We start from the raw sequence: 72,089 nt of genomic DNA, 5'->3' as shown, positions 1-72,089 counted from the left end.
GAAATGCACTGCAAGTAAACTTTATTTGGTTGTATTGTGAGCATTTGCCATGCGTTTCTTTATTTGTTTGTGTTGTGAGCATTTGCATCGCCCGCTGTCAAACTGATGAAGATGTTTTCTTGATTTGCTGGTGCTTTTTCTATTTGTATGTTTTCTGAAGTTGCAGCGCGTTTAACTCTCTCGGCCACAAAAAGACCATTTTACAAAAATAAACATTTAAGCAAACCAACAAATAAATAAACCTTAAGAGGGAGCATGACCCGGGGTCCACTTCAACCCCCCCCCCCCAATGTTCAAACCAAAACTACGCCCTTGATTTTTACCATATGGAAATTCAATATTTAAAGTTACATATCTGTCAACATTATATACACTTAATAATTTAAGCTTTACATGCTAACGTTAGCTTAACAAGTGTTCAAGGCTAACGGTGAGCAGCCATACACTACCGACAACTTCAGGAAGTGTTTTAAAAGGTAAACGTTCATAAAATGTAAGCATTACGAGATACACAGTGGTTACGGTAGCTAATGTCTACAAATATAAAAGTAAACATACCTTTTCGACCGACGAAAGAGAGTAAACTCAAGGCCGTGTGTGAGGAAATCAACTGGAGAACCGTTAACTGTCACTAAGCAGCTAAGCGTTGCCATGGATACATGCAGCGCACCCAAAAGTGATGTCATTCGATCATGTGCTCATTTGTTCTACACTTGCTTGTAGGGGGGGGCGGAAAATGGCGGCGTGAAGTTGACAGTGTGGGTGAATCAGTCCTCGAACGTTTGACCATTTTCTTGTAAATTTTAGTACATTTCGTGTAATGTTGCATATATTTCTGGCTTTGGGCACTTTCTGATCAGTTGGGGGATCTTTTGGATACACTTTAATGTAATTTTTTATTTATTTATTTTTTTGTGTGCGCGTTTTTGAAGTTTATGTGGACAGTTTAACTGTTAACACAGCCTTTTCTCCGTCGTTATTTTTATCCTTCTTGTCAGTGCTGTGTTTAAATTTTTGGGAAGACTCTTTGGACTATGACAAAAGATAAAAAACGCAAATCTAAATCGATGGATTCATCTTTAAGTCTAGGTGCTTGTGTTACGGTGGACTTTGAAGACTCAGGTGCACTCGTTCCTCTACCTGAAACTCCGTCGAAGGAACCAAAGCACAAAAAAGGCAGGAATGATGATGGAGATGGAGATTTGCAGTCTCCTTTAGCCGCGTTAATTATAACGTCCCTCAAGTCCGTCATTAATGAAAGAGCCGACATCCTTGATAAAGGCATCGAGGAAGTGAAATTGTCAGTTGAATTTCTGACAGAAGAAATAAAGGATGTGAAAGGAAAAGTGGAGCGAGTTGACAAAAGGGTGACTACTGCGGAAAAAAGAATCGGTGAGCTGGAAAACAAAGTACAGGATCTCTCCAGGTATCAGAGAAGGTGGAATCTGCGCCTTTACGGTTTGCCCGAACAACCAGGAGAAAACGTCAGACAGAAAGTTCTGGATATTTGTGAGGCTGTCATCCCAACATCTGCTGGCAAAGCTCACGAGTTCATCGATGTTGTACACCGTTTGGGGAAAGTGAGGAGCGAGAATGCTTTGTCCTCCGGTCAAAAACCACCTCGAGGGATTATTTTACAGTTCACAATGCGTCACTTTCGTGACGCGCTCTGGAAAGCTGCAAAGAACTCTCCTTATCTGGCAAAACATCACTTACGGTTCGCAGAAGACCTGTCTCCCGAGGATCGAGAGCAGCGAAACAAACTTTGGCCTCTGGTTGAGAAAGCTCGGCAGCAAGGACGCCGCGCTTACTTCGTTGGTCCCAAGGCGTACGTTGATGGTAAAGAACTTGTTTTACAGAACATGGAGGTCACCGAGTGAATTGAAGTTGAGTTAGTTTGCTGTTTTGGTCTGCTTTTCTCAACGCGTTTCTTGGCCTAAGATTGTGACGGTGTGTTTACCTACAAAATGCTAATTTAAAAGTCGGACATTAGAAAAGGTTACTTTCAGGTACTATTTTTTATTTTATTTTATTATTATTATTGATTTATATATTTATTTTTGATTATTGTTATATTTGTATGTTATATCGATTGATTTGTTTATTTTTTCACTTTATATTATCTGTTGTTGTTATTATTAATATTTTGTAATGGGTTTTTTTTTTTTTTTTTTCATTTATTGAAAGATCCCAATCTTTTTTGTTTACAAGGGTTTTTTTATTCATCTCGTGGGCTGACTCACTTGTTATGGTTTTGTTGTTAGATTGTTCAATGTTTCCAAATTTTTCTATTTGCTCAGTTAATGCAAGAGGGTTGCGTAATGATATTAAACGTAAAGCTATTTTTTTATATGCGAAATCACTTAATACTGATTTTTGTTTTATACAGGAGTCACATGCAATTTCTAGTGATTTTAAATTTTGGAAATCACAATGGGGTGATGAGTTATTTTCTTCATTTGGTTCTAATTTTTCAGCAGGTGTTTTAACTTTGAAGCACAAGTTTAGGGGTAAGATAAGACAATATCTGATCCTGAAGGCCATTTTCTTTTTTTATTGGTTACCCTAAATGATCTTTTCTTTGTCCTGGGTAATGTTTATGGTTTTAATGCCACAAAAAATAATCTCAAATTATTTAATTCAATAGAGACACATTTAGAGTATTTTAAATCTAAATATCCTAATTTGCTTATTATTTTGGGTGGAGACTTTAATCAAACTATTAATACTAATTTGGACAGATCACCTCCTAGACTGTCTGATAGTTCATCAGGCCTTTGTGGTTTGATCTCCCGATTTGGCCTAATTGATATTTGGCGAGAAAAACATCCTCATGATTTACAGTTTACTTGGTCTAATAGTTCCGGTTCACTTAGATCTAGAATTGATTTTTGGTTGATATCGGATTCTTTATCCAATTTTGTCAATAGGGTTGAAATCTTGCCTTCTCCTTTGTCTGATCATAAATCCATCATTCTAGCTTTCGATAACCCATCTTCTTACTCAAGAACATATAATTCATACTGGAAACTTAACTCTGCTTTATTAGAGGATGAAGAAATTTGTCGGTCTGTGATATTTAGAATTACTTCTTTTTTTAACAAAGCTCAAGCCGATGATAATTTTGGTTCTAATTGGGAGCTGCTAAAATATAATATTAGACTGATTTTAGTCAAAGCTGGAACTCAAAAAGCTAAGCGATATAAAGCAGAGGAACTTGATATTGTTAAAAGACTTGTCTGCCTTTCCTGCACTCCTTTTGAGAATTTATCTGTCGACCAGAAATCAGAACTGGTTGAACTTCAGAATTCATTAGATAACTTGTATATTCAAAAAGCAAAGGGTGCGTTTGTTCGCTCAAGAAGGAGGTGGTTAGAGGAGGGAGAACGTAATTCCAGCTATTTTTTTAGATTAGAGAAACAACGCAATCATCTAAATTCTATACGTAGTCTTAATGTAAATGGAGTGGTTGTAAAGAATTATAAAGAAATTTCAAATTATTGTGAAAAGTTTTATAAAGACCTTTATCGTTCCAGATACTCTCAACAGAATTTGGACTTATTCTTTAACTCTCTTGATACAGACCTTATTCCTAAGATTAATGATATTGGTAAGAATTTATGTGACACTCCTATTCAAATTCAAGATATTTCTGAGGCCATTGACAAGTTAAAACTTAATAAAGCTCCTGGGAATGATGGTTTGACCTCAGAGTTTTATAAGAAATTTTCAAATTATCTTTCACCGTTTCTCTTCAATGTTTATTTAGAAAGCCTTAAAAAGGGTATTCTCCCACCCTCTATGACTCAGGGTGTTATAAATTTGATCCCTAAACCTCAAAAAGATCACTCTCAGTTGGAAAACTGGCGACCTATAAGTCTTCTGAATAATGATTACAAAATATTAGCCATGATTTTTGCGAAGAAGATTAAATGTGTCCTAGATGATATAATAGATGAATGTCAATCGGGCTTTATGACAGAAAGACTTATTTCAAACAATATTAGACTTGTTCTTGATATTTTAGATTACTCAGATTTGATACCAGATGACAGTTTTTTGCTTTTTCTTGATTTTTATAAAGCTTTTGATTCCATTGAACTTCCTTTTATTCTTAAGTCCTTGAGTAGTTTTGGTTTTGGTCCCAATTTTATTAATGCAATTCAAACTTTGTATAATAATGCCAATGCTTCCATTAAGTTACAACATGGTACTACTCATAGGTTTAATATAGAGAGAGGCATCCGTCAAGGCTGCCCTATCTCGCCTTATCTTTTTCTGCTTCCTATGCAACTTTTAGCCATCCACATTCAAAATAGTAATTTGAAAGGTATTTCTGTGGCAAATCGGTCAGTATTAATAAGCCAACTGGCCTATGACACAACTCTTTTTTTGAAAAATAAAGATCAAGTTCCTTTAGCTTTAGACAAAATTAAGTTTTTTTCCTCTGCTTCTGGTCTATGTCTTAATATCCATAAATGTGAACTTTTATCTATAAAAGATTCCATTGATGTTAAAATTTGTGACATTCCGGTCAAATCTGAAGTTAAATATCTTGGTATAATTATATGTAAAGATCAGAAAAAAAGATCAAAGCTTAATTTTGAACCTCTTATTCTCTCTATTCGACGCAAATTAAATTCTTGGTTACAACGTGATTTGTCAATAACAGGTAGAGTGTTGCTTTCTAAAGCAGATGGGTTATCTCGGGTTATCTATCCTGCAATGGTACTGGATGTTTCTTTGGAAACTTTTAGAACGCTAGACAAAATTATAGTTGACTTTGTTTGGAATGCTAAAACCCACTTAATTAATAAAAGCGTTATGTTAGCTGATCGGGCTATGGGGGGTTTTGAGTTAGTGGATTTTTCCACTCTTAATAATTCGTTTAAAGTTAAATGGATAAAGATGTTTTTAAACAACCCCACATCCTGTTGGAATTTTATTCCAAATCATATATTTAATTCAGCTGGAGGTTTACATTTTTTGTTGCGCTGCAACTTTGACATCTCTAAAATACCTTTATCTTTATCTAGCTTTCATAAACAGACTTTAATAAGTTGGTCACTTATACATGATTATAAGTTTTCTCCACATAGCTATTTTATTTGGAACAATAAAAATATTAGATACAAAAATAAATCTCTTTTTTTTCGCAATTGGTTTGGTAAAAATATATTTTTAGTCAGTCAACTTTTAGATGATCGGGGTGTCCTTTTTACTTATGAACAATTTATGCAAGCATTCTCTTTTCCAGTCCCCCCGAGAGAATATGCCATTGTTTTTGGTGCAATTCCTGATTGTATTATACCCTTAGTTAAGTCTGGCCCTAAAGGTTGTTTAGACTCTCTTCTTTTTGACAACACTAACTTATTTGTTGACCAAAGACTTCTCAATACCATGTCAAACAAAGACATTCGTTCAATTATTAATAGATCTCAGATCTCTTTACCTGCATGTGGGAGTTTTTGGAATAACATATTTAGTGATATAGAATGGGAAGAATTTTGGCTTCTTCGACAAAAATTCTTCTTATCTAATAAAGTTGTTGAAGTCTCTATCAAAATTATCCATAATTGCTATCCGGTAAACTACAAACTTGCTAAATTTAACAATAATATTTCCTCCAATTGCTCCTTTTTCCTTCAGTCTGAAGAAACAATCAATCATTTGTTTTGGGACTGTGTCTATTGTAAAGTATTTTGGGTTGACTTTTCCAATTTTGTTAAAAAATATTTATATCCAAATTTCTGTATAACCCCCAAAATTGTGTTTTTTGGTTATTCTTTAAATTTAGACCCTTCTCACTGCAAATTTATTATTAATCTATTGATATTTCTTGCTAAATTTTTCATTCATAAATGTAAATTTTCAAAGAAAACTCCTTACTTTTTTATTTTCAGGAAAGATTTGGATATGTATGTAAACTCGTTGAGTAACTCTAATAATTCTATTGCATGTAAGACTCTCTTATGGTGTAAGTCTTATAAGATAACTTAGTATGCTTTGCATTATTATTTGTAACCCTCACTGTTTGTTTTATTGTTCTCTCTTTGTCTTTGTAATTGTTGTTTTGTTATTGCATAATAAAAAAAAAAAAAAAAAAAAAAAAAAAAAAAAATACACTTGCTTGTAGCCTGTCTCCTAATGTAGCTATTTACTTTTTTTTTTCTTTTTTGAGCTGCACATAACAATCAATCTTATACAATAGTAAATAATAATAATAATAATAATAAGAAGAAGAAGAAAAAGAACAACAATAGCCTAATATCAATCTGCAAAACAAATGTTTTCTTTTGTTTTTTGTTTTTGCATTCCATTATCACAGTTAAATTAATTTTTTCTTTGTCCGAGATGCAAGGTGGCTGGTCTGATGATAAAAGCCCACGGTGACTGCATTTTTCAAGTGTTGTTATTATTATGTATTTGTTATGAAAATGGCAGATGAGGGACGAAATAGATACGTTCGCAAACTGGCTCGGAGGAATGTCCTCCGAAGGTCCGTCAGCGAAAGTTACAAAGCGGACGTACTGCAGACCTAAACGGACGTTCGTAACGTCTGGGGGACGTCCCCTGTTTGCTGGGTCAGGCTACTCACCTTTCCTTGACATTTGTTTTAGACCAAGCAGAGTTATGATGTTAATAGTAGGAATATTAACGTCTTTAATAACACTATTTTTTATCTCTTTTTTTGTGTATTTTTCCAGTTGATTCTAAACCCTCTTCAGCCTGTTGAAAATATGGTTCCCTTCACTAAACGGAGGTCTTCGTACATCAGAGCGCTCTTCACATTTGGCATTTTTATGCTCTTGCAAAACGCGGTGATCTATACTTTCCTCAAAACATCCGTCGATTCCACCCGCGGAGGTCTGTGCTCTTGTGATAAATGTGTCACGGATCTGAACGATACTGACTGGTTCTTCATGCGGTTCAATCCCACTACTCCATCTCTGCTGAACAGAAGAAACAGCGTGTTACGGACAGACGTCTACAGATGGTGGTGGGTACGTGAGTCCAGTCCTGATCTCGAAATCAACCCGATCTCTTGAAATTGCGTATAAATAGTACGCCAAATAAAAACGAAAACTCATGGTATTGATACGCAAAAATGGACTTTGGCGTTGTATATGCTACGCGATGGGTACGATTAGGGTTGTGGGGTAGATGCGTATCATATGCACGCCAACAAATTTCGTATCATATGCCATTTTTGCGTATCAGTACCACGAGTTTTCGTTTTTATTTGGCTACTATTTCTATGCATTTTCATGAGAAATCAAGGTTGGGGGAGACTGGGTTTAGTTTAGTTTGCCCAAGAAATAGATGCAATAAAAACACAAGAAGAAAATACTATCCATATAGGGAGAGGCAGAAAACCTAAAGGGCTTATTTAGAGCCTCCACCTAAACAATAAAGAAAACAAAATAAAAACAACTCGTGAAATTGAAAAAAAGAACAAATAAGTATAAATAACTACAAATTAATTCCACACACACACAAACACACACACACACACACACACACACACACACACATACACACACACACACACACACACACACACACACACACACACATAAACAGAAATGATACTGAAGAAATTTACAAAATGATATACTCCAAAAACAAACCATATAAAGTGCATAAAATACATTAAAAACAAAACAAAAGAAAAAAAAAGCAAAACAAAATACAGTATTACAAAGCAGCATTAAAATGATCCTTTATACATCTTTCATAACATTCCTAAGTTTGATCACACAGCCTAATTTAAGAAAAAAATGTAGGTAGGAATTTTTTTCTGTGTCAAATCAAATACGAAATTACATAGATGATGGTAATAATTATGGTTTTTAATATATATATATATATATATATATATATATATATGTTTATATAATTTTGTTTTAAAATAATTTGTAATGAAAAAAATTGGTACCAATGTGTGTTTTTCTCATAAGGATTAAGCTACATTCGGTATACTCCTGATTATGGGGACGATATAATACCAGCATATAACGGAACTGGTCGTTTTATTTATTAGAAAGCTCTCATTAAAATGGTTCTCATGTATGATACGTTGTATCAGAAATGGATATTCTTGTACCTTTTATGTGCGCGGTGCGAGAATGCCTCGATTCATTACTGTTGCCAGATCTTGCTAGAAAAAAATCCAGTTAATAATAAAAAAAAAAAAAAATACAAACTATATCCAAACTCTTTATCTTGGAAATAAGCCACATACCAAAATATCGCGACCTATACACCTGCCTTGATAAAGCCATAGGGTCCTTTCTGGGCATCTAGAATGAAAAGCGCTTTGAATGCGCGTTCCCTCCGTGTTGGTCCTGCAATTACCCGAAGCAGAGTAATACGCACGCACCTTAATTTCAATCGCGGCTGTCTTGACCGTGTTTTTCTGAACTGCGGCTGGCTTGACCGCGGTCCTTTGAGTCAAGCTCAAAGACGCTTAACGCGTCGCTTATAATAAGTGGACAAAGCACATCAAGAGCGCGTTTCTTCTTTGTATAACCTTTATTAGCAGCACGCCAAAGTTGTAGCTGCTAATAAAGTATCAAAGTTGCCTTTCAAAAAGCCAATTCTGATACCATGTTCTGATCTTGTGAGTCCATTAAATAAAACAACTTAACAATTGAAAGGCAACGTTGGTACTTTATTAGTGGCTACTGGAGTTCACTCCAGTAATCTACAATAGAGAATCATTTATATAGCTCAGTGAGTCACACACACAACTTTTTAAATACGGTTGTAACTCTTGACAATTTAGTTTGTAGGTGGCCACTCCTTTTATTATCTCTAGACTAAGGAGTAGCCTACCTTTTATGACTTTAAACAACTTTAAGAGAATGTTCTTAATCTCAACTATTTAGAAGTAAAGAAAGATATAAAAGATTCCAGTGAAGAATAACTGGAATGTATTTCCTAGAAGGGGAATTTAATTTTGTGATGGTCACACTTGGTGGCAGCACAGACCAACAGTAACAGTAATGAAGTAATTAATTACTTCATTAGCTAAACTAAGATTACTTTTTATACTGTTTCCGTTTTATTTTGAAATGTGTTTTCCCAGAGTCTTCTTCTGAAGGCTCAACCTGATCATATGTTTAACATTTGTATAGGGTCTACAAAGTGAGAACACTAAGGTTAACTACACAGATGTGGTGGACACGTTGTTCTCTCTCTTTCCTGATGAAGAGCACTACTCAGATGCCAGTCCAGATCGCTGCAGAACCTGTGCTGTGGTGGGAAACTGTGGGAACCTGCTGCGATCCCATTATGGGCCTTTTATAGATATTCATGACTTTGTCATAAGGTAAGTTATTTTCAGTTTTGATGTCTTGACAATGTATACGACCAAAGATGATTGTTAAAATGCATTTTCATGCTTAGGATAAATAAAGGTCCAACAGAAGGTTATGAGAAGGATGTGGGGTCTAAGACCACTCACCGGATTCTCTACCCTGAGAGCGCCGTGGATGTAGACAACTCAACCCACCTGGTTCTTCTGCCCTTTAAGATCAAAGACATGTGCTGGCTCATCAGTGCCTTCACCACTAAACACATCACGCGGTGAGATTGTTTCATCAATATTCACTCACAGATTTAAGAAAAACAGGCCTTCAGGCATTTTACAGCAGTCATCTTAATTTAAAGAATCTTTGTGTTTCTTCAGCACTTACATTAGAGTGAGACCTACAGTAAACGCTAACAGAGACAAGGTGAGAATCATATCAATCAATATAACTTTTGACTTTCACATATTGATCTACATAGTTTTCTTGAACAAATATGCATTATTAATTCAATAATTATTTTGATTGTCTTTTAAGGTGATGATAATCCATCCTGAATTCATTAAATATGTCTACGAGAGCTGGCTGCAGAAACATGGCAGATACCCATCCACTGGATTTATTACATTGATATTCGCTCTGCACATCTGTGATCAGGTCAAAGTTTTGTGCCTCTTTTTTTCCCAATTCCTCCAACATTTGTCTCACAGAACCAGACATTTCACTATTGGCATTAAGTCTAGTCTAGAGAGATGATCTGATTGATTGGACCAACCATAGTTTTTGGTTTTACATGACATTTACAGACAAGACATAGTAAATGGTTTGCATTTATTTGATTAAAAAATTCAGTAAAAACGGTAATATTGTGAAATATTATTACAATTGCTTTCTATTTAAATATATTTTAAAATCTTATTCCTTTGATGCAAAGCGGAATTTTCATCATCATTACTCCAGTCTTCAGTGGCTCATGATCCTTCACAAACCATTCTAATATGCTGATTGAAAATGTAAAAATATGAAAACTATTTATTTCTTACAGACTCCAAACTTTTGAATGCTGGTGTACTTGGAGTGCATATTATAAATATTCAGACGCAGCCTTTATGTGCATTATACAACAGACTGTCAATGAGTGAACCGTGACCACATAATACAGAAGGTGTGGTGCCAATGTTTGTTTTACTTTGTAAATGGATATGCATGGTAGGCCGGCCTGAGCTCTATCATGACTTGTTTACTCTGCCTGTCACTAGTGAGATGACTAATGCACTGACGTACTGATTTGTCTGTCTCTCACACAGGTCGATGTTTTCGGGTTTGGAGCTAAAAGTGACGGGAACTGGCATCATTATTTTGACAGAAGCTTGACTCATTTTAGCAGAGGCAGTCATGGCGGAGACTTTGAAATTAAGACCATGAATGAGCTTCTATTGTTAAATAAGATTTCTATACATAAAGGGTGGTAATGATAACCTTTTACTCAATATTGTGTCCCTGGCATGGGCATTGAAAGAAACCTTTTGAAAAAGCCTGCATTTTCAAAACAGAATGATTTATGTGAATATTTATGTATATTCACCTGTATTTAACCAAGAAAGACATGATTTATAATAGCATATTTTCCTTGTTAACAGGGAATGTGGAAATAATTAAGATTAACTTCAAGAGATTACACTGAGGCAAAGAAATAAAAATACATAATATTGAATAATGAATGGTATACAAACAATGCTTTCACAAACAAAACTGCTCTAAAGGTATAATTTAATAGTATTCTGTCCAGTTATATATTCTGTTAAGTTAAGTATTTCACATGAAACATCAACTGCAATCTTATCGAATTCCACATAAATTATCACAACTAAATATTCTCACATGACACTTAAATTATATTTCTGTATTTATAATGTTTAAAATGTCTTGGTTATTCACACTGAAGTAATAGAGTATTTAAAAATTGATGAATACTATGAACATACCCTATGAACATTATTTCTTTGTCCCACACAAGACACATTTATGGGTGTCACCCAAGTGCAAAGAAGGCAAAAGAGCTATCAGACAAAACCATAACAATTACATTAAGATAGCTGTTGTCATAACTAGTTTGCCTTGCATTGTCTTTTTAAGTATTAAATTACACTACGTGCGTTACCTACGATGTATGTGTCATTGTCTATTGCATTCCTTACATTAGCCTACATTTGTTTTTGTCAGGCTGCACCTTATGCCTTTCTGTTTTGTTGTAATGCCTGTTGAGCATAACATATCTGTGATCTGTGTGTGTTTCTGTATCATTGTGTCTGTGGTATGCATGTGTATTCTGAACCCTGTACCTCGTTGCACAGCATCTGTGAGTGATTCAGTGTGCCTCTTTAAACAATGAATCTACATGTATATGCTTTGCTGTATTCTATAATTTTAATGACTGAAGAATAAAAAATCTAAATTTATTTGCATAATTGGCGTGCCTGCCTTGGTGAACCTAAAATGTCTAAATGTTTTGGCAGAGTGAAAAAAAATAAAAAAATAATGAATTGCAAATGCAGTATTTAATTTGGGTTAACATGGCATTTTTACCCAAGACAAAGACCTTTATTGTGTCTGTGTGTGTTTCTGAATTATTGTGTCTGCCTGCGTCATTGTTCATTAGTCCAACTGCTACAAACATACTAAAATAACAGAATATTTGAGACTTCATGAGAAACTGCAAGCACATTATTTATCAATTTGCCCTATATCAGGGTTGCCAACTTTTAAGTTCAGCTTGGAGTAAGTTTTTTTTTATAATGTAAATGTGAGGGGATAAAAATCTTTTTTAAAATGCAGTTGAATGCCTTTTTAGCACCATTTTTAACTTGGTTTAAATTCAGTATATGCCTGCAGTCATTGTGTGTAATTGTGTGAAAAAATTTCTCATTTATAAATCTAGTGTTTAATCATGTCTAAATATTTATTCAAACGAAGAACTTAAGTAACCCTTTTCTCTATTTTAACTACACTCATTTTAATAAAAGTAAATATTAGAAAAACATATCTTATCCTAAGTCATTAATGGACCATAATTATTGCACAAATAGTATTTAGTACCAAATCAAATCAAATCAAATCACTTTTATTGTCACATCACCACAGCACATGTGCCTTCGTGAGTGAAATTCTTGAGAGCGTGCTCCAGACAGTGCAGAAACAATTTACATATAGACATTACCATACATACGTACAGACTTATACAGATGACAATGTGTAATATACACATACATATACTCAGTACACACAGTGTACTATTTGACAGACATACAGTTATCGATACACATTATACACAGTATGTAGTACACATTCTACGTTATATGCACACAGTAATATGCGAAGATGCAGCAGATTATATATAAACCGGGTGTGCAAATGTCATGGATGTGCATTGGATGGTATCCAGTCCTGGCAAAAAGATTGTTGTATTTGTGCAGTAGTGTACTGGTAGTCCAGTTTGAACTGTGTGGAATTAAAGTGCAGTGCGTGGTATATTGTAAAGTGGGAGTGTGCTGTAGGGTGTATTAGTTCTGACTGTTCATTAGCCTGATAGTCTGAGGAAAAAAGCTATCCCTCAGTCGGCTAGTGCGGGATCGGATGCTGCGGAGACGTCTTCCTGAGGGCAGCAGAGAGAGCAGTCTGTGGGACGGGTGGCTGGAGTCACTGATGATCCTCCGGGCTTTCTTTATACACCGCCTGGTGTAGATGTCCTGGAGGGAGGGAAGCTCACCTCCAACAATGTGACGGGCAGTTCGCACGACCCTTTGCAGAGCTTTGCGGTTGCCAGCGGTGCTGTTTCCAAACCAGGCGGTGATGCAGCCGGTCAGGATGCTCTCCACAGTGCAGGTGTAGAATGATCTGAGGATGCTGGGGCTCATTCCAAACTTCCTCAGCCGTCTCAGGAAGAAGAGGCGTTGGTGTGTCTTCTTCAGCACTGCATCTGTGTGAGCGGACCATGTGAGATCCTCAGTGATGTGAACACCGAGGAATTTGAAGCTGTTTACTCGCTCCACAGGTGTCATGTCGATGGTGATGGGTGTGTGTTCTCTGCTCTGTCTCCTGAAATCCACCACCAGCTCCTTGGTCTTATCGATGTTGAGTGAGAGGTGGTTCTCTTGACACCATTTAGTCAGGGTTCTCACCTCCTCTCTGTAGGCCGTCTCATCGTTGTCAGTGATCAGGCTTATCACCGTTGTGTCGTCTGCAAATTTGACGATGACGTTGGAGCTGTGTGTTGCTGTACAGTCATGTGTGTACAGGGAGTACAGGAGTGGGCTGAGGACGCAGCCCTGAGGAGCACCAGTGTTAAGGGTCAGCGGGGATGAAGTGTTGTTGCCCATTCTGACCACCTGACATCTGCCTGTCATATTACCAAAATATCTCCTCAAAATATTACAATTTCAGTGGCTCTGACTTTAACTGAAGAGCTACATTTTATAATTTACACCACATTAAGTGCGTCAAAACGGTATTTATTGTTTGAATTTAGTATTAAAACTTTCAAAATTTGAAAGCTGAGACTTTTGTTTCATATCGCAAACAATTTGGCGTGAGATTTACATGGACAGAGTGAGAGCGAGACTATAGCCTGGAAGCCTGTCTCACGCTCACAATGACGTCAGTTGGCAATCCTGCTATATAGCCCCCATAAAGACTGACTGTTCAAAGGCTTTCCCGATTGTAAAATTAAAGGCATTATAGCACATTTATACATTATGGTGGTCAATAAAATCCAAAAGACGTCAATGTGAGTCAGATATTGTTATATTTGTCACATTCTGACTCCAGCATATGTTGAATGTTCTTCTGTAAATAAGGTGTGGAGCATACATTTTTATCTGGTTATAAATATTTAAATGTAAAAACCTGCTGACCACCTGTCACGAGATTTTGACGTTACTCACAGTGGGCCTTTTTCAAGTATATTCACTGAAAATGGCCCAAGCAGTACTTCGGTCAAGGCTAGAAGGCATACAGCAAAATCTACTGGGCATGCGCACATAAATATAGCGTAATTTTTATCACACTGTACAATAATAATTGCTATTTTTGCATTATTGTAAGGGGTAGGTTTAGGGTTGGGGTAGATGTAATAAAACACAATCTAATAGGTAGAAAATTGCCCCCCTGGTGGACCGTAGAGTAATTAGCCCAAATTACCACCAACAAAACGATTTGTAATTTTATGGTTTGCAGTCATAGCAAGAGTTCCTTCTTTTGAGTCAACACATCAGTGAATATTAAAATCACTATCTGTATCTGTTCTGTGCCCCGCTTATTAGTACTTTAGTTCATTTTGTTGTGGATCTGCCATCTAGTGGACTCTTTAAGAAACTGCAGATGACGTATAAATCAGGAAGTGAGCAGCTGTACGCATGTCTGATGTATGTTATTCGATGGGGTGCTTTTTTTGGGTAATCCTCATTTAATCCTTGCTTTGAAGAGTTTTGAAGAGCAATTGCTGTAAGTTTCTTCTTCCATTTGTTTTGGGCAATACATATATTTTTTATATTAATGTGTAAAATAATTAAGATGTTGTCATTTGTATACATGGCATTTTGTCTCTCTCATTTGAGTTTTTTTTTTGGTGCAGATCTTAAATATTCTTGGAAATCCAGTTTGATATGCAAATATGTGTGGGATTGCCATCATTCTTGTAACCTGTATATTATAATTTGTGTTATTTAAACGTTTTGGGTATGAGACTAATAAGAGATTGTGATTTTTTTCCTTTAGTTTCACTCTGGTCCATTGTAGAGTTCATCCAAGCTGCAATAAAATGTTGGACTTGAAACTGGCATTTCTCGACTTTATAATGGATGGAGTTTAACTTGCTGTCAAACTTCAGAAAGGTTCAAAATGAAGGGAGGACAGTACAGTCGCATATTTTAAACATACTCTAAACATTTGAAAGAAATGTAAATTATATTTTAAAGAACACTTTGAAAGCAAACATATTTGTGCCATGTGTCACTGACATGGTGGTTGGCGTGACACTGTAAAGAACCGACATAGTTCTAGCGCAAGAAAACTGCAATAGATGGCAGAGAACCAAATGCCTCAGGATGTTGTCAAGAATAAATATGTTTCGGTTGACACATCTGCATTCTTCTGCAAGCTTGTTTTAGATTTGTTTTTCATACATGCTTAAGGTAATGACTGAAAAGCACTTTGACCAATAGTATGCAAGAATTGCACATAATTTTATTGAATTGTTTTAAAAATATTCTACACCATATTTTGTTATATTTAAGAAAAAGTTGTGTCCCCCAAATTCTTGTGTGATGTTACAACAATGGATGTCACCCCTTTAATATTTTTTTTTGATAAATACACACTTATCAATATTACCAAAATGTCCCCTGATCTTGAAATCATCATGATAGCAGCCTCCATTTGAGAAAAGTCTGTATTTAGGCCGATTTGTCTGTGCTGTTACTGTCTCTCCTGGTAACACCACAGACTCTACAGTAACTTGCAATATGAAGTCTGTGGTGTTACTTCAAAATGTATCTGAAATTTCTTTCCTTCAGAGCCATTTAATCTTATTGTAAGATTGTAAAGTGCTAATTAGATATAAGTAGAATATATAAAACACAAGCCACAACCATAAACCATACCAAATAATTTTGCACAATTCTCATGGATATATTAATAACAGATCTACAGGTTTATGAAGAACCATCAGGACATGCATGATTTACAGGGATGAATATATTGTTCAACAGGTAATAATTAGGGCTGCAACTAACGATTATTTTGATAATCGATTAGTTGGCCGATTATTCTTTCGATTAATCGATTAATCGGATTAAAAAAATATTGACCAAAAAAAAAAACACTATTCCACATTCTGCCCAATGTCCTTCAAACAAACGTGACAACTGAATATGAAAACATACAGTGCTTAATTTATTAGACCACTTATCATAATAAAGAGAAAACATATTTTAGAAATTTGTCAAAAATTTGTTTAAATTTAAAAATGTTATTGTCATTTATTGGACATAATAATAAAAAATGGCCTCATAACAGCTTGCATTCTTGCTGGTATTGTTTATGTACTTTTTGACTGCAATTGGGTATCGCGAAAAAAAAATACTCAAATAAATGCTCTGGTTTTCTTTCATAGATAACAGCAATAATGATATTATAGCATTAAAAATAGCCTACTACTGTTACTAAAGAGCTTACACATATTGGAGTACTAACCAGTACAGAAAGCCGAAAAATGATTTTGGTTATCACCAATACTGTTACTTTAGAGCAGCAGTGGCACAAACCTTACATAAACACATTGTTAAAAAACTTACATAAATTTGTTAAGCATTGTATAGTTTATAGTTTATAGTGTATAGTTTAAACCTCTATTAAAAATTAAAATAATAAAGATAATAATAAAGACGAATAAAAACACAAACTCAGTGTTAACCAACAGGTAAGAGTAATGTTCTGCAGGAACTACTTTGATCACAGTCACCTCGTCATTTCTTTATCCTGTAAAAGGCCGTTATGGAGCGTCTCATGTTTATATTCAGACACAATTACACGCTGTTATCCCTTTAAAGTTCCTACTCTCATAAAATATTTTAATTTATTTTAAACCTTAAATTAACTTTCAACAACAGATAATTCAGCACAATGGATATGTTTGCGCTGAAAAGCCTATTAATTGTCTCCCTCTCTACTGTGTTCTGTCCGTCTGACGCGCGTGCGCGCGCCCGCCGCGCCGGCGCTCATTCGGTATTTTAAACTTAACACAGACTGTCAGGACGGACCTTTATGCAAAAATGGAAATGCTCACGTGAATTTGTGGCATTTATAGATAAGGATATGACCGTAAACTGAACGTTTTTGCGCTGAGGACGCACACGCATCTGTCAAAGCGCCTGACAGGGCAAGCCATTACTCTTATGCATTAACTGAAAGCTTAAAATAAAGAATTATCATGTTTTGGGCAGCTTAGATCACGTGCTTCTCCGGCAGAATCTCATTCTGTTTCCTCCACTATTTTTAGATGCATTTTGTCCATAGAAATGCATTATTCAGTGCCGTAATTTGACTAACCAGTAGAGTTGGGGAGTCGACTCCAAAAGAGTCGATTCCTCGACTCTCACTAGCCCTATAGTGTCGGAATCGACTCCAGGTCAGGAATCGACTCCCAGTGTCGAGTGTTTTTTTCAAGTTCAACACCGCAACAGTTCATTATAACGAAAAGATTATAATGAACGTAAAGATACAGAAATTAAAACAAAAAGCTAAAGAAATGAGAAGAAAAAATAAGTAATGCCAGGAAAACAAAGAACAATAATGTATAGATAGTTTTTTTCTGTTGGGTCTGTTTTGCGGCTCAATCAATCATGATGTGGTTCAATACAGTCAATTGGTTGTGATTGGCACAAAACTCTGCAGTAGGTTTTACGAACCAATCATGTACCAGTCCTCAGGATGAGAGTGGGACATGCCCATAATTGGCAAGTGGTGGTTGATTGAGTGATACTGTTGAGTGATGACTGTTTTTGAATCCAGTAACGTTAACTTATAATGGCAACCCCGACCTCAACCGTGTGGAAATATTTCAACCAGACCGAATATAATATAACTAATATTTTTCAATGTTAAACAAAAAAAGTTAAAAAATAAAGTTAAACATGTTTAAGTTAAAGTTCATAGCTTCACTACATTAAAATTATATAAAATAATATACAAAATAAATAGATAAATACACTGTCTAAAACAAGTCTGCTTTTACAAGTTTAATGATTAATACTAACATATTGCACACTTAAATATGATTTGAAGAAGCTGCGATGTGAAAAGGAGGGGGATTTATAAGGTTTAGTTGATTAAACATTTTAGTATAGGAAACATTTGTATCCTCGCTCTTGACTCTTCAGGAAGCCTCCTCGTTCCTCGCCCTCCTCCCGGTGGAATTAAAGAATTTAGATGTCCTACATGAGAGCGGAGCTCGATCGGTTTCAGGGTCGTAGGACATACGAGCGAGAAGTGAGGAAACGAGGAAGCATATTGAGACGCACCTTCTGAATCCTGACCCTATTTTAATTAAAAGTAAATGGAGTCGAGGACTCGATTCCACCGACTCCAACATTAGGAGTCGGGAGTCGGAGTCGACTCCAAAAAAACCGGAACCGAACACCCCTACTAACCAGCTGAAGTTGGACGTGCACTGTGGGCAGACCCGATTAATCGATAATGAGAATCGTTGTCGATGATTTTCATAATCGATAATAATCGATTTTATCGATTAGTTGTTGCAGCCCTAGTAATAATGAACCAAAGCAAACATTCAAAATCTTCTAAATCAGTGCTGATTCATTCTTGCACATGCATATCACTGCAGTTTCAGTGGTTGCAACTGAAAAATAGCTTTTTGTTGAAATAGCCTGCATGCTACATGAATTTATTTCCTTTTGCCAGTTTTTCCAAATGTTAGTTTGCATCATATTTTATTTTCTGCACTTTTAAATGTCTATGCACAACAACAACAGCAGTTTTGTTCTTGAGGCAGCGAGATACAATTAAAGGGACAGTTCACTCAAAAATAAAAATTCTATCATTTTCCTACCCTCAAGCTGTTCCAAACCTGCATGAATTTCTTACTTCTGTTGAACATAGAAGACAATATTTTGATGAATGTTGGTAACCATATAGTTTCTGGTCCCCACTGACTTACATAGTATTTTTTCCCCTAACAAACAGTTTATGGTAGCCATCGACTTAGAGAGAGAGAGAAAAAAAAAACTATTTGGTTACCAACAATTTTCAAAATACCTTCTTTTGTGTTCAACAGAAGAAAGAAATTCTTAAAAGTCTGAAACAAGATGAGGGTTGAGTAAATGACGACAGATTTTAAGTTTTTGGAGAACTGCCCCTTTAAATGTATTCATAGACACACAGTTGAAAAAAGGAAGCAAATGCATTGTTCGAGTAAGATGATGGAATGTTTTTTTTTTTTTTTAATGAAAAAGCAAACAAACAATTTTAATACAAATACAAAGCAAATTTGCAAAAAGACAGTATTTGTGACCAAACATTCAATAGTTACCTAGCAGCAGCACATGAAGTAGGTATAAGAGTGAGGTTAGTGCTTTCATAATGACGCAGACCTCGTGGGATTTCCAAAAGCCTTGCGTGTCAAATTTCAATACCTCATTATCTCCCTCTGAACACATGAATTTTGTTTTCCAGGTACAGCTGCATCATTGTGTCGAATTCAAAGCTGCCACTATGAGCGCCGGTATGAACCTTATTTGATGTTTTCTCGAAGTAGTGGTACCAGTTTCCATACTGGTCTGCACCAAACCCAAACGTAGAAACCTGTACCAAAGAGAATGCAAAAATGTCTATACAATAAGATCTAAAGAAAAACAAGAATGGAAGGGAACAGGATTTACCTGATCACAGACATGCAAGGCAAATATAATAGCAAGGAAACCAGTGGATGGGTATTTGCCACGTTTCAGCAACCAAATCTCATGGACATACTTAATGAAAGCTGGATGTAGAATCATCACCTACGAGAATGACAAATAATTAAAAATTATGTACAATGACTATAGGATGTTTTTGGATCATAACTGTCATTTCAACCATTTTTATATCTAATTATAGTTTTTTTTTTATATACCATTACAGTGATTTCACCAATGCTACAGCATTTCTTCAATCTATTAAAATTGCAAACAATTTTAATGTTTAATATTTGAAACATATATAAAATTCATTTAAACGTCTTACCTTTGGATATTTAATACATGCTATCCAAACTTATTTATGAGGATTATTAAGATAATTCTTTTTACGTTTTAGAACAATCTTAAAAAACAAAACAAACAAAAAAAAAACATTAAGAAATTATTTTGGGAACACACCATATTCTTAACTTCATTCGTAAATAGGAATAGTCCACTCAAAAAACCTAGATTCTGTTATCATTTAATCACCCTCAAGTTGTTCCAAGCCTCTATGACTTACTTTCTTCTGTTTAACATAAAACATGACGTCTTTAAGAATGTGAGTAACCAAAGAATAGCTGCTCTCCACCGACTTCAATAGTACGGGGGGGGGGGGGGGGGGGGGGGGTGAATACTATGAAAGTTAATAGGGACAAGAAACCTTTTGATAAAATAAATCATAAAGGTTTGAAACAACTTGAGGGTGAGTAAATGACAGAATTAGAATTTTTTGGTAGAAAATAAAAATAAAACAGCAGTTAAAAAAAAAAGTTGATTCTGCCGTTTACACAATATGCAGTTTTGCTTTGAACAAGAGACATGGGCAGTAGAAGCTGAACTTATTTTACCTTGCCGCATTTTTAGAATGCCGTGTCATGCATGAGATGCAGCAAAAGCCGTGAGTGTGATGGTTGTGCAATCTTAATGTTGTAGAATGTAAATTTAAACACAGCTCAGAATTTTCTGCCATAAAAAAACAGGGGATTAATGTGACTTGTGGCACAAATAAGCAAGTTTTTGAACTGCAGACAACACACAAATCACTTCCACCAGACTGACAGATGAATGTTCAGATACACTGTTCAGTGGGACACACAGTTTTTTTTCCCCCTGATTTTTACTGTGCTAAATTTTTACCTGTTTGTCAGGTCAAAGTTAATTTTCAGGTTTCATTTTAAACAAAGACAAAGTGAACTTTTTTTTTTTTTCTCTCACTGAATGAGAATTATTTGCATATGAATCAACCATAACAATAACTGTAACTATTCTTGGTTTTATGATAACCCATTGCACTCAGTAAGACGGAGGTATTTGTTTTGTCCCGAGTGTGATAAAACCTAATATTTAAGTCACAATTACAACCTATTTAGAATTAATCTAATATATCCATTTAGTAACAGGGTTCACTGTTTTATGGTGTAAACAAGTTGACTTTACAATCCTTGTGCTTACAGGTGCTGGTCATAAAATTTGAATATCATGAAAAAGTTGATTTATTTCAGTAATACCATTCAAAAAGTGAAACTTGTATATTAGATTCATTCATTACACACAGACTGATATATTTCAAATGTTTATTTCCTTTAATTTTGATGATTATAACTGACAACTAATGAAAGTCCCAAATTCAGTACCTCAGAAAATTAGAATATTGTCAAATTGTTCAATATTGAAGACCCCTGGTGCCACACTCTAATCAGCTAATTAACTCAAAACACCTGCAAAAGCTTTTAAATGGTCTCTTAGTCTAGTTCTGTAGGCTACACAATCACGGGGAAGACTGCTGACTTGACAGTTGTCCAAAAGACGACCATTGACACCTTGCACAAGGAGGGCAAGACACAAAAGGTAATTGCTAAAGAGGCTGGCTGTTCACAGAGCTCTGTGTCCAAGCACATTAATAGAGAGGCGAAGGGAAGGACAAGATGTGGTAGAAAAAAGTGTACAAGCAATAGGGATAACCGCTCCCTGGAGAGGATTGTGAAACAAAACCCATTCAAATATGTGGGGGAGATTCACAAAGAGTGGACTGCAGCTGGAGTCAGTGCTTCAAGAACCACCACGCACAGACGTATGCAAGACATGGGTTTCAGCTGTCGCATTCCTTGTGTCAAGCCACTCTTGAACAAGAGACAGCATCAGAAGCGTCTTGACTGGACTGCTGCTGAGTGGTCCAAAGTTATGTTCTCTGATGAAAGTAAATTTGCATTTCCTTTGGAAATCAAGGTCCCAGAGTCTGGAGGAAGAGAGGAGAGGCACATAATCCACGTTGCTTGAGGTCCAGTGTAAAGTTTCCACAGTCATTGATGGTTTGGGGTGCCATGTCATCTGCTGGTGTTGGTCCATTGTGTTTTCTGAGGTCCAAGGTCAACGCAGCCGTCTACCAGGAAGTTTTAGAGCACTTCATGCTTCCTGCTGCTGACCAACTTTATGGAGATGCAGATTTCATTTTCCAACAGGACTTAGCACCTGCACACACTGCCAAAGCTACCAGTACCTGGTTTAAGGACCATGGTATCCCTGTACTTGATTGGTCAGCAAACTCGCCTGACCTTAACCCCATAGAAAACCTATGGGGCATTGTGAAGAGGAAGATGCAATACGCCAGACCCAACAATTCAGAAGAGCTGAAGGCCACTATCAGAGCAACATGGGCTCTCATAACACCTGAGCAGTGCCACAGACTGATCGACTCCATGCCACGCCGCATTGCTGCAGTAATCCAGGTCAAAGGAGCCCCAACTAAATATTGAGTGCTGTACATGCTCATACTTTTCATGTTCATACTTTTCAGTTGGCCAACATTTCTAAAAATCATTTTTTTTTGCATTGGTCTTAATTGATATTCTAATTTTTTGAGATACTGAATTTGGGAATTTCATTTGTTGTCAGATATAATCATCAAAATTAAAGGAAATAAACATTTGAAATATATCAGTCTGTGTGTAATGCATGAATCTAATATACAAGTTTCACTTTTTGAATGGTATTACTGAAATAAATCAACTTTTTCATGATATTCTAATTTTATGACCAGCACCTGTATAATAAAAGATTAAAAAACAAATTTTATTCTATGATGAATATAGTTTTAAAAAATGCATTTGCTTAAAGTAGTTTTTAACAATGTAAAAACCCTAAAACTGTAGTACAGTATAGGATACTTGCACAGGATACTGGTTTTGTGGAATGACCTGAAATGAATGATCAATAATTCTCAAAGAACAACACTGGTTCGGTCTAAAACAATGTTTTGCAAAAGTGTGAAATAGTTCAGCACAGCTTGACCAATATCCCAAAAATTCTTTCACAAGCCTCAGGTGTGTGTTTGCGCAAGACTTCTTTGCATGGCCTCCTTTATATCTACATGACAAAATGACAGTTCAGTTTCTACTGGGAACTTTTCAACTGACAAGGACATGGGGTTGGCAGGTTTTTGCATGCACGATTGATGTGTTGCATGAATGAAGCTGGTAATCTGAACCCTTTATGTGCTCATGGTGAAAAATGTCAAATTTTCACTCACCTTATGTCTGTTGGCCTTTACACTCGGCCTTACTTTTTTGTAAGTACTGTTAAAGACAAGAAAAAAGCAAAATAAAGACAAAGTGAATAATAAGCCTCCATGATTAAAATATGATCCCCTCAAAGGGAATAATTTGTTGGTCATCTTTTGTGGCCCTGGAACAACATATCAAAATAAACAGTTTTAACCTTATCCCAAACCCTAACCCTAAATGTTTAATTTCTACACCAATAGCAGCATAACAATAGCAAAAGTAGTTTTCAAACAAAGTCCTAAACCTGGCATTTTTCAGGTCAAGGAGGTCTATTATACCTGGAGAAAACCTTCCATTAGCATTCCGGGGTTTCTTCAACACCATAGAGATGAATGGAAATGCTAGAGATGAATTGTAGACCTCATTTATCACATTTAACAGTTAATCCCTCCCCAAATGCACTTCATTGGTTGAGTCATTGTTGCTTAGTCCAGTCCAGCTGGTTCATTCTAACAAATCAGTATCCTTTAGTGTGGCTAGTGGTGCATAGGTTACACACTATTTTTAACTACTGCTAAAAGGGAACTGGGAAACAGGATTTATTAAATGTCAGTTGAGTCCCAAACCAAACCAAACCTTAAATATTACTGGTTGACAGGAATGTTGTTCCAGGATCAACACGGTTCTACTTCATCTTTGGGGTATCAACACAAGTGGAACTCAACTACAAATTAAAAATAAAAGTTCCAAAAGGGGATTTTGGGTTCCCAAAAACTGTCAGTGAACAACTCTTGAAATGCAAAAGGTTCCATGTACAGGTTCTTAATGGAACCAACAATGCCAATAAAGAACCTGTATTTTTAAGAGTGTAGCTCAATCATTTGAGAATGAGAAACGGTGCTCAATCGTCCGTTCTCACCGTGTGATGTTCTTAGTGGTAAAGGCACTGATGAGCCACTCCATATCCAGAATCTTGAATGGGGAAAGCACCAGGTAGGTGGAGTTGTCCACATCTGTAGCACTCTCAGGATAGATAAACCGGTGAGTGGTTTTAGAACCCACATCGTTCTCATAACCTTTTGTTGGGCCCATATTTATCCTAGCTTAACAAAGCATGAACTTCATCAAAGTCAAGAAACATGCGGAAGATCAGAATATACATATATGCTAAACATAGAATTTCTATACTTTCAACCAAATGTTAATGGTGCTCTTTTAGCATATCAAGAGAAATTTTGCTGGGCAAAGAATGATGGCAGACTGCAACATCTGTAAGCCTCTGACTAAACCAGTCTTCTAAGTGACACTTACATCAAATGCTATCATATATTGGAAATCAAGAGGCAAGGATTTTCATTAAAAATCTGATAATTTTTTATATATCTCATTCGTTACCTAATGACAAAGTCATGAAGATCTATGAGATGTCCATAACGTGATCCTTTAAGGTTCCCTGAGTTTCCGATTACAGCACAAGTCCTGCAGCGCTTTGGACTAGCATCTGAGTATTGAATTTTATCTGGAAATAGAGAAAACAACTTCTCCACCACTGCGGTGTAGTTGTCTTCATTCTTATTATTCTGAAGACCCTGGAATGTCATGTAAAAGAGACTCCATTGAAGAGGTTTTGGTATTTTGAGGTTCACAGGTTCAATTATATTCTTGCATTTAAATTCTGTTCCAAAATCCACTGAGTTGAACTGCACAGGAAAATCAATTTAGAAATTGATTTCAATAGAATCATCTGTAAACATGTTGGCAAGCTAATGACATGATTTTCAAAAATAATGCATAGCACACACATATGCTGGGTAAAAATGAGCAGCTATTAAAAAGTCAATATATCAGCTAATAAAACCATCTTGAATGGATTTCTTTCACTGAGCTCATCATAATGCATTCTAGGATTCATGAAGAAGGCAATGTGAGCAAAAAGGTATCAGGAGCACACGTCTTAAAATGCTGCCTACATAGCATCTCAATAATTTTTTGGAAGAGAATCTGTGTCATTTTACAGATCAATATACCTTCCAATACTTGTAGATATCTTCACTGAGGACGTAATTTTCCTGGGTAAGCAGTGGTTGAATAGAGCGATCATAGAGTTCATTGAACCAAAAACTGTAGGTCTGCTGCCTGACGCAGTCTTTACACGCACACATGCCTTCGGAGACCTCGTCCACAGGGGGTTGGAACACCAGGAGCATGCAGAATATAATCACACATATGACAGCTGTCATATAGGAACCCCTATAATGCATCAACAGCCACATCTTTGCTCCTCTACTCTCCTGCAGAAAAAAAAAAAGTATGAAGTTCTGGGTAGGTAGAATGTTAAAGCCCAACAAGGCATACAAGAATAGCAATCATCATCAGTATTACCCTAGGCCAGCTGAACTCTTAAATCAACATTCTTGCATTTGTACAAAACACAGGAATCACTTTTGAATTCAAAATGGTGACATGAATTCACTTGTGGAATGTGGTTGAGCTCTACAGACTGGTTTCACAAGATAGTCTAATATGTTGTTTTAAATGAGCAGCTCCATGCATGTCTTTATCTCATATTCCGGAGTCAAACATTTTTGTTTTAGTTGGTTACAGCTTGTTTAATAGACAATAATTAGTTTTTAATAGAACTTACAAAAACCATGAGCTATGTTTGGCGAATTCAGTTAAGTTGGGACACATTTGCCACAAAAAATTATCACAAAAAAGTAGCTATTGCTGGTTAAGTAGGTTTTTATGTATATTTGCAAAATGTGTAAGCCAGATTTGAGTAAAATACAGAATGAGCATTCAGTTTTGCAGTGCTGATACTGGCAAAGTTATTTAGATTTATACAACAGTTTTTTTCTGGTTCTCAAATCTGACTGGTTGAGAACCATGAGATATTGTACTGGTATCGCTACAGGAACGCCCTTTCATAATGTTGCATCACTCTACTTGTTAGCCGGGACTATCTATGTTTTGTCGATCTAGTGTCATGGCGGACACCCAAATCCACTATAATTTAAAAATAATACTGTTTTGTGTCACGGAAAGCAGTTTTAAGAACTTTTTTAGGCGAGAATGTGCTTGCTTGGACTTAAAAGATGCGTTTTGTTTAGAGGCAGAAGTGAATTCACAGATGAGTGAATGAGTTTCAGTGAGGCTTCAGAGGTAAAGATTATTTACAGCATTGTCTATGATAAGATATTTCTTTTAACATAGACTAATCAGACTAATGTATAATAGAACAGAACAGAATAAAGAAGTATGTTAATGTGCAAGTATCCATTACCGTGTGCCATGTACTCTACATACAACACTCACAAAATACAATCTGAAATATGTAAACAATAGTACCCTTATAAGGACATCTTTGTAACTTATACTCAAAAAGGTGCATATTAGTACATTAGAGTACCAATATGTACAACTATGAAACTTTTTGGGGTAAATAAGGTACAAAGATGTGCTTTTAAGGGTACTGTCCCAGTGACAAGCTGTTGTATTTCTTTCTTTTTCTTTTTTCTATCTTTCCTTCTATTTTATAATCATATATAATAATATATTCATAAAGCATATTAAGGGTTAACTGAAAAAAAAAACAACAACAAAAAAACAGGTATAACACTAGACATTCCGCCCCCCCCACTTTTGACATGATGGCTACGCCCCTGCATACTTGATTGAAATACATCATGTAGAATTGGCAGAGTGTCACAATGCTGCAAACGCTGTAAAATCTCAGTTCAACATTATCTTTATTCTTATTTGAAGGGTTCTGATAACATACATACGTGTTAAAATAAAAGACGTTACAAAAGAGTTACGGAAAAATACACTGAAAATAAGTGCATGTTTGTCCAGGCAGCTTTTTATTTCTCCATATAATGAACAACAAAACTTGCTAATTATTCAACAAGAGCAATAGGCAGAGTCACTCAACATTGTGCAACACTATTCGGATCCCACATGACAACTTACGCTGCTTGACTTTTTCGTAAAAAAGGAGTGAAGAGTTTCTTGCCGCTTTGATCATCTCGACCTCTAATGAATGATGGATACAGTGCGGGACCGCGGGCTTGGACCCCTCTCCAGACAGATGCTATTGCGCGAGCCTGGGCATGTCGTGACGTCACAAACTGAGTGACTGATTGCCATGGAAACGTAAACGTCATGCATAAATTATCCTGTCTCTTTGAATTTTAAATCATTCTGCATTTATATACATTGCTCCATTAAAACTTCAACATGCCGAGAACACAACTGTCCAATGAACAAGTGCGGGGGACGAATTTACTTTTTATAAAAAGTGGGGGACACACGTCCCCCGCGTAATCTACGCCCCTGACTAGATGCCTCATTAGTGACTGTTTCTATGGGCCGCTATACGTAACATAGACATAGATAGACGCCCTATTCGACCGCTCCAGGCACGTAGATGCTGCCGCCATCTTGGAATGGTATTGTTGACGTCATTCACCATACTGTAGGTTTGCACAGAGCCGTTGAGCCGTTCTGTGCATGATTGTGGCATCGTTCGAATATGCAGTGATTACTATGGTGAATGACGTCAAGTATACCGCTACAATATGGCGGACGGCCACAATCATACACACAACTACTCGACAGTTCTGTGCGAACCTACAGAGTGGTGAATGATATTAAAAATACCATTCCAAGATGGTGACCGCATCTAGTCGCCTGGAGCGGTCGAATAGGGCGTCTATGGCTGTGTCCAAATTCAGGGTCTGCATCCTTCGGAGTACTCATTTGAAGGATGTTACGTCACAGCGCCGCGACGAAGGCTGTCCAAATTCGTAGGATCCTTCAAATGCGGCCCACAAATACGTCCTCCTTTTCCCCGAATTGGAAGGATGGGTGTGGTGGATCCTTTCCCGTCCTACCTATCCCATAATTCTTTTCGGCAGAGTGTAATGGCGGACGAAGCGAGCGGTAGCGGAGTGGGAGAGGAGTTTCTCTGACAAAACAAGCTAAAGTTTATGCTTCAGCTCAATGAATTTGTAGGAGAAATTAGTAGAATACTTAAAAACAAATAAAAATAGGCTATAATGGCTTACCTGGATGTGACTGTCTTGTAGTCTGATATAAAAAACTCTCCGACAACGAGCAAAGAAAGTATTTAATTTATTTAATTGCTTTATTTCTTCCAAAAGAATTAAAATGAGGAGAATAACTCTTTGTTTGTCCATTTTCCCGCTTCTTGCTTGGCGCTGTCACGGTTGCTAGGCGACAGGATATGAGCAACGGGTAAGGGAGGGAACTGAAAGATGGGTAGGCTGTCCAAATTCACAAACACCGACTTCCGGGTTTTGCGGACGTCGGAGGATCCCTCCTCCTTCAACCGGGTAGGAAGGATCCTAAGGAGGATGCAGACCCTGAATTTGGACACAGCCTACGTCTATGGTTTTAGTTACATTGTTCCACCATTAGATGGCGACAACAGACTGTTTTTACGAGTCAGCACTGCAGTAAAGACTTTTACTTTGAAAAATTAAACGCTTTTCTAAACAGAAGTTATTTTTACTTACAACAACAGTTTGATGCATCTAACAAATGCACTGAGGAGCGCTGTCATCAGAAATCAATGAAAGGATATTGAAGTCAAGACAAAGATAGCGCTTTCCTCAGTTAAACTTAATTATAAGTAAGGTTAGATGAATGAGATGCCTGTATCAGATGCAGGTAATCAGTCCATCTCGCGCTCATAATGCTTATTTTACATAATACAGCAAGCTTGTACTACAGTAATGCAATACGTTTTCAATGAAGCAACTTACAGTTCTTTCGTTAAGTTCTAAAGTGACGTTTTGGAATTAGTAGCCTAAAGCTGTTCAACTGTCAACTTTACATTTTAATCCGTGGCGGAAGAAAGTAGTTCTAATGTGGGCTTTTAAAGATAATCCTTTGTTGTTTCTAAATTATTTACTCACTCGTGCCTTTGACTTGTTGTATAAACGCAATATCACACTCGTAGACGTGGATATGGCTGTATCGCCACGGCTGTGATTACCTACGGCCGAATCACAGCCATATCTCACTTCTACTCGCGTGATATCGCTAATATATCGGACCATCGGACTTCGCGATTATTCAATCAAAATCAGACGTTAAACGCTGCGACCGCTCTGTTGTACATTTCAGGGATTGTTTTACAGAAAAAAGTGATTCAGAGATAATTTGTTGATTTCGAGCCGTTTTATAAAAACAATCGCCGTCTCAACGCCACTAAATATAGTCAGTGTTAAAGCAATGAGTTGTTAGCAAAGTAGAGTGTCATCTCATTATGTAGGCTTCTGCAGCTATAGCGGTTTGATCCAAATCAAAGTCGAGTGGAGCCAGAGTAAACTTGATCTAATCCATGTGTTTTTATCCCAGAAATGATGAGATAATGACAAACTTGTATTATTAAATTAACGCTAGACCAAAACAAGTCAGATCTGGTGGCTTTTTGTTCTTTAAAAGCAACAAACTGATTCAAACATAACCTACCTGATGGCCAGAGAGACCTGTCGAGTTGTGGCATTCAAGCTCAGGTTTATTGGAGAAAGCCCGACCTGCTAATAATACCTCTGCACTGACCTTTTTGCTCCGGAGTTATTTTGACATTCTTTTCTGGTTCATAAAGATAAAATATCTTTACTCGCCTTATAAGGCCTGTGTAAATAGTTAATGCATTTGGGAATGTTTCGAATAAAGAGGAAAAAAATAAATAAAACACATGCGTTTTTTGGCTGCTGTGTGTCACATGACCCACATGTGACCCCACCCACCCACACACACACACACACACACACACACACACACAACTAACTAGTGCCCCCTCAAAATTAATGAGTTCATAACGCCCCTGGGTACAGTTGAGACAAAAATGCACCTCATGTTTATGAGCTAATTGTGGAAAATATAAACTACTTATGGCTATTATCAATTTATGATATTTTAGTACACAAGCAAAATAAATATCATGTGAAATCATGTCACTTAATTTCGTGTAGTGATGAAAAAAGCAGAAATTGTCTCTACTGTTCAGTCTACCCTATTTTAATTTAGGCAAGTCCCCAGCTAACAATTTTACGTTCTAAGAACGTTTTCCTAACGTTCCCATTAAGTTATAAAAACGTTACGTTTGAATGTTCTTAGAACGTTCAAAACGTCCAGTTTTTTAGACGTTGTATTAACGTTCTTGTTTGGTTCTAAGAACGTTATCAAAAACGTTTTTAGAACGTTTTAGTTTTTGGTTATATTAATGCTCTAAGAACGTTATTTAAAACGTTCTATTAATGTTCTAAGAACGTTTTCCTAACGTTCCCATTAAGTTATAAAAACGTTATGTTTGAATGTTCTTAGAACGTTCAAAACGTCCAGTTTTTTACACGTTGTATTAACGTTCTTGTTTGGTTCTAAGAACGTTATCAAAAACGTTTTTAGAACATTTTTGTTTTTGGTTATATTAATGTTCTAAGAACGTTATTTAAAACGTTGTATTAATGTTCTAAGAACGTTTTCCTAACGTTCCCATTAAGTTATAAAAACGTTATGTTTGAATGTTCTTAGAACGTTCAAAATGTCCAGTTTTTTAGACATTGTATTAACGTTCTTGTTTGGTTATAAGAACGTTATCAAAAACGTTTGCTTAAAGCGGCTAAACAGATACAGCTACGACCGGAAATTAATAAAAAAAAATATTGTGTTTTATTAACGTCAACATCTATCCCAAACCTAAACCTACCCTTACAATAATGTAAAAACAGTACGGTACAACTGGGCTAATGGCGCCCCAGGGTAAAAGGCGCCTTTTGATATTATTTTCATCTAAACCACTAGATGGCACAAAAACATGCATTAGCACTTTCCAAAACATTCGCTTTACAAGATGCATGCGTGTATTTATCTGATCTTTGCGATCGCACACAGTAGCACATTAATTCTGTGCTTACTTGATCTAGGCTAATATTTTATGTTTTTTTTTTTAAATGTTGTAGATTTAAGTAGCAAATGAGAATCACTAAAATGAATGCATATATTTTGAGACAAAGGTCTTCTTTATGATTTTCAGTTTTGGTTAAGGTAATTAAAGTAACAGTTTTTAAATAACAAAAGAATATGTAAAAGCAGGTATTTTAGGTAAAAAGCGCCCCGCAGCTGGGGTTTAAGGCACACAGTAATTAACATGATAATCAATAGATCGCTGACTTTTCCATTTGTTGTTCCATGTTGGGTGTCCATATTAGAGAAAATCACCGTTTAGAATGAATCCATCATATTTAAAAACATGATGTTAATTATATCATGTAATAAAATATAATTAGTTGTTATACTGTAAATATATATTAAATTATTATTGGATTTCCTTCAATGCTTTGAGAATCTTATTAAAATGATTTTGCTTCTGTATTTTAAAACATATTCTTTATATTAACATTTTAATATTGAAAAAAAATATTTTATTTTTCAAAATAAGCAGAAAGTAGTACAAATTTTGCTAAAGTGATTGTTTTGAACAAGTATTAAATTACACATTATTTAAAAAAACATTATTATAGCTGGAGTATTTGTATCAATAACGTGTGCCTTTTACCCCACGCTGGTGAGCCTTTTACCCTGTGTGTGGGGTAAAAGGCCCCCCCCCCTTGTCACCTCATACATTTATTCGATTTTTAAACAAAATAAACAACTTGAATTATTTATTTTCACACAAAATACAACATATATATATTTTCTGCAATTATACATTTTAGGCACAGTGAATAGCAATTTTTTTCTTAAGGTGGGCCTTTAGCCCTGTTTTATACCCCAATTATTGATGTACAATGTTACAAAAATTAGCCTATTGATGTGCACCAGTAGCCGCAGCTGTATCCCTTCTAGACTTAAAGGGATAGTTTACCCAAAAATTAAAAGTCTGTCATTAATTACTGACCCTCATGTCGTCACAAACCCACCTCCATTCATTGGTGTGATTGTCCTGCATGTAAACAACGCATGCGTGTGGTGCTGCTGATGTAGAACATACATGAGAAGTCAGTCTACTACTCTTCCTCTAACCCTTCATTCCTATAAAGAAATGTCTTTATTGTCATTTATTGCTCAGGTTCTTGCAGCTGATCTCATAAGGTGCAGAAAGCTGCAAGAGGAATCAACTGGAATCACCTCGACCTCAGTCTGGTCCAACATCAGAGAGTAGAAGCCCCTCAGCATTCAAAATGCACCGGAGTAAATATGTAAAGGTCATCTTGGTTTTGTTAAGCGCCACCATCTTTACTGTGACCATACATAAAGTTCCTTATGGAATTATTAAAGATTTGGTGAACAATAGCATGGTGGAGCGGCTCTTTCATGAAGAACCCTGTGCTTGTATGGAGCGCTGTTTGGCTGCGAGTGATGACGAGTGGTTTACTGAACATTTCAGAAAAGATGTCCCACCAGTGCTCTCTCTCAATAACAGCATCCTCCCTCACCACATCTTTAAGTGGTGGCAGGTACTGACTTAATGTGTTTCTCATTTGATACTTCAGCCCACTTCAGTGTACAGTAAGCTGGTCTGTAGAGCAATTCAGAATTTAAAGCTGCAGTCCGTAAGTTTTGCCTCTTTGTCGCCATCTATGTTTGAAAACCTGGAATTGCACTTACTTGCGGAATTATCTTGCTTGCATGGGGTGGTACTCTGGCACAGCTCCAGCGCAGATGAAATGTTTTGAGGTGAATGTCTGGCAGTGAGTCACCGCACCGGTGTGGATATTTACTGTACTTCGCAATCACATATTCTAGCGTACGTCTTGGAATATATGAAGAATTTTCACTGGATATTGTCGTCTGAACAAGTATGTTACAAGTCAGTCATGTTTGATCTGACCGACTGAGGATAAAAGCATTACAATAAATCGCTTTGGTGATTTAATCTAAAGATCGGTTAGCTCATATCACATCACACCGTGCAAATTATTATTATTGTTATACTTCATTCTCTTATTAAACACATTAGCATTGCGTGACTATGAGTATAGTGTGTATGAGCATGTAGATTTCAATTTCTTTACAGTTGTCATACCGTTCGAATTTCATATTAAGAAATTCTTTTAACCCAAAAAGCAAACTATGCTCCTTTCGAACTGGTTTTCTTTAAAATACAAATCTTGTGTAAACTCAGGCTATCTGTAATCAGAAGCACATTTAAAACTGGAATATAATTTAATTTCATTCACATGTGTTCATAAACATATAATCCTTTCTGGATTACAATCTGCCATCAAAATTATACATTTAATTATTCTAGCTGCTGTGAGAAAAGGCTATAAACGATGCGCAACCTGCGTGCTATAGCCTATTAGCCGGGACAACTTCTTTATGTTTACAGACGTAATGAATTTCCCACGAAAACCTACCCGTACCACTCAAATTAGAAAACATTATTACAAGCTAACCGTTGTGAATCGGGCTAAAGTAAGGCAACAGTTTTCAACACTGGCTGGTTATGTACTTGCTCAAATATTGATTTTGGATTATTTTTAACCAAAAAAAGTTACGGACTGCAGCTTTAATTGAGAATGCTTTTAAACGATGTCTAAGACATCCTTTTATTTCATGGAGCCATTACTTCAGTCTTCAGTGTCAAGAGATTAAGCAGAAATCATTCTTGTGTGCTGATTCATTGTGGAAGCACCCTGACATCTTCAAAATTGAGCTAAATGACACGCACACAAAAAAACAAGTTCTTATAAAGTCCATTGTGTTGTGTCAAGGGAATTCTTGCATGACTCTTTGGAATTTCACTTCATTACATTTTAATCAAATTATTTTAGGTTTGGCCAGTTCCATTAATATTCACACTGAATGCTTTAAACTCTTGACTGTAAAAGAACAAGGAAGAATAATATGTGTATTTATTTCAAATATGAAATATAGATATGTATGTGTGCTGTTACGAACTACAAATTATACCCCTACTCAAAGAGAAAATAAGTTGATTTGCAACAATTAACAGGGATCCATCCAAGAAAGATCCCTGGGGTCCCCGCTCCCACTCTCATTTTCTCAACCACAAAACACTTAAGTGCAAATAAAATATAAATTTTATTAAATAAAAATAAACAGAAGGAGCATCATAAACTTCGGGAGGTGCAAATCGCCAAAGTAAATTACAATAAGCAAAACTACTACTATAAACAAACTAACCTACAAATCAAATATAAAATAAAATACAAGTTCTTACCTCCCTGCCAACATAAACAAGAGAAAACAAACAAAACAAACTGGCCTACCAGGCTCCAATGGAACAAGGCTGGGACAGCCAAACATAGCAAACATATAAGTCACAATTAAACTATTACATAACTCAGTGGTTAACAACAAATGCCTAAATGAACGATCCTCCCACCAGGAATGTATTACACAGTGAACCAACAATGTTCACAATGAAGACACAAAGAGAGTGGGGAGCCAACGATTCCTTCCACCAGATGGCTTAAATACTGCAGCGATCCTTCCCTTCACCAACCAGCTCAGTCCTCCCAATCAGCTCCACCTGTAATCAATTACGGAGAAAGAGAGAAAGGGAAAGGGAGCGAAAGCGAAGAGAGAAAGGGAAAGGGAGCGAAAGCGAAGAGAGAAAGAGAACACAAAGGGGTAGGGGAAAGGGGAAACCTATGCACGCACACACACGAGCAAATGATATACCGTTTCCCTATGCAACACGAATCCATTAGTAACAGTGTAGTTAATTTCTTTCTGGACAAAATCCAAAAATCTTACTGACCTCAAACTTTTGAATGGTAGTACATATGCATCTTTTAACTAATTAGCTACTTTAATGTCATTAGTTTTCGTTTATATAAAATGTTCATGTTGATTTTTATTTGATTCTGGTTTCGTGCTGAAGTGTACTTTCCTAAGTCACTTATTTGTTTTTAATCTATTCACAGCCTCTACAATCTACAAGGAGCAAAACTAATTACTCCCAAGTGATTAAGGAGCTGTTTTCTATCATTCCTGGAGAGGAACAGTACAGAGATGCCGGCCCGTCCCGCTGTCGAACCTGTGCTGTGGTGGGGAACTCTGGGAACCTTTTAGGATCATACTATGGTCCTGTTATAGACAACCACGATTTTGTGTTCAGGTAAACTTTTATTTTCAAGACTCTATATAATCAAGAAGCTAATTATGATAGAGACTATCATTTTACAATTCTGATTTCCACAGGATGAATAAGGCAACAGTTCAAGGCTATGAGAAAGATGTGGGATCCAGGACGACCCATCATATCATGTACCCAGAAAGTGCCATCCATCTGGACAACGACACACACCTGGTGCTGTTGCCCTTCAAAACACTAGATATCCAGTGGGTCACCAGTGCTCTAACTGATGGATCTATCAAACGGTGAGAGAACAACATGAAAACGAGGGCACATTTGACCACAAAATGAAAATAATGTTATTTTTATATTATATATTTATAAATATTTTGAATAAAGAAAATGAAGCTTATTTTTAAAACCATTTTCATCACAGTTAAACAATTTTTCCAGAGTTCAGGATGCATCCTCACAATGGTTCCAGATGTATATGTACTTAAATTAGCTACAATGTTTTTCTGTTTACACATCATTAAGCCATGATGTGTAAATTGTGAATAATTCACTATTTAAGTTGAAAGGATTACCTGCACAACTCCTAGTTATGAAAGAACCAATATGACCATGTTTCCTGGTGAGAACCTTATCTGATATTCATATCTCTTATGGTGATGTTATATTTCTCAAGATGGCTTTGCTCAAGGTTCTCAAGATGGCGCCACTCACGGCAGCCATGGTGCTTCGCTATCCAGTTGTTTTAGTGTTTTTGTTAGGTTTTCCAGTTTTTTGTTTCTCAAACACAATCAGTTTTACCAGAGAAGAACTGCTGAACATTTGGCAGAACACACCACAAAATCTCTTACCAGTTTTTGATTATTCAGAAGTCACAGAGACTGTAACTTCATATATCAGTTACTGCGAGGATATATGCATTCCCACCAGGACTTATGTAACATTCAACAAAGATAAGCCATGGTTTACAGCAAAACTCAGACACCTTCGTCATGCCAAAGAGGACACCTACAGAAATGGGGACAGAGTCTTGTACAATCAAGCCAGGAACACACTTAATAAGGAGATTAGAGTGGCTAAAAGGACCTACGCTAAAAAGCTGGAAGATCAGTTTACTTCCAATGGCTTCACTTCAGTGTGGAAAGGCCTGAATTCATCATCAAGTACAGGACACCATCCCCAAGCACTGAGGTGAATCAACAACTTGCTGAAGACCTGAATGAGTTCTATTGTAGATTTGAACCCCCCCACACCCATCCTGACCATCTCGCTACATAACCGTTAACACCTCCAGCAACTCCCCTCTCCCCCACTCCTGTACTTCAGATCAGTGAAGAAGATGTGCGCCAGGTCTTCATAAAGAACAAGAGAAGGAAGGCACCAGGCCCAGATGGTGTGACACCAGCCTGTTTGAAAACCTGTGCTGATCAGCTGGCCCCCATCTTCACACAGATCTTCAACAGATCACTGGAGCTTTGCTTACCGAGCAAACAGGTCCGTGGATGATGCAGTCAACATGGGCCTGCATTACATCCTGCAACACCTGGACAAATCAGGGACTTATGTGAGGATCCTGTTTATGGACTTTAGTTCGGCCTTCAATACCATCATCCCTACACTCCTCCAGACCAAACTAACCCAGCTCTCTGTCCCTAGCTCTATCCGTCAGTGACTCACCAGCTTTCTGACCGATAGGCAGCAACTAGTGAGTCTGGGGAAATTCATGTCAAACAGCCACTCCACCATCAATGGTGCCCCTCAGGGATGTGTTCTGTCCCCACTGCTCTTCTCCCTGTACACCAACGACTGCACCTTTAAAGACCCCTCTGTCAAGCTCCTGAAGTTTGCAGACAACACCCCACTCATCGGCCTCATCCAGGACGGTGACGAGTCTGCCTACAGACAGGAGGTTAAAGAGCTGGCTGTCTTGTGCAGTCTCAACAACCTGGAGCTCAACACGTTCACAACATTGGAGATGATCGTGGACTTCAGGAGAAACCCCCCTGCACTCTCCCCACTCACCATCATAGACAGCACTGTGACTGCAGGGGAAACATTCAAGTTCATGGGATCCATCATTTCTCAGGACCTGAATTGGGACTCTCACATCAACTGCATTGTAAAAAAAAGCCCAACAAAGGTTGTACTTCCTTCGCCAGCTGAGAAAATTTAACCTGCCACAGGTGCTGCGGAAACAGTTCTACTCAGCCGTCATTGAGTCTGTGTTGTGCACTTCAATAACTCTCTGGTTTGGCTCAGCTACAAAATCAGGGATCAGAAGACTACAGAGAATGTTTCAGACTTCTGAACAGATTATCGGTGGACCCCTGCCCACCCTTCAAGAACTGTATACATCCAGAGTGAGGAAAAGGGCTCAGAAACTCACTCCTTACATCCAAGTCATCCCCTTTTTGAACTTTTGCCATTTGCCCGGCGCTACAGAGCCCCAATTACCAGGACAGCCAGGCACAAGAATAGTTTCTTCCCCAGGCAATCCAATTTATGAACAGTTAAATGCGCCCCCCCCCCCATTATGTAATAACAATGTGCAATAACCTTATATTTATTTGCTACCACCTCCACCCTAGTACATCCCTGCATCTCCTTTTATTCTATTCCATTCTATCATCTATAGCACAATTGTACATACAATTTATTTATGTTTAAAATTATTTTTCTTTTTCATTTTTTTTGTTTATTTATATTTACATGTGTATTTTTTTATTCTCATCTTATTTTTATTGTCTGTGTGTCATTGTTTCTGTGAACTGGAAGCTTATAACACTAAAACAAATTCCTTGTATGCGCAAGCATACTTGTCAATAAAACCTCTTTCTGATTCTGATTTCTTTAATAATCTTTGCACGACAGTGGAAGTCTGCATTTCACACGTGATAACATCTAACTCACTGCTGCAGTGTCACACGTTATCTCAACCAAGACCATGATTCGTGTTTGCCACATAGCTGACTTCTCAGAATAACACTGCATATCAGAGCCCATCACATATTTGACATCAAGATGACCCGAGTTTTAATAATTCCTCTTTATTTTTTTTTTTTATCATGCCATAAATCCATCTGAACAACAAACTGCTGCATTTATTTTTTCAGATTAATAAATAAATCATTGTTACACACACACACACACACCCACCCACCCACAAACACAGAGTTAGGTATATATTTGGACACTGACACAATTTTCATAATTTCATCTCTGTATGCCACCAGAATAGAAAAAAAATTCCATTCTGCAAATGCAAACCTACAAATGCAAAATGCATCCTCTTGTTAGCAACCGTCCTTTTGCAAAGCAAGCATAATAAACACATAGCATTAATAACTTCAAAGCAATTCATATTTGTGCCCTATAAATATAGCACATACTTATAACATAGCATCTTGACATTTACACTTCTGTGATAAAAGTTTGGAGTTTCATTGTTTCCAAATCATTTGTTAACATTTGTAACTCAGCATAAAACCCATACAAATTATCCTCTTTCTCATCAATCTCATTATCCTTTTGTTCAACGACTCTTGTTTTCTCATCAACTTCCGAATCTCTTAGTTTGAAACAGATCTTTTGATTTTCCAGTTCTGTCTTTGGCTCGCTTGCGACGATCCGCCTTCTGTTTCTTCTTATCCGCCTTACTCTGGTAGCGTTGAAACCCCTGGTCTAAAAGATCGTGAAAATCAATTTCTATTTTGTCTGACCGTCTTGTTTGGTTAGCAGAGGATTGATCAGGAAATTGCACATCATTATAGCCAATTAACCCAACACAATGGGTTAATTGGCAGGTGCAGGTGCACTAAAGTCATGTACTTTTGCTGATGTGTTTTTTGTTTGTTTCTTTGTTTTTATTTTGCTTAGGTCAATGTGTTTGGCTTTTGGTGCAAACAGTAAAGGCACCTGGGACCACTATTTCGAAAATACACCCAAGACTTTTAAACGCACTGGTAAACACAGTGGTGGGATTGAGCGTGAAACCGTCTTAGAACACGAAAGGAGCCTGATTGATCTATACACGGGGTGTTGAAAAGGATAATGACATTAAGTAACATGATTATTTATTGATATTCACTTGTATTTATGATAAATACATATTAATTTACTCTTTGTTCAGAATGTACACTTCCCTTTAAATGTTTAAATGTACATACGTATAATTGTTTTTCCTCCAGTCCTTTCATTTTGGTGTTTTACTTGCACATGATCAATAATAGGATTGCACTATTAAACCATATACATTCTTTAATTCTCTGTTAAATTCTGAAGATGAAGCTGCAATGTACACAAGGCATCTGCATGATGACAAATGAGTTGTGTATAAGCATTTGTTTTGCTGTCTAAGACATTGATATTTAAAACCTCAGTATTCATTGTTCTGTTGTCATTGAATAAACAGAGAAAACAGCAGTTCATCAACTTGATAGTTAGTCATTTTCCATTTTGACTGAACTGTTACTTAAAGGTGCTACTTTTACCTGCATGACTCTTTCACAATCTTGCTGGTGTGTTACACCAGAATGATTTAGAAATGAGGAACAGTTTGATCAACATGCAAAAGAGCTTACTAAAACAAACAATACATGAACAGACAGGTGCTAATAAGACAAACAAGACAAAGGTGATAACAATCAAGGAATGAGGAAATTGGATTAAATGGAAACCGATCACAAATTAAAATACATCAGAACAGGCAAAGCAGGTAAGTTTGGCCTTTTGAGGAGGACACCGCCACCTCAGATGAGGAAGTGTGTGTGACCCACAAACACCACACGGCAGTTGCCATGACTTTGAGCGCTGATGAAAAGGGACTAGTCATTCATAGTCAGATTCCTTTGCGCAAACTGGTTTTCATTTCACTGAACTGGTTTAAGGCGAGACACTGCAGGTGAATAGGGTAAAATAAACACCTAATAGTTTTCACCTTACCTAGTTGATTGACTACATTGATAATTGCAAACATTTATTTATAATTTCGATTTTGTCTGCTAGTCTGTGGCCTCCCTCAGCGAACGTAGCTTCACAGATACAGATGGACTCCACTCTCACATCCTCTCGTTCCTTCTCAGGTACACCTTGCAAATGCAGATTCTATTGACGGGAATATCTTTCCAGGTCAGTGAGACGTTGTTCACAGAATCCCATCTTCTTCTCTTCAATGTTCAATCTAATCTCAAAGTGATTTGCCTTTAATGTAATTTATTTCGGTACATACAAAGTCCACTGTTTTTTTCAATCCTTCAATTTTTAGTGCATTTTCACTCACCATTTGATCTATGGTGTCGGAGCGGGTGTTAATTAGCTGAGAGAGCGTTGCGATAACAGATGAGATGAGAGATCATCTGTCTTGCCCTTTTTGGATGGAGGTTTAGCTATCTGGAGGCGGCGTCTTAGCCCCGGACAGAGTTTCGCCCTTAACGTTAGATGCATAACTATGAAAGTCCATCTTGTCAGAATGCTGCGAAATACGCGACATATCTCTCCTTCTGTCAGTGGTCGACTTCATATTTCGAATCATAGAGTAGGCGGAAAGGTAGATGTGGATAATTTTACGTAAATGTAGCTTGAAAGAATTAAAAGAATGCCGTTATAAAAGTTTGTCAGCAGAGCTCAGCATAAGACAAGTTAGCAGGATGCCATCTTGGACTCCCCCCCCCCCCCTGCAGCAGAGGACTATTATTTTGCTGAATGAACTGAGGATGACGTCACGGGCTCAGATTTGGTTGGCCAATCGGCGGAAAGGGGCGTGTCACGACCGCCCACAAGAGGAAAACAAATTTTGAAGTCGTTTATCCGTTTTCTACCCGTGAAACAAAAAAACGAAAATCGATCCAAAATCTGTTTTCTTGATTCTTCATATTTAATTTAAAATTGAAAAACAAACTATCAAAACGTACACGGACCACCATATCAGAATGATTTTAAATTTGATATTTCAAGGTGAAAACAGTTGCTTTTATGTATCTGGGGTACATTAGGACTGACAGTCTTTGCTAACAAATTTAAATAGGCCTACATAAACTCTTTACAGGTAGGCTACTCTTAAAATATACAGGTGCATCTCAATAAATTAGAATGTCGTGGAAAAGTTAATTTATTTCAGTAATTCAACTCAAATTGTGAAACTCGTGTATTAAATAAATTCAATGCACACAGACTGAAGTAGTATTTAGTAGTAGTAAGAAGTCTTTGGTTCTTTGAATTGTGATGATTTAGGCTCACATTTAACAAAAACCCACCAATTCATCTCAACAAATTAGAATACTTCATAAGACCAATAAAAAAAAAAAAAAAAAAGTTTTTAGTGAATTGTTGGCCTTCTGGAAACTATGTTCATTTACTGTATATGTACTCAATACTTGGTAGGGGCTCCGTTTGCTTTAATTAATGCCTCAATTCGGCGTGGCATGGAGTTGATCAGTTTGTGGCACTGCTGAGGTGGTATGGAAGCCCAGGTTGCTTTGATAGCGGCCTTCAGGTCATCTGCATTGTTGGGTCTGGTGTCTCTCATCTTCCTCTTTACAATACCAGGTGAGTTTGCTGACAATCAAGCACAGTAACACCATGGTCATTAAACCAGCTTTTGGTACCTTTGGCAGTGTGGGCAGGTGCCAAGTCCTGCTGGAAAATGAAATCAGCATCTCCATGAAGCTTGTCAGCAGAAGGAAGCATGAAGTGCTCTAAAATTACTGTAGGGGTGGTCATTAATTGAAACTCAAATGTAAATATTTGAATTTTTTGAGATACTGATTTTTGACTTTCATCAGCTGTAAGCTCTAATCATCAAAATTAAAACAAAAAACTTTTTAAATGTTTTACTTTACATGCAATGAATTTAAAATATATGAAAGTTTCACTTTTTGAAATAACTGAAAAAATGAACTTTTTCACAACATTCTAATTTATTGAGATGCACCTGTAGGCTAAACGTGCATCAGTGGTTTTTAGGCTCAACATAACCTGCTTCCTAACATGATGCTGTGTCCCATACACTAATGTTTGGAAATGTCATTGGGCAATAATGACATTTGAAAAAAAGAAAAAAAGATTTTATGAATATCCATGAAATTTCCACTAAAAATTCCCTTAAAATTTGAGGTTTACTATTACATACTCCCTATGGGACAAAAAGCTAATTGGGGTATAGAAAAATCAAGAATACATTGCAGTTGTAACCTTAAAGAAATAATCTTTAAAAATAATATTAAGGGCTAATATATAAAAGGGGGAGGGGGCCCTTTTGACTATGCATGATAAACCATTTGTAAGAGATGGGTTGTTTTTTGTGGTACGCTCAACGGATGAACATTTAGAGACTGGAAGTCTATTGGGGGTTACATTCAAGGTTGCAACAGGTGCAAAACAACATCATTATCTCCTGAGAAAGAACAACGCGTTTAGGACTTGGGTACATCTCGACGTTGATATGTACTGGGTGCAGACTTCTGGCACAATATAGTTATTGTGAAACCTCAGAAATACTATAGTGTTGAAAGCTGAGCTGAATCATATCAATCAATATAACTTTTGACTTTCACATATTGATCTACATAGTTTTCTTGAACAAATATGCATGATTAAGTCAATAATTCTTTTGATTGTCTTTTAAGGTGATGATAATCCATCCTGAATTCATTAAATATGTCTACGAGAGCTGGCTGCAGAAACATGGCAGATACCCATCCACTGGATTTATTACATTGATATTCGCTGCTTCCAGTCGCCCTAAGCCTATGCCGACTCAGCAGCCAGCTGAATTATTTTCATATTATTTGGAAATTCTACATTTAATATTACTCAACATTTGAAGTCATTTTCATTTTATCAGACCGTTTTTTAAACATTCATTCGTTTCGTTCATTAATTCATTTATTTATTCATTATTGACAGAGAAACTGGCTTAATAAATGAATGCCAGAGATCGCTTTTCCTTTGATCTGAGATTTTACACGCTATTACCGCAACGCCTAGTATAGAGCAACACTAAATAACGTGGCGGCTAGAATGACCGTGTTTTTCAAAGTGGAGGCTGGTCTGACCGCAGTCTCCGCCAAAAGGTGGGCTATTTGCACTAAGTCTAAATAGACACTCAGTTTACATTATCAAAGAACATTATCACTGACTTAGCCAGAATTAAAGCACTCTCAAAAACTCCCATTAATCACTGAAGTTGCTTACATTGTGAAATTAATATCTTGCTTATATCGTACACACTTCTGCACTTTATTGTTTTTGATGAGAGAAATCGGCAGAGAGCAGAATTCATTCAGGAGCGCGCGCACTGAACAAAATAGCTGTTTCAGGGATGACTCATCTGAACGCCTCTTATTGACCATTGTACTCATAAACTCAACAGAATCATGTGTGATTGGTTATAATGCGCAGTGCTGTAGAAAAACGCGGTCTCTGGTTCCGTGCCAGCCAGCGAAATTGAGTGAGAGCAGATTTTAATTTAGCAGCTGACGATGTTCCGCACTGAATGATCTATTTCTTACAGACTCCAAACTTTTGAATGCTGGTGTACTTGGAGTGCATATTATAAATATTCAGACGCAGCCTTTATGTGCATTATACAACAGACTATCAATGAGTGAACCGTGACCACATAATACAGAAGGTGTGGTGCCAATGTTTGTTTTACTTTGTAAATGGATATGCATGGTAGGCCGGCCTGAGCTCTATCATGACTTGTTTACTCTGCCTGTCACTAGTGAGATGACTAATGCACTGACGTACTGATTTGTCTGTCTCTCACACAGGTCGATGTTTTCGGGTTTGGAGCTAAAAGTGACGGGAACTGGCATCATTATTTTGACAGAAGCTTGACTCATTTTAGCAGAGGCAGTCATGGCGGAGACTTTGAAATTAAGACCATGAATGAGCTTCTATTGTTAAATAAGATTTCTATACATAAAGGGTGGTAATGATAACCTTTTACTCAATATTGTGTCCCTGGCATGGGCATTGAAAGAAACCTTTTGAAAAAGCCTGCATTTTCAAAACAGAATGATTTATGTGACTATTTATGTATTTATTCACCTGTATTTAACCAAGAAAGACATGATTTATAATAGCATATTTTCCTTGTTAACAGGGAATGTGGAAATAATTAAGATTAACTTCAAGAGATTACACTGAGGCAAAGAAATAAAAATACATAATATTGAATAATGAATGGTATGCAAACAATGCTTTCACAAACAAAACTGCTCTAAAGGTATAATTTAATAGTATTCTGTCCAGTTATATATTCTGTTAAGTATTTCACATGAAACATCAACTGCAATCTTATCGAATTTCACATAAATTATCACATGACTAAATATTCTCACATGACACTTAAATTATATTTCTGTATTTATATGAAAATGTCTTGGTTATTCACACTGAAGTAATAGAGTATTTAAAAATTGATGAATACTATGAACATACCCTATGAACATTATTTCTTTGTCCCACACAAGACACATTTATGGGTGTCACCCAAGTGCAAAGAAGGCAAAAGAGCTATCAGACAAAACCATAACAATTACATTAAGATAGCTGTTGTCATAACTAGTTTGCCTTGTATTGTCTTTTTAAGTATTAAATTACACTACGTGCGTTACCTACGATGTATGTGTCAATGTCTATTGCATTCCTTACATTAGCCTACATTTGTTTTTGTCAGGCTGCACCTTATGCCTTTCTGTTTTGTTGTAATGCCTGTTGAGCATAACATATCTGTGATCTGTGTGTGTTTCTGTATCATTGTGTCTGTGGTATGCATGTGTATTCTGAACCCTGTACCTCGTTGCACAGCATCTGTGAGTGATTCAGTGTGCCTCTTTAAACAATGAATCTACATGTATATGCTTTGCTGTATTCTATAATTTTAATGACTGAAGAATAAAAAATCTAAATTTATTTGCATAATTGGCGTGCCTGCCTTGGTGAACCTAAAATGTCTAAATGTTTTGGCAGAGTGAAAAATAAAAATAATAAAAAATAAATTGAATTGCAAATGCAGTATTTAATTTGGGTTAACGTGGCATTTTTTACCCAAGACAAAGACCTTTATTGTGTCTGTGTGTGTTTCTGAATTATTGTGTCTGCCTGCGTCATTGTTCATTAGTCCAACTGCTACAAACATACTAAAATAACAGAATATTTGAGACTTCATGAGAAACTGCAAGCACATTATTTATCAATTTGCCCTATATCAGGGTTGCCAACTTTTAAGTTCAGCTTGGAGTAAGTTTTTTTTTATAATGTAAATGTGAGGGGATAAAAATCTTTTTTTAAATGCAGTTGAATGCCTTTTTAGCACCATTTTTAACTTGGTTTAAATTCAGTATATGCCTGCAGTCATTGTGTGTAATTGTGTGAAAAAGGATGTTATTTTAAATTTCTCATTTATAAATAGTGTTTAATCATGTCTAAATATTTATTCAAATGAAGAACTTAAGTAACCCTTTTCTCTATTTTAACCTTAAATACTACACTCATTTTAATAAAAGTAAATATTAGAAAAACATATCTTATCCTAAGTCATTAATGGACCATAATTATTGCACAAATAGTATTTAGTACCAAAATATCTCCTCAAAATATTACAATTTCAGTGGCTCTGGCTTTAACTGAAGAGCTACATTTTATGATTTACACCACATTAAGTGCGTCAAAACGGTATTTATTGTTTGAATTTAGTATTAAAACTTTCAAAATTTGAAAGCTGAGACATTGTTTCATATCGCAAACAATTTGGCGTGAGATTTACATGGACAGAGTGAGAGCGAGACTAGCCTGGAAGCCTGTCTCACGCTCACAATGACGTCAGTTGGCAATCCTGCTATATAGCCCCCATAAAGACTGACTGTTCAAAGGCTTTCCCGATTGTAAAATTAAAGGCATTATAGCACATTTATACATTATGGTGGTCAATAAAATCCAAAAGACGTCAATGTGAGTCAGATATTGTTATATTTGTCACATTCTGACTCCAGCATATGTTGAATGTTCTTCTGTAAATAAGGTTTGGAGCATACATTTTTATCTGGTTATAAATATTTAAATGTAAAAACCTGCTGACCACCTGTCACGAGATTTTGACGTTACTCACAGTGGGCCTTTTTCAAGTATATTCACTGAAAATGGCCCAAGCAGTACTTCGGTCAAGGCTAGAAGGCATACAGCAAAATCTACTGGGCATGCGCAGATAAATATAGCGTAATTTTTATCACACTGTACAATAATAATTGCTATATTTGCATTATTGTAAGGTAAGGGGTAGGTTTAGGGTTGGGGTAGATGTAATAAAACACAATCTAATAGGTAGAAAATTGCCCCCCTGGTGGACCGTAGAGTAATTAGCCCAAATCACCACCAACAAAACGATTTGTAATTTTATGGTTTGCAGTCATAGCAAGAGTTCCTTCTTTTGAGTCAACACATCAGTGAATATTAAAATCACTATCTGTCGCATATTTTAAACATATTCTAAACATTTGAAAGAAATGTAAATTATATTTTAAAGAACACTTTGAAAGCAAACATATTTGTGCCATGTGTCACTGACATGGTGGTTGGCGTGACACTGTAAAGAACCGACATAGTTCTAGCGCAAGAAAACTGCAATAGATGGCAGAGAACCAAATGCCTCAGGATGTTGTCAAGAATAAATATGTTTCGGTTGACACATCTGCATTCTTCTGCAAGCTTGTTTTAGATTTGTTTTTCATACATGCTTAAGGTAATGACTGAAAAGCACTTTGACCAATAGTATGCAAGAATTGCACAATTTACCAGGAATAGCATACCGAGGACAGTCAATGCAATGAAATATATTGTTTACATTTATGCATTTAGCAGATACTTTTATCCAGTGTGACTTATAAAAGAGGAACAAAGTGATTCATTACACATTATCAGGTTTATTAGATAACTAGATTAAGACAACAGGTAGAAAAGAGTACAAATTCAGAGGACAATTTGTGTGTGTGTGTGTGAGTGAGAAAGTTAATTGGTTTAAGAGTGTGAGGTGGTTTAGTGCTTGTGAAAAAGGGGTGTCTTCAACATATAATCTATGACTGTAGAGAGCATGTCAGTAGCAAAAACAAAGCCTGTTTATTTAACATGTACAATTTTATTGAATTGTTTTAAAAATATATATTTTGTTATATTTAAGAAAAAGTTGTGTCCCCCAAATTCTTGTGTGATGTTACAACAATGGATGTCACCCTTTTAATAATTTATTTGATAAATACATACTTATCAATATTACCAAAATGTCCCCTGATCTTGAAATCATCATGATAGCAGCCTCCATTTGAGAAAAGTCTGTATTTAGGCCGATTTGTCTGTGCTGTTACTGTCTCTCCTGGTAACACCACAGACTCTACAGTAACTTGCAATATGAAGTCTGTGGTGTTACTTCAAAATGTATCTGAAATTTCTTTCCTTCAGAGCCATTTAATCTTATTGTAAGATTGTAAAGTGCTAATTAGATATAAGTAGAATATATAAAACACAAGCCACAACCATAAACGATCCCAAATAATTTTGCACAATTCTCATGGATATATTAATAACAGATCTACAGGTTTATGACGAACCATCAGGACATGCATGATTTACAGGGATGAATATATTGTTCAACAGGTAATAATGAACCAAAGCAAACATTCAAAATCAGTGCTGATTCATTCTTGCACATGGAGCATATCACTGCAGTTTCAGTGGTTGCAACTGAAAAATAGCTTTTTGTTGAAATAGCCTGCATGCTACATGAATTTATTTCCTTTTGCCAGTTTTTCCAAATGTTAGTTTGCATCATATTTTATTTTCTGCACTTTTAAATGTCTATGCACAACAGCAGTTTTGTTCTTGAGGCAGCGAGATACAATTAAAGGGACAGTTCACTCAAAAATAAAAATTCTATCATTTTCCTACCCTCAAGCTGTTCCAAACCTGCATGAATTTCTTACTTCTGTTGAACATAGAAGACAATATTTTGATGAATGTTGGTAACCATATAGTTTCTGGTCCCCACTGACTTACATAGTATTTTTTCCCCTAACAAACAGTTTATGGTAGCCATCGACTTAGAGAGAGAGAGAGAAAAAAAACAAACTATTTGGTTACCAACAATTTTCAAAATACCTTCTTTTGTGTTCAACTGAAGAAAGAAATTCTTAAAAGTCTGAAACAAGATGAGGGTTGAGTAAATGACGACAGATTTTAAGTTTTTGGAGAACTGTCCTTTTAAATGTATTCATAGACACACAGTTGAAAAAAGGAAGCAAATGCATTGTCCGAGTAAGATGATGGAACAAACAATTTTGATACAAATACAAAGCAAATTTGCAAAAAGACAGTATTTGTGACCAAACATTCAATAGTTACCTAGCAGCAGCACATGAAGTAGGTATAAGAGTGAGGTTAGTGCTTTCATAATGACGCAGACCTCGTGGGATTTCCAAAAGCCTTTGGGGGAAAATGGTATAAAAGTTAATAGGGACAAGAAACCTTTTGATAAAATAAAAAAATTAAAATAATATAGGTTTGAAAAACTTGAGGGTGAGTAAATGACAGAATTAGAATTTTTTGGTAGAAAATAAAAATAAAACTGCAGTTAAAAAAAGTGATTCTGCCGTTTACACAATATGCAGTTTTGCTTTGAACAAGAGACATGGGCAGTAGAAGCTGAACTTATTTTACCTTGCCGCATTTTTAGAATGCCGTGTCATGCATGAGATGCAGCAAAAGCCGTGAGTGTGATGGTTGTGCAATCTTAATGTTGTAGAATGTAAATTTAAACACAGCTCAGAATTTTCTGCCATAAAAAAACAGGGGATTAATGTGACTTGTGGCACAAATAAGCAAGTTTTTGAACTGCAGACAACACACAAATCACTTCCACCAGACTGACAGATGAATGTTCAGATACGCTGTTCAGTGGGACACACAGTTTTTTTTTCCCTGATTTTTACTGTGCTAAATTTTTACCTGTTTGTCAGGTCAAAGTTCATTTTCAAGCTCCATTTTAAACAAAGACTGAAAGTGAACTTTTATTTTTTTTCACTGAATGAGAATTATTTGTATATGAATCAACCATAAACTGTAACTATTCTTGGTTTTATGATAACCCATTGCACTCAGTAAGACAGTGTCAGGGTTCTGTCACTTCGGTCTAGTTTATTCATGGTTTTGTGATGGCTTGTTCTCACTGTGGGAGCATGCGATTTCGAGTTCGCTCAGGCCGTGCGCTCCTCTGTGTGTCTGTGTTTCTTGTTTTGTTTTGCTCTGTGTTGCACGCAGCTTGTGTTTTTTCACGGGCTGCGTGCTTTCATGGTTTTTTTTTTTGTGAACATGCGGCTTATGAGTCTTAACATTGAGTCTCATGAGTCTCCTCATTAGCTGCATGTTCATGTCCTGTTTTGCACATGGTTAGTGATTTTTGTTTTGCTGGCCATGTGCTTGTGTTTTTGTGAAGTGACATTCACTCCCCCACCTACAATCCCTGCCAGCCCTAGACTCGAACCCGCAACCTTTGGATTACGAGTCCGACTCTCTAACCATTAGGCCATGACTTCCCCTAATTTTTTGTGTGAGCACATGGCTTGTCTTGTTTGGTTCTATGTGCCATGTGCTCTCATGTCAATTGTCTTGACCCCACCCACCTTGTTTCCTGATTATTGGTTAATTTGCCCCACCTGTGTTTACTCCTTACTCTCCTCATTTGCTCCCTTTATAATCTCCTTGTGTTTGCAGTCCTGTGCTGGTTCGTCGTCGATGCTACCCTGTCCTGTCCTGATCTGATACTACCGCGCTATTGACAAGCAAACCCAGAGGAAGGATAGCAACCGCAGAAACCGCGGCAACCTTAGTGTTCAGGTTTTTTTTTTTCATGAGGCTGTGGCCTTCTTGTTTTACAATTTTTCAATGTGCATTCAATGTTAAATAAGTTAATGATACAATATGGTTACGACTGTTATTTTCCCACGAACCTTTGTAGCGGTTTCGTTTGTTTTTAATAAATTAATTAATTTGAGGTGTCATCTCGCTAACTGTCATCCAGCCATTGAAGCGCAGCTGCCCCCTCAAGCATCAGGTCGCGGAGCAACATCAAAAAGAACAGCTGAGACCGGTACCGGCCGACAGTTAGGAGTAGCTGAAACCTTTGCGAAATCTGTAAAATACAGCCATGAAAGTAACAGGCATAAATGCCTTACATCCGCTGTAACGCAGTATCTGGTTCAGGAGATGGTTCCATTCAACACGGTGGAGAAACCTGCATTCAAGTCAATGCTTCAAAAATTTGACAAGCAGTACGAGTTACCGGGCAAAACTTACTCTTCAGAAACTGCTGTGCCGAAAATGTACAGCAGGGTAAAGACATTATGCCCGAAAACCACACGTCCGACAATATTTCGGATGCTCTCCGGCACGCATTTGAAGAGTGGTCCCTGGATGAGAAGAAGCTGGCCTGTATCACTACAGACAACGGGTCCAACATCGTTGCAGCAGTCAAAAAGTTGAAGTGGCCGTGGCTGAACTGCTTTGGTCACAATTTACATTTGGCAGTTACAAACGCAATGGCAAGCGTAAAGGACCGCACAGCCCGAGCAATGGGCCTGTGTCACACATTGGTCAGTGCATTTTCTCAGAGCTGGTTGAAGAGAAGAGATCTAGCGAAAGCACAAGCGGAACTTCAAATTCCTCAGCATGGCCTCATACTGGTAAGTTATAAAATTTTAACTGTTTGCTAATTGATCATGTTATTAGGCAATAAATAAAAATGAAATGATAAAAATTAAACAATATAGCCTACTGTTACAATAGCATATCCTACTTGTCTGTTGCTTGCTGGGTTTAATGTATTTTTCGTTTAAATATTTTGAAACGAAAATTATTTTAAAAGGTAGGCTAAGATATATTGAAGAAAAAACATTTAGGCTAACTTCAGCTCAATTTAACGTCAATAGGCCTATATACAGGCCTATCTGTCTGTGCCCATTTAGCCTAATTAATATGCATTATTTTGCAGTCGGGGTAATTTAAATGTAGGCTATTTTTTGTTTAGAAAAAATATATTGAAACGAATAAATAATTTAAGATGTAGCCTAGTCTATAATTTATTTTGGTAGGCTACTTAGATGTTGTCCTTGGCTAATTTCTCTTCAATTTAATTCAATGATTTAACGGCCAATACTACTCTTTTCAGGATTGCGCTACGAGATGGGGCACCAAACACAAAATGGTGGAAAGGGTTTTGGAGCAAATCCCGGCTATCAGAAGAGTTTTGGATGACCGGAGACACCACCATCTAAATCCAAGCTGGCAGGACATCGCTGTCCTTGAGTCCGTGAATGCAGCACTGAAACCCGCGGCTGAGTTTACGGATCTGCTGTCTGGCGAAAGCTACATTACAGTGTCTTCAGTCAAACCCATCCTGAAGCTCTTGACAGAAGATATGCTTAAACCATCAAACGAGGATACCACCTTAACATCGGACATAAAGCACAAAATGTGTAGTGTTCTACAGGGGAAGTATGAACCAGCAGCCTTACAAAAAACATTTGGCAAAGGCGTGTTGTTTAGATCCTCGATATAGGGGCGATCATATCAATGACACCGAGACAAAATCCGACCTCATCGAAGAGATGGTGGGAGTGGAGGACGAAGATACCGCTGCCAGTGCGTCAGTGGTTGGAGACGAAGGGCATGCGGTGGTGCCACCTGCAGCAAAGAAAAAGACTCTTGGAGACCCGCTGAAGTCACGGACAACCTCCGCGTCAGCGCCCATTCCCAAGAGAGCGCGAGCAGATAACGAGCTCACACGCTATCTGCATGAGGAGTGCATCGACTCCAACGTGAATCCACTGTCCTGGTGGCGCGATAATCAGTCTAGATTTCTGCTGCTGTCCAAAGTCGCGCGCAAATACATGTGTATGGGAGAGCGGGGCACAAAGTAACGCGGGGTTAGTTGTAACACACGTTTTTTAAATATTTCCGCACATGCTAGCATATCCAAATTTACAGTATTTACTAGTTACCATATCAACATTATATAGAGAAAAAAAGTGCGCCAAAATTCAAAAGTCTTTTGAAGATATCGCTGAACATTTATTTTACCATAAGCCAGAAATATAATTTTACTAAGTAAATTTTTCATCTCAGTTTTTATTACTAACTTAAAATGAGAGAAATCTGCTGTTATTTTAATCTCCAATCTGTTATTTATCAGTTTAGATAGCCTAGTGTTTTTTTTATTTATTTATTTTTTTTTTTTATTTAATGCTTCGATAACTAGCAGAAGAAACTAACCGGTTTTAAATTAAAGTTGTGCAGATGGGGTAAGTTGTAACACTGCGTTACAATCTGCCCTGCCGTGCTATTCTATGACATTAGCGATGTTATTCACACTATTTACTTTAATACATTTTAATGAGAAACAATGAGAAGAAAAAAAAAAAAAACCTTTCCCTCTATCTTTCTCTCCACCTACTAGCTTGTACTTATTTGAACAATGACTGAGACGTGTTACGAGCACTTCCTCTGTCTGATTGCCTCTTCAAGATTAATCGCTTTTTGTATTCCCCAATTGTAAGTCGCTTTGGATAAAAGCGTCTGCCAAATGACTAAATGTAAACAGGTCAACAAAGACTGACAATCACTGTTTAATGTTCAGAAAATATTATTTCAAGATTTGGAAAGCATTTTGGCTCGGTTATATTTGTGCAACGAGCACACCGTCGGAAAGGGTTTTCAGTGCCGCGGGGAATATTGTTACCCCCATGCGATCCTCCCTGAAACCACATAAGGTTAATATGTTGGTTTTCCCAGTGTAGCAGGGTGGTTGAATGCATCTATGGGAATGTCATACACCTGCGCTTAGTTTATTTATCCCCCTCCCCTTTTCGTTGGATATATAAGGGATAGGTTATGGCCACTTGGTTTTTTTTTATTGAATGCCATAAAGAACATACAAAAAATTAAGTAAACAATGCCAGGGGTGAGTGCAATTAGGAATACAGTTAGTTACAAAATCATTTTTTTCATACAAAGCTTAACAGGGTAGAAAAGATGAAGTAATTTGTAAGAAACCTCCTTCACCTTATTAGTTATTTAATATTTAGATGACAGAGTCCACACCTTCTACCATGGAATATTATCGTATAGACCATTCCAGTGGGATAAAATATACGGAGTGTCTATTTACACTAAGTGCAAATAGCCCATCTTGTTGACAAAGGCTATTTACACTAACTCCGCCCACTAACGTGCGAGTTAGTGGGCGGAGTTAGTGTTAGTCAACACTAAGAAAAGAAGCAAGATCAACATCAATTTCAATGGCGTAGATGGTAAGGCATATGCTTCTTGACGTGATCGACCCGAGTTCGAGCCCACCTTTTGCCAAACATTTTTTTTTTCTCCCTTTTCAAATCTCATATCGCATCAGAAAGGCATTTATTTTCAATAAAAATTAAAGAAATAATCAAAAAGTTGAAAATAAAGTATCGGGTAGGTGTAGGGAGGGCTTTATTGTCCCAATAAGGTGGCATCCATTTAATAAATTTGAATTAAAATTATAATTTACACTCAGTATGTTATTATTGCGTACTGTTTTATAATGTACTACAATACTGAGGTGCAGATAATTGCCACTATTTGCAATAAGTAGTATAAATAGCAGAAAATCTTGCTATTTTAACAGTGTAAATAGAATCCATCGCTATTTGCACTTAGTGTAAATAGCATGTCACTAAAAAAATATGCTATTTGCACTTGGTGTAAATAGCCGCTGCCAAAAATATATGGGAGAGAAGTTATCTCAGCCTGAAACAGTTGTCTAATTCTTTAGTTCCGACCGGAAGAGGGAGATAAAAAGAAAATCTTCCCAATCACTGTATCAAAAGGATGAATCTCTGACAAAGAAAACTGGGATCTAGCGAAGCCCTTGAGAAGAGTTATGGCCCCACAGGGAATGGCATCCATTACAATGGCGAACTCTCGAGGAGTGACGGGAATATTATATTTATTTAGAAATTCAGAGTAAGAATATAAATAACCATCAGAGTTTACTGAGAAACTAGTATAATATTATTATTGATCCAATTTGGGAAAAATAAGGATTTATTTTTAAAAAGAATATCACCATTATTCCAAATAAAATAGCTGTGAGGACTAAAATTATGTTTATAAATCAGATGCCACGCCAAAAGCACTTGTTTATGAAAGTTTGATAATTTAAGGGGTAACTTAGGGATATTGTAATTACATAACAATAAGAAAGGAAGACCTCCCATCTTAGAGGAAACAATATTAGGAAGAATATTCCAAAATGAATCAGGATTTGTTAAATACTGCTTTAACCAATTTATCTTAAATGTATTATTTAAAGAAGCAAAATCTTTAAAAGTGCTTCTTTAAATAAAAATTATTTAAAGAAGCAAAATCTTTAAAAAAAAATTTAAAGCTTAAAAGAAATTTAAGCCACCATATTCATATTTATTTATAACAGCAGATTTCTTGACATAATGTCTTCTATGTTTCCACAGAAAGTCAAATAACATTCTATCGATGTCTGCACATACAGGTTTATCTAATGAAAGAGCGGGGTACGTCACTCTTGAAATACCCTCAGCTTTAGCAATGAGGGTTCGACCTCTTAATGATAAATCTCTCTGTAACCATGAATTTAATTTCCTTTTAGCTTTTCCAACAACTGGGTCAAAGTTTAACCTGCATCTGGCTTTATCATCCTTACATATAGACACACCAAGATAGGTCGCCTGTGATTTAACTGGGATACTGTAAAGAGAAGAAGAACAAGTTTTAATGGCTAATAATTCACATTTATCAAGATTTAGCTTTAAACCGGAAGCTTTAGAAAAACATTTAATGAGTTCGATAGCGACTGGAATTTGTAAGTTATCTTTAAGAAACAAAGTAGTGTCATCGGCTAGCTGACTAATAAGTATATGCTTATTGGCAACAGTAATACCTTGTAGATCACTACTTGAAAGGGAGGAGGAAAGAAGTTGTGCAGCTATAAGAAATAAATAAGGAGAGACTGGGCAACCCTGACGAACACCTCTTGACAATTGAAATCTAGGAGAGGTACCCCATTTAAGATTGAAAGAGCAATTGGCGTTATTGTAGAGAGTTCTTACAAATTTACAGAATGGGTCACCAAATCCAAGCTTTTTGAGAGATAAGAAGATAAATTCGTGATTGAGAGAGTCAAATGCATTGTAAAAATCTAAAAAGAGAATAAAACTATCATCATTAACTAACTCAGAATAATCTAATAAATCTAAAACAAGTCGGATATTATCAGCTGTGTCTTTATGAATCCTGACTGAGTCTTGTCAATAACAGAGTTTAAAACACTCTTAAGTCTTTTAGCTAGAATCCAGGCTAATATTTTATAATCGTTATTGAGCAGACAGATAGGCCGCCAATTATCTATCAAAGTAGTATCCTTTTTGGGTTTAGGTATTGGAGTTAGTAGTCCTTGTGTTAAACTTGGAGGCAGATTTTCTGACTGAATACTCTCCGAAAACATCTCTAGCAGGAATGGTGCCAAGTCTTCTGCAAAGCATTTGTAAAATTCAGCCGTTAGCCCATCAATACCGGGAGACTTATTATTTTTAAGGCCTTCAATACCATCAATTATATCAGTAATATTTATATTTTTATCACAGGCAGACTGCTCATCTCTAGATATTAGATTCATTTTCTTTAAAGATTGAAAAAAAAGAGAAGCAGATTCTTTACAGTAATTAGACTTATAGAGTTCTGAATAGAAGTTACTACAGAAAGAGGCAATTTCCTTAGGATTATCTGTCAAAGTACCATTAACTTGCAATTAATTAATAGTAAGATTCTTAGAATTATGTTTTTCCATTCTGAAAAAATAAGCAAAGCTTTGCTCTCCTTGCTCTAACCATTTCCTCCTAGAACGAATATAGGAACCTTCAGCTTTGTACTTATAGATATTATCTAATTTAGATTGAAGCTCTGCAGGTTCTGTTAAATCAGAATCGGTTAAGTCTTCCTGAATTTTGTTCTGAAGTGTTATGATCTTTGAGATTACCTTTTCCTCTTCGTACCTTCTCTGTTTTGCCACACTCAATCCTATTTCATATTTTAATAACTCCCAGTTAGAACTAAATTTTTTGTCAGATGAGGCTTTGGTCCAATAGTATTGAATCAAAAAGGAAATTCTTTTTTTCAATTCATCATGTTTAAGCAGAGAGGAGTTCATTTTCCAATAAGAAGCTCTAAAACTAGTATTTGAGTGTTCTGTGGATAAAGGAGTAGAGAGGAGAATAGTGTGGTGGTCAGGTAAAGGTGAGGGAAGGATTAAAGTTTTTAAAGGAGTATGGTAAAAGCCAATCTAAAAGAGAAAGTCTTGAATTATTCTTCTAAGTCCATGTGTAAGATTTAACATTTGGAAACTTCTCTCTCCAGATATCGATTAAATCGAACTTCTCCATGAACATTTTCAATTTTGAATTAGAGGAAGCAGACTGTCTGGGAGGAAATCTGTCATTATCTGTCCGCCAATAAAAATCAAAGCATCTGGAAGTGTATTAGACTATAACAAAAATGTTTCTCCTATCTCTTCAAACAACAAATCGTTTTCTCGGGAGGAATTAAATCCGTAAATGTTAATCAATAATATAAAAATATTATTAACACAAATTAAAAGTAACAGAAAATGCCGCTTAGGATCAGTATAGTTCTGTAAGACTGAACCAGCAAAATGGTTTTTCATTATCATTACACCAGCAGAGTGCTTGGAACCATGAGCCATCCAAACCTCATTGCCCCATTGGTTTTTCCAAAAAGTAGAGTCATTGAACACAGACAAAAATCAGTTTTAAAGGATTTAGCATACAGAAACCGTGCTTTGCGCTTTACATTATCATGTAGCCCCCTGGCATTAAGAGAAACAATTGAGATAGACATAAAAAATTAAAAAACTGAACAAAAATAATAGAACAAACTTTGTTGAACCTTCTAAAGAGAAAGTGCATCAGTAGCTGACTAACAAAGTCAAATGAATCCAATCTTCGGCATACACGCAGTCAGTCACTCAGTCCTTTCTTATACAATATGAGAAGTTCCATCCACTTAAATCAAACAGGTTTACCGTGCTAAGGTGGAAATATTTCAGATCCATCAACGAAGGCACGGGCTCCCACGAAGTGAGCCCTCTTCCCCTCCTTTCGAGCCTTTTCGACAGCTGTCTTCTTTCCCGATCAGGCGCGATGAGATCCTCCGAGAAACGAAGATGATTGGCACGAAGAAACTCCGATGTCCTCGCTGCTTTCCACACTCCGTCCCTCGCCACTCGCGAAGAAAACTGAATAATGATGGGTCGAGGTCGTGAACTATTTTGGAGCCTTCTTCCAATTCGGTGAACCGTGTCAATTTTGTCAGCTAGGCTGTGGCCTCTCTCAGCAAACGTAGCTTCACAGATACGGATGGACTCTCACATCCTCTCGTTCCTTCTCAGGTACACCTTGCAAACGCAGATTCCATCGACGGGAATATCTTTCCAGGTCAGTGAGACGTTGTTCACAGAATCCCATTTTTTTCTCTTCAGTGTTCAATCTCGTCTCAAAGTGATTAACTTTGCCTTTAATGTCATTTATTTCGGTACATACAAAGTCCACTGTTTTTTTCAGACCTTCAATTTTTAGTACATTTTCACTCACCATTTTCTCTATGGTGTCGGAGCGGGTGTTAATTAGCTGAGAGAGCGTTGCAATAACAGATGAGATGTCATCATCGGTCTTGCCCTTTTTGGATGGAGGTTTAGCTGGGCTATCTGGAGGCGGCGTCTTAGCCCCGGACAGAGTTTCCCCCTTAACGTTAGATGAATAACTATGAAAGTCCATCTTGTCAGAATGCTGCGAAATACGCGACATATCTCTCCTTCTGTCAGTGGTCGACTTCATATTTCGAATCATAGAGTAGGCGGAAAGGTAGATGTGGATAATTTTACGTAAAAGTAGCTTAAAAGAATTAAATGTATGCCGTTATAAAAGTTTGTCAGCAGAGCTCAGCAAAGGACAAGTTAGCAGGACGCCATCTTGGACCCCCCCCCCCCTTATGGCCACTTGGTACTGCCCTTATGACGTCATCCGTAGTTGCCGCAGGTATGTGACTCGTTTGGGGTGAACCGGTGCTTCTCGGGCTGTGCAGGCGGTTGATGTGAATTTCTTTCGTTGTTAGGTTTAGACGGTAAGCTGGTTTCCCCGTCTGCTGTGTGCTGGCTCCCCACTCCTCACAGGTATGAGTAGCCGTTTTTATATAACAAGGAGAAATTGACCGCAGTTGGTTATTTATGATTTGTTTTGTCTTTGGTGGCATTGATAGTATGTCACTTATGTTCCTGACTGAGCTGCTGTATTGCAATATGGTGCGCGACTATGAAGCGGTTTGTGTGCAGTGAGCATCCCGCGGTATGTAGGATTGTAGTTTTGTGTTAGTAATTCGTTTTCTCTTTTTAACACATTATCTTTATGCTCGGCAGATTCCCCTGCATAACTGAGGGTCTCTTGGGCTATTTGTGGGAATTGAGCGTCAACATTGAACTTTGATTGTGTATAATTGCGACTATGTCGTTGTTTTGCCTCGACTTTTATCATGATAGCAATCATTAGCTGCTATGGTTTTGTCGCACGTTGCTATTGAGGATTGTGCCTTCGTCTGACTGTACGGGCTGGCTGACTACCTCCTTTGGCCGCCGCCTGTTGAATTCCATTGGTTTGTAAGCATCTCGTATATATGTTTAATTTTGGGTAACGTTTTATGTTTATGTGGTTTTCTTTTGTTTATTTTATGTTTTATTTTTTTGTTCACTGCAAACCTGAGTGAATTTAGTTTATTTCAATGTTAACTTGTTTTCATGTGGTATTGAGAGTCCTAATTTTATGTTAAGTGGCTTAGATTCTTGAATTATTCAATATTATTTTTCTTTGATTTATATTCATATGTTTTGGGTGTTTTTTTTCCTTTTTTGTCTTTGTTGCAGGAGCTGGGGGGGTTTCTGGAGGGTGAAGGCGAAGCTGCCATTCGTGTGGTGTTCACACCTAGTGCTGTGTGTCTCCTGGCATCTAACCTTCACGTGTGCGTTTGGGTAGTTGTAGTGGATTATTTGGGGGGGGGGGTGTTCCAATTTGGCAGCTGGCCCGTCCCTCCAGATACCTCTGCTCTTGGATAATTAGTTTCCTTTAAATTTGAGTTTATTTACTGTGTGTGTATGAATAGATGCCAATTGATGGTGTTCATCATTACTAAAATGTTAATGTAGGAGTTTTTAACTTTGAATCTTTTTAGTTATATATTTGACATTGATTAAAATAAACTTTTTTTCTATTTATATGTATACGACTCATGTTTCCTCACCCACTCACTCAAAACGAATCTGTGTGCCCTTAGGGCTATTATTTCCCTGGTTTTCCAGGGTGGCGTAGTCGATCATATATTGCCATTTCTGGCGTCTCTAGTTGAGAATGAGGTATCCACCCCTCAATTTTCTCTACTCTCTTGTACCGCAACGCTACACTAGCACGAAACAAGGACATGATAACCCAGGTCTAAACCACATTCGTTACCGAGTAATATGTAGTTTATTCTCTGTATTTTCACTTAGGTCTATACGTTGTTTTCATGTGATAGCCTACTTAAGAATTCTTTCGTTTTTTAAATGGGAAAAGGCATGTTCTTGTTGCTGTTTGGCATTTAACAATGAACAAAAATGTAACGTGTTAAAACGTGTCTCTCTGTCAGTTAAAAAGCAACAATATATGCTACATAACTGAAAAATAGAGGTTTGTATGCAGTAAAATCAGGATAAATTAGGTTTGTAAAAAAAAAAAAAAAAAACGCGATCATATCGCGCTATTGAGCCACCCAAAATAACCGCAAGGGAGATTTCTTAACCGCGACAGCCCTAGTCCGGTCTGGTCTGGTCTCCCCTATGGGGTAGTTTTTGTTTGTTGATTTTATTTTATAATTAATAAAGCCCTATTTCCTCCTGCAAGTGAGTCCTCGCTCTCATCCCTTCACCCACACCTGACAGACAGAGGTATTTTGTTTTTGTCCCGAGTGTGATAAAATTTAAGTCACAATTACAACCTATTTAGAATTAATCTAATATATCCATTTAGTAACAGGGCTCACTGTTTTATGGTGTAAACAAGTTGACTTTACAATCCTTGTGCTTATAATAAAAGATAAAAAAACTAATTTTATTCTATGATGAATATAATTTTAAAAAATGCATTTGCTTAAAGTAGTTTTTAACAATGTAAAAACCCTAAAACTATAGTACAGTGTAGGATACTGGCACCTGTTTTGTGGAATGACCTGAAATTAATGATCAGTAGTTCTCAAAGAACAACACTGGTTCTGTCTAAAACAATGTTTTGCAAAAGTGTGAAATAGTTCAGCTCAGCTTCCCCAAATTCTTTCACAAGCCTCAGGTGTGTGTTTGCGCAAGACTTCTTTGCATGGCCTCCTTTATATCTACATGATAAAATGACAGTTCAGTTTCTACTGGGAACTTTTCAACTGACAAGGACATGTGGTTGGCAGGTTTTTGCATGCACGATTGATGTGTTGCATGAATGAAGCTGGTAATCTGAACCCTTTATGTGCTCATGGTGAAAAATGTCAAATTTTCACTCACCTTATGTCTGTTGGCCTTTACACTCGGCCTTACTTTTTTGTAATTACTGTTAAAGACAAGAAAAAAGCAAAATAAAGACAAAGTGAATAATAAGCCTCCACGATTACAATATGATCCCCTCAAAGGGAATAATTTGTTGGTCATCTTTTGTGGCCCTGGAACAACATATCAAAATAAACAGTTTTAACCTTATCCCAAACCCTAACCCTAAATGTTTAATTTCTACACCAATAGCAGCATAACAATAGCAAAAGTAGTTTTCAAACAAAGTCCTAAACCTGGCATTTTTCAGGTCAAGGAGGTCTATTATACCTGGAGAAAACCTTCCATTAGCATTCCGGGGTTTCTTCAACACCATAGAGATGAATGGAAATGCTAGAGATGAATTGTAGACCGCATTTATCACATTTAACAGTTAATCCCTCCCCAAATGCACTTCATTGGTTGAGTCATTGTTGCTTAGTCCAGTCCAGCTGGTTCATTCTAACAAATCAGTATCCTTTAGTGTGGCTAGTGGTGCATAGGTTACACACTATTTTTAACTACTGCTAAAAGGGAACTGGGAAACAGGATTTATTAAATGTCAGTTGAGTCCCAAACCAAACCAAACCCTAAATATTACTGGTTGACAGGAATGTTGTTCCAGGATCACCACGGTTCTACTTCATCTTTGGGGTATCAACACAAGTGGAATTCAACTACAAATTAAAAATAAAAGTTCCAAAAAAGAGGATTTTGGGTTCCCAAAAACTTTCAGTGAACAACTCTTGAAATGCAAAGGTTCCATGTACAGGTTCTTAATGGAACCAACAATGCCAATAAAGAACCTGTATTTTAAGTGTAGCTCAATCATTTGAGAATGAGAAACGGTGCTCAGCGTGTGATGTTCTTAGTGGTAAAGGCACTGATGAGCCACTAAAAATATAATATAATTTGTGTTGGGTAAATCTAACGGCCAGTCTTTGGTCTCATTAAACTATTATTTGTTCCAGAGCAAATAGTTTTGGCAAAAGTTTATCATGTTTATGTAAATTCAGTGCTGTATATCACGGTGCTTTGCTTACGGTTGACTGAATTGCCTAGCAACTTTTATGATGGCTGTTGTTGTTTATTAAATATGATTATTCAATTATTAGTATTTTATATAAATAATAATAGTATTCAATAATATTTAGTACAGAGACAGGGTGCCTGTGTTCGTGATTGTGGTTTTAGTCATAGATATACTAGATGCCTCATTAGTGACTGTTTCTATGGGCCGCTATATGCAACATAGACATAGATAGACGCCCTATTCGACCGCTCCAGGCACGTAGATGCTGCCGCCATCTTGAAACGGTATTTTTGACGTCATTCACCGTTTGCACAGAGCCGTTCTGTGCATGATTGTGGCATCTTTCGAATATTCAGTGATTACTATGGTGAAAGACGTCAAGTATACCGCTACAATATGGCGGACGGCTAACGTATAGCGGCCCATAAAAACAGTCGCTAATGAGGCATCTAGTATATCTATTGGCGCTTTTCCACTGCATAGTAAGGCATGGTACAGTTCAGTATGGCACACTTTTGGGGGGTTTTCCACTGGGTACAGTACCTGGTACTTTTTTTAGTAGCACCTCGGCCTAGGTTCCAAACGAGCCATACCGTTACCAAAACGTGACGTGTAAACTCTGCTGATGGAGTTTGGAGCAACTATAACGACACGTGAATAATCCCGCCCACTCTAAAAGCAGTACTAAACTTCAGTGGAAATGCAAACCGAGCCATGCCGTGCCATTCTGAACTGAGCCGAGCCGAGTCGTACCACACAAGGGAAATACTTGACGTCATTCACCATAGTAATCACTGAATATTTGAAAGATGCCACAATCATGCACACAACGGCTCAACGGCTCTGGGCGAACCTACAGAGTGGCGAATGACGTTAAAAATACAGTTCCAAGATGGCGACCGCATCTAGTCGCCTGGAGCGGTCGAATAGGGCGTCTATATGGTTTTAGTTACATTGTTCCACCATTAGATGGCGACAACAGACTGTTTTTATGAGTCAGCGCTGCAGTAAAGACTTTTAATTTGAAAAATTAAACGCTTTTCTAAATAGAAGTTATTTTTACTTACAACAACAGTTTGATGCATCTAACAAATGCACTGAGGAGCGCTGTCATCAGAAATCAATGAAAGGATATTTAAGTCAAGACAAAGATAGCGCTTTCCTCAGTGGATATTTAAACTTAATTGTAAGTAAGGTTAGATGAATGAGATGCCTGTATCAGATGCAGGTATCAGTCGCTCAGTCCATCTCGCTCTCATAATGCTTATTTTACATAATATAGCAAGCTTTTACTACAGTAATGCAATACGTTTTCAATGAAGCAATTACAGTCCTTTCGTTACGTTCTAAAGTGACCGCGGTCAAGTGAACCGCCATCTGTGAACACCCGGTCAAGTGAGTTGCCAGCTGGATCCTGTTGCACGTCTGTTTGTGGTATTACGGTACGGAGACACGGAGCGGCCAAAAAGCTGACGAAGAAATATATTTCAGCGGTTATGAATTAAATGTGTCCCAAAACACAAAAGATCAAAGATACAGTTATATTACGTTCGAATATATTATACTGTGTAGTTTTCCATAAAAAAATAAAGTCTGCTAAAATACATTATAGCACTGCTTATTTCCTACTATTTTCTACATGCATTATTCAAATTCCTTTCAGCATTAATACGAAAATGTAAATAAATTATTTTTCAGAACGACCAAGTCTCTATCTGTGTCAACTTTCTCTATACTGTCGAATTTGGGAGAAAATGAATGGCAAAGTCTGTCACAATGCATTATAGCACTGACCATTCCTTGATATTTAGACAGGCATTATTCAAATTCCTTCAGAGTTAACAAGAAAGTTGGAATGAATTCTTCTTCAGGACACCCAAGACTCTGTCTGTATCAAGTTTCATGACATTTTACTGTAGAAATTTAGAGAAAATTAATGGCAAAATCTGTCACAATGCATTATAGCACTGACCATTCCTTCATATTTAGACAGGCATTATTCAAATTCCTTCAGAGTTAACAAGAAAATTGGAATGAATTATTCTTCAGGACACCCAAGTCTCTATCTGTGTCACGTTTCATGAAATTGTACTGTAGAAATTTAAAGAAAATGAATGGCAAAATCTCACAATGCATTATAGCACTGACCATTCCTTCACATTTAGACAGGCATTATTCAAATTCCTTCAGAGGTAATATGGAAATTTCAATTCATTCTTCTTCAGGACGACCATGACTCTATCTATATTAACCTTCATTAGGAGTTATGGAGAAAATTAAAAACAAAGTCTGTCACAATACATTATGTCTCTGGTGTGCATTTTCTGATAACATTGCCTCTTAGTGCACTACGAAGACTCTAAAGGTATATCTTAACTAAAGGTATACCATTTCTAGGCGTGTTCCCCGAGCTATACCTTCGGAGGCTGCTTACAGGTATAACTTCTTACGTGCGACGTTACCATGTGCTGTCCATGAGGGTTGTGCTGAATTGGTTGATATCGATGGATCGAGAATGGATTATTCACTATGCAGGGGCTGCTTCAGTGCGTAATGTGAGAAAGCGGTGTTCTTTATAAAAGAATTGTTGATTTTAAATAAAGACACAGAACTCTTTCCTGTTAGAATGCAACAAACTTGGGTGAAACTTTTACTTTCAATTTGCAACATGTGTCATGTCAGGGAACAAAACCAAGAAAGATATATGCTCAGAGCACCTCCCAGTGGTCACCACCAGTGTTGGGAGTAACGCGTTACAAAAGTAATGCATTACAGTAACGGATTACTTTTTGCTGTAACGCAGTAGTGTAAGGCATTACTAATCAATTTTCAGTAATATATTACTCTGTAAATGTTCAGTAACGCTTGTGTTACAACACATTTTTAGCCCCAATTGTTTTATTATTTTTAAAATTTTATTTAAAGTCGGGCTCCGACTTTTTTATGTCCCTAGGGCCGGGCTTCGGGCCAATATTCACATCATAGTTCAGACGCGGGCTGGTCCTCTGGCCTGTTTTAGGCTTCTCCTTATCTTTATATTTTAGCTGCCGCGACTGTCAAGAGCGGCTCGACGGTGTTTAGTGTCCCGCAGCAGCAGCGAGCCATCAGCACAGATGAAGAGTTCTGCTTCAAATGCACGCAATAAAGCAAAAGCCCCAGCAAAAGTAATTACCATGAATGTGTCCGGGGAAGAATTCACCATCTCCTCGTTAGACGCGCCTTTAGAGAAAAGTGCATCTTCACGGATAATGATTATATTAAATAGTTTTTGTTTTCGTTTTTATTTATTTCGTTAAGTAGCTAGTAATTTAAAGCTTTCTATAGATATATTTATCATGTCTGCGTGGCATGTATTCGCTGTCTTTCGGTTCATTTTTGTGGAGCGCTCCTGTTCAAGATAAAAGGACATTTTGTTGACATTGTGAGTGCACACAAATAAAAGTAGACCCTTTACAGTTACGAATGATGTATTACTGTTACGTTAATGATCAAAAATTATGGCGATCCATTGAAAAAAAAATTGCAATTGATTGCGCTGGTGCCTCCATGTCCTGCGGTTTAGCTTCCACTCTCCGCACAAACTACTGGATTTTAAACATTGTTATATGCTTGAACTGTTTTAGTATATCCATAGATTTTATTTTAGGCAACTAAATTGATGAAACATAAGCTATGATCAGCCTGCCGGTCTGCCGTTGGCTGCTTGGTCGTTACTTTAAGAAAGAAAAAACTTATTTAATGAACAAAAAATGCTCCAAATGTTTTTTCTAAATGAACTTAATAAAAAGCCGGAACGAAATATAAACACTTTGCCATTAGGGCAGGGCTCTAGTACATTTTGTCATTTTAGAATGTTAAGTTCTACTTCTGTAGATATTTTGGTGAAAGTAACTCAAATGTAATACAGGAGTCATGTAACGCATTACAATTCTGAAACAGTAATATTGTAAGGTAAGGAATTACTTTTAAATAACAGTAACAAGTAATCTGTAATGTATTACAGTTTGGAAGGAACTTGCACAACACTGTATATATATATATATATATATATATATATGAAGATTAATTATTTTCACACCTGAATTAAACGTTGTCAAAAGTTATCATTATGCACTTTTAAAAAATATCTTGAAACAGATTTCTTCATTAGGGCCTTTCCTTGATTTTTTTTTTTTTTTTGTTGTTGTTGTTGTTGCATTTTTGTTTTAACACACTGGTTATTGTAGGCTACTTTGTTATACTTTATATCTTTTAAGTTTGTATTTTGTTCTTTTCTGTGAAATATTTTGACAATCAAAGAAGGATCTTTCATTTCTTTCCAGTTTAATAATGTTTAGAAATGTTAATCAAATGCGTCCGGTTTTGTGCGAGAGCAAAGGAAAACCGCATGTGAGCGGGGAGATTCGCGCTTGCGCATTATATTAATCTACTTTCGCGATACAAAAATGTGCTCTCGACATCTGGCAGTAAAATAACACCATAGAAGACGAACACAAAGAGGGTAAGTCACAGAGGGTCATTACTGAAAGGTGTGGCTGTATACAGAGTGCTGTATCAAAGCATATTAAATGCAAAGTTGACTGGAAGGAAGAATTTGGGTAGGAAAAGATGCACAAGCAACAGTCAGTGCATCAAGAGTCACCACACTCAGACGTCTTCAGCAAAAGGGCTACCACAGCCATATCACCCTGCAGCCCAAGACCGGCTGCCCACTGAAACTAAGCAGGGTTGAGCCTGGTCAGTACCTGGATGGGAGACCTCCGGTGAAAACTAGGTTGCTGTTGGAAGAGGTGTTAGTGAGGCCAGCAGAGGGTGCTCACCCTGTGGTCTGTGTGGGTCCTAACGCCCCGGTATAGTGACGGGGACACTATACTGTCAAAAAGCACCGTCTTTCGGATGAGACGTTAAACCAAGGTCCTGACTCTCTGTGGTCATTAAAAATCCCATGGCACTTCTCGTAAAGAGTAGGGGTGTAACCCCGGTGTCCTGGCCAAATTCCCTCTACTGGCCCTTGTCTATCATGGCCTCCTAATAATCCCCATACACTTGATTGGCTCAATGACTCTCTCTCCTCTCCACCTGTGGCTGGTGTGTGGTGAGCGCACTGGCGCCGTTGTGCTGTGGCTGCCGTCGCATCATTCAAGTGGATGCTGCACACTGGTGGTGGTTGAGGAGAGACCCCCCACATGATTGTAAAGTGCTTTGGGTGTACAGCTATACACAATAAAGCGCTATATAAATGCATCATTCATTCATTTACCAAGCCATTTCTGAACAAGAGACAATGTCAGAAGCATCTTACCTGGGCTGTGGAGAAAAATAACTGGACTGTTGCTCAGTTGTCCAAAGTCCTCTTTTCAAATAAAAGTAAATTTTGCATTTCATTTTGAAATCAAGGTCCCAGAGTCTGGAGGAAGAGTGGAGAGGCACATAATCCATGTTGCTTGAAGTCCAGTGTGAAGTTTCCACAGTCAGTGATGGTTTGGGGTGCCATGTCATCTGCAGGTGTTGGTCCACTGTGTTTTCTGAAGTCCACAGTCAACGCAGCCATCTACCAGGAAATTTTAGAGCACTTGTTCATGCTTCCTTCTACTGACAAGCTTCATGAAGATGCTGATTTCATTTTCCAGCAGGATTTGGCACCTGTCCACACTGCCAAAGGTACCAAAAGCTGGTTCAATGACCATGGTGTTACTGTGATTGACAGGCCAGCAAACTCGCATGACCTGAACCCAATATCTATGGGGTATTGTCAAGAGGAAGATGAGAGACACCAGACCCAACAATGCAGATGACCTGAATGCCGCTATCAAAGCAACCTGGGCTTCCATTACACCTGAGCAGTGCCACAGGCTGATTGCCTCCATGCCACGCCACATTGATGCAGTAATTCATGCAAAAGGAGGCCCAACCAAGTATTGAAGTGCATAGAAATGAACATACTTTTCAGAAGCCTGACATTTCTGTTTAAAATATCCTTTTTTTTAATTTATCTTTTGTAATATTCTAATTTTCCGAGAGATTGAATTTGGGGTTTTCATTATCTGTAAGCCATAATCATCAAAATTTCAAGAAATAAAGGCTTTAAATATTTCACTCTATGTGTAATAAACCTATATAATATATGGGTTTCACTTTCAGAAATGAGTGACAAAAAATATTGACCTTTTTCATGATAGTCAAATTTTTTGAGATGCACCTGTATAAACTGCTGAATTTGCTGCTGTGGCAGGTGATTTTTTTTAAGAATAGCAGCTTCTTACATGGTAGCTAGGAGACTAAAGTTTTAGTGCACATAATGGCTCCGTGGACGGCGCCGTCTTTGATTTAGCTCAACCATTCCCTGTATCGCTGCCATAGTTTGACCAAACTCCCCCTTCAGCCCCGAAATTCAGCTGCTGGCGGCTCTCCTCTTTCTCTTTTTTTCTCTGCCATATAGCTGTTGACGAAGGCATACTGCCAGTTAGTGATATGCATGTTTAGTTTGTGCATGAGGATGCGGGATTCAAAATTAAAAATTTTTATAAAAGATCCAGGGTTGGATTTAGTTAGCAATTTGGATTATTTTTATAAGATTGCATGATTACTGATACATGCCATTTCAACTATTTCTGAAGTGCTTCTTGTTGGAAAGCAATCTTATCAGAATGTTTTTCTGTAGGACTTGTGCAGGCCTATTTTTGTCATTTGTTAAAAGTAGTGATTTATGTAGGTTTTTTTTCATTGTGTTTTATGTGGTGGCCACTGGGATGTGCTCTGAGCATATATCTTTCTTGGTTTTGTTCCCAAATTCGACAGTAAAACCCAGAGAAAGTTGACACAGATAGAGACTTGGTCGTTCTGAAAAATAATTTATTTACATTTTATTAACTCATACGTATTAACTCTGAAGGAATTTGAATAATGCATGTAGAAAATAGTAGGAAATAATCAGTGCTATAATGTATTTTAGCAGACTTTATTTTAATGATAAACTGCACAGTATAATATGTTCAAACATAATATAACTGTATCTTGTATCTTTTGTGTTTTGGGACACATTTAATTTATAACCGCTGAAATATAGGTCTTTGTCAGCTTTTTGGCCGCTCCGTGTCTCCGTACCGTAATACCACAAACAGACGTGCAACAGGATCCAGCTGGCGGCTCACTTGACCGGGGTCATATCTCACTTCTACTCGTGTGATATCGCTATAGTGTTGTTTTTGGCGGCCTGTTTTAATTTTAGTTTTAGTCTAGTCTTTATGTGAAGCTGTCATTTTAGTTTTTATTAGTTTTAGTCACGTTCATACTCTTTTTAGTGTAGTCTAGTTTTAGTCGATGAAAACTGATGACTATTTTCGTCTAGTTTTCGTCAATGAAAATTGTATTTTAGTCTGTTTTTAGTAATTAAATTCTATTTAACCCAGTCAATATAGTATAAGTACCTATAGTAGGCTATAGACGAAACCAAAATTTTCTTTTAGCCAAACCCATTTCAAACAAGGTTATCTTATTATATTATTGTTACCTTATAGACTCAAGAATACATCCACAGCTGTGCCTTTTTGCCTTTTGTTTTTGTTTGTTTAGTGATATTTACTCATGAGCCACTACTTGGTCCTGAACAGTTAAACAGCCTGCTGTTCTTCAGAAAAATCCTTCAGGTCCCACAAATTCTTTGGTTTTTCAAAATTTTGTCTTCTGGAAAACTTTTGACAATTTTGTTTTGTCTTCTGGAAAACATGTAAGTATCGTCTGTAGCTTATAAAGGGCAGTAGGCCTAAATAAAAAAGAAGATATTTAGGCAAAAAAATAAAATAAAAACGGACTTCATTTTTTCATCTTCATTTTTTTTTTACACACCTGGCTCTTAATGCATGGCTTTTCCTTCTGGAGCATCAGTGAGTGTTTGAACTTTCTGTAATAGTTGCATGAGTCCTTCAGTTGTCCTCAGTGTGAAAAGATGGATCTCAAAATCACACAGTCATTGTTGGAAAGGGTTCAAATACACAAAAATGCTGGAAAAACCAAAGAATTTGTGGGACCTGAAGGATTTTTCTGAAGAAAAGCAGGCAGTTTAATTGTTCAGGACAAATTTGGGACTCATGAACTACTATCACTAAACAAACAAACAAACAAAAAAATGGATCATACAGTGTTATGGAAAAGTTTGGGCACCCCTGTAAATTTTAGGGCTGTAATCAACCAAAGAAAATCTTGGTCGACTGAAGTCCTGAAACTTTCGACTAAAAATCGACTAAAAATGACGTTGTGGAGAGAAAAAAAACGTACGTTACATTAATTAGATACGCACTGTGCTCAGTACTTGGTAGCCTTGTTGTCTGCCTAATTTAATTATAAATAAACATAAAAAACTAATAGGCTATTTGCAGTATATTAAATCGTTTTTGACCTAATTATTTTGCACTGAAATGAGTCTGACACACGAGTCTGTCGTCTCTGACAGCGGTGCATCACGTGCACCTGCGCAATATCATAGCCTGTGATTTCTGAAAACAGTACTATGTTGTCAACTAGTGATATCACAAGAACTTTTGAGGAATGTGCAACATAATTTAGAAAATTATTTTTGTCATATGTTATAAGTATAACTGTCAGACACTATCATTTCAGCCGCTCTGCGCAGCTCGCACAGAGCGAGGCTGAAGATAAGAGCTCAGCTTCGCGGCTGAGACACGAATAGACTTAAAGCTTTTACTCTTAATAAACACAAAAGGCGCGTCCACTTTAATAAAAAAATAATATTTATTAAACAAACAAGAGCAGAAACCAAATAAAGTGCATAACTGAAAAATAAAGTATCTTAGGCTCAAAACTAACACAAACAGTGGGCACAGCGCAATTGCGCAATATTGTGAGAACTGAGAACTGATCGCGCGCTGTGTGAGAACTGAGAAAGTGGAGCACTTCTATCAGAGTGATTCCGCCTATCGCGCCTTCACTAACTTTAAGTTAATCAACAACGAATTGTGACTCCTGGGAAAAACGGGATGTCTGGTCACCCTATCCCTATAACCATTCAGTTGCTGAGGCCATTGTTTCAGATCGCTAGTTTGCGTTTTGGTAGCGTATCCGCCCACTGCGGCTGCCATACTGTGAGATATACAAACGCCCCTCATCTGATTGCGATCCAGTGACAGGGACGCACATTTTAAAAGACAAGACAGTCAACTTAGCCTATAGGATGTATTTTGAATGTCCGGTAGTCCTCAAATAACATTTTAGTCCCGTCTCGTCTCGTTAACGAAGACGCGCATACATTTCGTCATAGTTTTTATCATCAGATATTAATTTTATCTCGTCAACTTCTCGTCTTAGTCACAGAAAAAAGGTTCGTTAACGAATATTTTTCGTCGTCCTCTTCGTTAACGAAATTAACACTGGTTCTTTGGAAGGAGACAGCTTCTTGTTTTTACACTAGCTTATTATTAAATAAATAATATTCAGCATCAAACCTTCTAAAGCCTACTTATCTGTCTCTCTTCTCCAGTGGGTTGGGCTAATCCAAAAAAAGTGAAAACAATGGGGGTGTTCTGAAAACAGACTGTTACCTGTGAAACAGGGGTGCTCTGAAAACACCCCCATTAGCAATTAGTGCTTTCCACCTGATGAAATGAGCGCGGCCAAACTGATGAAATGAGCGCGGCAAAAAATCGACCAATCAGATTTTTGGTCGAACCAGACCATATCGACCAATTAATCGACTAATCGACTGGGACGTTACAGCCCTAGTAAATTTTCATGATTTTCCTTTATAAATCATTGGCTGTCTGGATAAGAAATTTCAGTTAAATATATCATATAGGAGACAAACACAGTGATATTTGAGAAGTGAAATAACGTTTATATGATTTATGGAAAGTGTGCAAGAATTATTTCAACAAAATTAGGCATGTGCATAAATTGAG

At 37.0% G+C, this 72,089-nt stretch overlaps 1 protein-coding gene across 2 annotated transcripts; it reads right to left on the bottom strand.

The window, feature by feature from the left end:
- Positions 1-19,295: 19,295 nt before the first annotated feature.
- Positions 19,296-30,080, bottom strand: LOC306884954 (CMP-N-acetylneuraminate-beta-galactosamide-alpha-2,3-sialyltransferase 1-like). 2 transcript variants are annotated; one of them, XM_079441223.1, is made up of 7 exons: positions 28,395-28,543; positions 25,353-25,616; positions 24,721-24,914; positions 24,245-24,424; positions 23,352-23,397; positions 19,766-19,885; positions 19,296-19,688 (listed from the first exon to the last, which is right to left on the bottom strand). In XM_079441223.1, exons 1-7 carry the CDS (start codon positions 28,524-28,526, stop codon positions 19,524-19,526), a joined length of 1,101 nt encoding a protein of 366 aa, XP_079297349.1. In that variant the 5' UTR covers positions 28,527-28,543; the 3' UTR covers positions 19,296-19,523. The 2 variants fall into 2 exon arrangements, with proteins under 2 accessions (XP_079297349.1, XP_079297350.1); XM_079441224.1 differs by lacking the exon at positions 28,395-28,543 and adding an exon at positions 29,827-30,080 and having other exon boundaries at positions 19,297-19,688.
- Positions 30,081-72,089: the final 42,009 nt, after the last annotated feature.

Source organism: Barbus barbus (genome assembly GCF_936440315.1).
Source record: "Barbus barbus genome assembly, chromosome: 19".
Lineage (NCBI taxonomy): Eukaryota > Metazoa > Chordata > Actinopteri > Cypriniformes > Cyprinidae > Barbus > Barbus barbus.
This window is presented reverse-complemented; position numbering and strand designations above follow the sequence as displayed.

Excerpts from the sequence above, each read along its gene's own strand:
- LOC306884954 (XM_079441223.1), bottom strand. The coding sequence starts at position 28,526 with ATGGACAAACAAAGAGTTATTCTCCTCATTTTAATTCTTTTGGAAGAA. Across the intron at positions 24,425-24,720 it reads CTTCATGACTTTGTCATTAG|GATAAATATGGGCCCAACAA; the intron begins GTAACGAATGAG and ends TTGTTAAGCTAG. Across the intron at positions 23,398-24,244 it reads ACCACTAAGAACATCACACG|TACTTACAAAAAAGTAAGGC; the intron begins GTGAGAACGGAC and ends TGTCTTTAACAG.